This window comes from Mesocricetus auratus, unplaced genomic scaffold (genome assembly GCF_017639785.1).
Source record: "Mesocricetus auratus isolate SY011 unplaced genomic scaffold, BCM_Maur_2.0 Super-Scaffold_100676, whole genome shotgun sequence".
Classification (NCBI taxonomy): Eukaryota; Metazoa; Chordata; class Mammalia; order Rodentia; family Cricetidae; genus Mesocricetus; species Mesocricetus auratus.
In genome coordinates this window covers 101,196,753-101,268,841 of record NW_024429266.1, presented here as the reverse complement: position 1 = coordinate 101,268,841, position 72,089 = coordinate 101,196,753, and the positions used below count along the sequence as shown (strand labels likewise).

Below are 72,089 nucleotides of genomic sequence, written 5' to 3'. Positions count from 1 at the left end.
GTGTGAATATGTGTGCGTATGTCTGTGTGTGTGTGTGTGTGTGTGTGTGTGTGTGTGTGTGTGTGTGTGTGCATGAGTCATGTACCCATGAAAGACAGGAAGGCATCAGATCTGCTGGAACCAGAGTCAGAGATAGTTGAAATCCACCAGGTGGAGGTCAATCATTGACCAATATGCAAATGTAAAATGTAAATTGCAGCCATTGTGAGGCTACCACAGCTTTGTCAGAAACAGCTAACCTAATCAAGTGGGAGCTCACAGACCCCAGTCTGACAGCTGGGAACCAGCATGGGGCCAAACCAGGCCCCCTGAATGTGGGTGTCAATTGAGGGCCTTGGGAAGTCTATGGGACCTGACAGTGGAACCAGTATTTATCCCTAGTGCACAAATGGGCTTTGGAAGCCCATTCCCTATGGAGGGATATTCTTTCAGCCTAGATACACGAGGGAGCAACTAGGTCCTGGCCCAAATGATGTGACAGACTTTGATGATTCCCATAGGAGGCCTCACTCTCCCTGGAGAGTATATGGGTGTGAGATGGAAGGTTGGTGGGGGGCATGGGAGGGGGGAAGGAGAGAGAACTATAATTGGTATGTAAAATAAGATTGTTTTTAATTTAAATAAAATCTTTTTTTAAAGATGAAAGCAGAAAACCATAGAGAGAATTCTTGCTTCTAGACTGTCAGTCTAGGGTGCCTGTGGACTGAACCCAGACCCTATGTTGCTGTGTGGATATTGGATGCACCCGTGTACCACAATGAGCCAGGTTCTTCTCCTCGTTCCCCATATGCCAACTAAAACAGCAAGTTGAAAATGAAAAGCAGAAAAGGAAGATTTATTCAATGTGACCACACTGTGAAGAGTTCCAAAGGGATCCATTGTTTCAACAGTGTGATATCCAAAATAGTCCCACTACGTGTTAGCATGCTGCATCCATGGGGCATGACAGCTGTGTTCACACTGATGGCTAACAGGAGCTTCTGCTTTCTTTGGTTTTATAGGATCTATTTTCTGGACAGCATGTGAGGAGAATCTGATGGCTCCATAACAGATAGGATGAAGGATTGCATCACTCCTGAGAGGAAGGAAAGTGGAAAGCCAACTGAAGGATAAAGAACTAATCAGGTGGGTAATGTGACTCTTGAGCTCACGGACATTGGGAGCTACGGTAGAGCATCAATTGTTTAAAAATTCTTATCCCTGTGGTTACCCTTCTAAGCTATTAGTAGTTACTCAAAAACAACTCTTTTTTTTGGATATCTATAACATACTCTCTCTACTCCAAGACTCAGGAAGCATCACAAAAGAGGTGACGTTGAGATTGTAAGAACTAGGGGTTAAGGAGGATGGGGCAAAACAGTGTCTTCCGCGCATAATAGGATAGTTGAACATCTGAAATACATTAGCTGCTCTTGCCTGCACAAGACCTGTGTAAGATCGAGCCAGTCAAGAGCCCACCTTCCTAACTGAGCAACTATTGACAGTTGATTGTCACTGGGGAAAGAGAGTCAGTTTTCTTCAGGGATATGCCCCTTGGTTGGTTGACCACACATGTGCACAGAGGCAGCACTAATTGAATTTAATCTTCTTTCAAAATATTATTAAATTAAGAGGTCATTAAGTTTGGCAGGGCATGAGGGGAGTCCAGAAAAAGTTGGAGCAGGGGAGTAAGGGTAAAATATGACCAAACTTCACTGTACACATATGCATACATTATATACATATATGTATATGGGTGTGGGTCTGTTCATATACGTATAGAAAGAATATATAGAATATATGTGATGAATATAATACATAGCATGTAATATGTAAGCTAGTCATGTATATGAATGCATATATACATATATGTGCATGTATATGTATATGAGTATATATAATTATTACATAATAGCATTAATTACATACATATTTCTCAAACAAAAATATTTTCCTTTTTTTATTTATTTATTTTACAGACAGAGTTTTCCCCTTCCTCCTCTCCTCCCATTCCCTCTTTATACCTCCCCTTCACCACCCCCACCCCCATTCACTCCTTCTGTTTCTGTTCAGAAAGGATCAGGCCTCCAATGGGTATCTACAAAGTATAGCAAAGCAAGCTTTGGTAAGACTAATCACCTACACTTATGTTAAGGCTTGGCAAGACAATCCAGTATGAGAAATAGGTTTACAAGATCCAGTCAAAGCCTTAGGGACAGCTCCTGCTCCCGTTGTTAGGAGTCCCACAAGTAGACCAAGTTAGACAACCATCACATATATGTAGAAGACCTAGGTCAGTCCCATGCAGGCTCTGTGAGTCAGGTTAGTTTGTGAGTTTTCTTGTGGTGTTGTTGACCCCCTCTAACTCCTACAATCCTTCCTTCTTATGCTCTGCCCAGTGCTTAGCTGTGGATATCTGCATCTGTTCCCATCAGTTACTGGATGAAGGTTCTCTGATGGCAACTGGGGTTGTCACCAATCTGATCACAGGAGAGGATCATTTCAGGCTATGTATCCACTATTGTTAGGAGTCTTAGCTGGGGTCATCCTTGTAGATTCATGGGAGTTTCCCTTGCATCAAGTTTCTACCTGACCCCTAAATGCCAGTCAATTTTCAGTCATCTCTTTCAGTACCCTTCCCTTCTATCTACCCCCTAACTCAATCCTTCATGCTCCATCCTGTCCCCAGTCTACCCAGGAGATTGCTTCCATTTCCCCTTCCCAGGGATATCTGAGCACCACACACACACTTGGACCCTCCTTGTTACCTAGTTTCTCTGGTTCTGTGGATTGTAGCTTGGTTATTTTGCAGTTAATACCCAATTATGAATGAGTAATTCATGTTTGTCTGTCTGGGTCTGAGTTACCTCATTCAGGATGCTTTTTTATCTACTTGCATCCATTTGCCTCCAAATTTCCTGATGTCAATGTTTATAACAGCTGAGTAATACTCCTTTATATAAATATGACACATTTTGTTTATCCATTCTTTGGTTGAGGGGCATTTAGGTTGTTTCCAGATTCTGGCTATTATGAAGAAAGTCTCTATGAATATAGTTGAGCTAGTGTCCTTGTGGTATGATTGAGCATACTTTGGGTATATACCCAAGAGTGGTACAGCTGTGTCTTGAGGTAGAACAAAAACATATTTTTAAGAAGAATTCTGGGTCCTACTGTTCTTATATTCTGGAGTTGTTTATATAATGCTTGAGTTCAGTTGTGAAAAGTAACTTATTATTGACTGTCTAAAATAATCCACAGAACTTAAAACATGGCTCAACAGTTAAGAACACCAGCTGCTCTTGCAGAGGACCAGGGTTCAATTCCCAGCATCTCACAACCATCCTTAACTCCAGCATGGGATCCAGCACAATCTTCTGGCCTCTGCATGTACCAAGCATACATGTATTACACATAATGCCGATAAAATATTCTTGCATATAAAATGAAAACAAATAAATAATTTTATAAAGGAAAGAAAAATATGACCCACAGTCTCTGTCCTGAAATGTGAGAATAATTATCCAATGAATATGTTGAACAAGCAAAGTGATGATCCATGAAGAGTCTGACTACACAGAAGCCAAGCCACCCTTCACTTTAATTCTGTTACCACATGTCTGGATTTGTATGTATATAGTTTTATGTGTGACTAGTTGTATGTCAACCAGATACAAACTAGAGTGATGTGAGAGAGGGATTCTCTGCTGAGACAATGCCTCTGTAAGATCAAGCTGCAGACAGGCTGGTAGGACATTTTCTTAATTAGCAATTGATGGAGGAGGGCATGGTTATTGTGGGTGGGGCCATCCCTGAGCTAGTGGTCCTGGGTTCTATAAGAAAGCAGGCTGAGCAAGTTATGAGGAGCAAGCCAGTAAGCAGCACCTCTCCATGGCCTCTCCCTTGGCTCCTGACTCCAGGTTCCTGCCCTGCTTGAGTTCCTGCCCTGGCTTCCTGAATGACAAACAATGATGTAAAAAAGTAAGCCAAATATGCTTTGGTCATGGTGTTTCATCACAGCGATGATAACCCTAACTAGTGACAAAGTCACTACAGCTCTTTTAGGTTAAGCCAGTCTGATCCCTGTGCCCAGTTTCACATATAGCACTCGGGGCTAACACGGCCTTGAAACAATGTCTGCTGAAGTTCTTGACAGACAAATTCCATCTCACATGTTGGCATGTACATGGGTTGACATGAGCAGGAAGAAGTAACTAAAAATGAGGACCAGTCCAGGGATTAAGGGCACCATGATCATAGAGTTCAGGGGAAAAGATGGGCATACCTGACAAACAAGATCCTCTTTGTGTACAAAAATATCCTTCTACTTATTTTCCTCATTCATGTGAAATAAATTCTTCAGAGAATATAGTGATAATGGAGCAATTAATTTAATGAGATTCTATGGGAATTCAACTCAGAGTCACTGGAAACACTATTTCCCACCTGGTGCTCCCACCTACAGTACACAACAGTCCAAGGAATCAGTGAGTTCAACCGTGCCTTCAAGTGGGAGTTAGCACTTGATGTCACCTCCTTGTCTTGCCTTGGAGCTTAGCTGAACCTCTTCCATTCAGAGAAAAAGAGAATTTGGACAGCACACCGCCACTGGAGTTCCTGGTGGGACACAGGTATAAAAGGAGCTAGTGTTCTGAATGGGTGGAGTCTGGGGCTCAAAAAGGTGCAGTGCAATGAGGAACATCTGTCCACTTAAAGTGTTCCACACATCGGCTCCTGTGTCTTCCTTAATTTCTCTTCTCCTCAGCTTTGACACATCTCCTCTCCTTATAGAATCTAATTCAGATATCTCTCACTTTCCTGGTGTAAATTAACCTTCTCTTGGCTTTCTTCATCCCTCAAAGACTTCTTTCTCAATCATCTGTGTCATTTGTCTGAAGGCATTGAATTATTTTCATTCTCTATCAAAAATGTCAGTGTCAGGAGAGATGGCTCTGTTGGTAAGCACCTGCCACATAATCATAAGAACCTAAGTTCAGAATATCATAACACAACATGTGATGCAATAGAGTGGTCTAGAATTTAGTGTTCTGCGCTAGGATGGGAGATAGAGTCAGAAGAATCCCAAGAAGCTTGCAGTTCAGCTAGCCTGGTATATGCAGCAGCAAATAACACACCCTGACTCAACGAAGTGTAAGGCCAAAACTTACAGCCACATATGCACCATGGCACATAGGCGCCTACACACACAACACACTCACACACGGTGTGAGAAAAGGCTGGAAACCAAACTCTATCCTCTGAAAGATCAGTGTGTGCTCTTAATTGCTGAGCCGTGTCTCTACCCTTGAATGTGATGAATTTCAACAAAAACTAATAAGTTAATGAGAAAGTCCAGAAACAAACTAATATAACTCATCAAAACAAGTAGATTTTATTTTTGTGGTTATTGTTATTACTAGTATTATTTAATTTTGTTTTATTGCACTAGTACATGTGTATCATAAAGGAATATCATTCTTGATGTGATCTTTGAACTATGCTAAAACACTATTAACAAGTAATAAATATAATTTTGTATATTAAAAACCATCGGGAAATTTTGCTAAGAAAGATATTGATTTCTATAAGAGCTGTCTGTTTCTTCAAGAGTTTTAACACAATAATAAAATACCAACTTTTTCATAACTAACATAAATTTTATGAAGTCTAATAAATTTAAAGACTTTTTCAAGTAGTACACAGCATGCGTGTGGAGGTCAGAGAACAACTTGAAGGAGCTCGTTCTCTCCTACTGCTCAGGTCTCAGGGTTTGAACTCAGGACATCACACTTGGCAACAGGTGCCTTTGCCACTGAGCCACCTTCTGACCCCCCAAATCCTTTTTCTTTCTTTTTCTTTTCTGGCACTGTCCAGCTTGTGCCTCGGGAACTCTTAGTGACCGGCCTGACCCTCCAAAGGATGCAGAGCCCAGATAGTGTGGGGCTGTAAAGTGTGGTGCCCCAGACATCAGTCCTAGATAGGGACCTGCCCACCACCCTTGACACATTCTGTTTTCCCTGTCACTGGGCTGGGCTGGAACCCACTCCTGATCTGAGACATGGGGAAAATTGCCAAATGAGTCTTGCCTTCTCTGGTCCATGGTTTTCCCTACCACAGCCTCTGCTCCCTGGGAAAAGGTAACACAGGCTCTGAGTGAGTGAGCAGCAGATCTGCCTGACCCCAAATTCTCAATTATATAAAAATATCTGACAATCTGTTCTCTGTTAAGATGTTTGTGTGGCCTGACATTGGTGGCACACACCTCTAATCCCAGCACTCTGGAGGCAGAGGCAAGCAGATCTCTGTGAGTTCAAGGCCAGCCTGGTCTACAGGCGAGTTCCACAACAGGCTCCAAAGCAATACAGAGAAACCCTATCTTGAAAAACAAAAAAAAATGTATGTGTATAATTATTTAGAGTAATTTATTGATAGGAAGGTGAAAAGCAGTACATATGCTTTTTAAATTTATTTTATTAGGGTTTTTTGCTTGTTTTATATTAACTTTTAAGAACTCATCGGATGCTTCCACAAATTGCCAAAAGAAAAAAATTAAAAATTAAAATTAATCTAAGCAGTAGTTGTAATATAGACAAATGAAAACTGGTGTAAATGTCCACATGGAAAAGACTTAGTAAACAACTTGCACATAGAACACTTTTATATGATAAGAACCAAAGGGCTGAGGATGCAGCTCAGTGATGGACCAACAATGCTCAGAAGCTCCCTCCCAACACTAGCAAAACAAAGTCCTCAGCCATAGCCAGATAATGGAAAATGAATTTAACACTTAGAAACCCTGAATTCTTCATGCTCAGAAATTACATTTTATAGAATCTGTATAGCAAAAGTGGGCAACCTAGATACCCATCAACTGAAGAGTGGATGAGAAAATGTGACACATTTACACAATGGAGTACTACTCAGCTGTTAAAAACAATGGCATCTTAAAATTTGCAGACAAATGGATCGAACTAGATAAAACCATCCTGAGTGAGGTAACCCAGACCCAGAAAGACAAACACAGTAAGTATTCACTCATAAGTGGATATCAGATGTATTGCAAAGGATACCCAGGCTGCAATCCACAGCTCCAGAGAAGCTAGGTAACAAGGGGGGACCCTAAGAGGGAGATCTTAACTATTTTCCCTCTCCTGGGTAAACAGGAAAGAGTAGGATGGAGGGGATGGGGGAGGGAACATGAGGGATCAAGAAGACCAAGTTGGGGGAGGGGCTGATGGAGAGGGAGACCAATGAAAGAGAGATCTTGAAAGAGGGGGCCATTGTGAGGTTAAGGAGAAACCTGGTGCTAGAGAAATGCTCAGGAATCCAAAAGGATGACTCCAGCTAAGATTCCTAGCAACAGTGGAGAGGGTGTGTGAACAGGCCCTCCCTTTAATCAGCTTAGTTACTACCCGAACTGTCATCATCGAACCTACATCTAGTAATTGATGGAAGCAGATGCTGCCAAGTGCTGGGATGAGCTCCTGGATCATATGAACAAGGGAATTCAGGATCATGATGGGGAAAACCACAGAGACGGCTGGCCCGAGCTAGTGGGAGCTCACAGACTATGGACTGACAGCTGGGGAACCTGATGGGATGGAACTAAACCCTCTAAATGTGGGTGACAGCTATGTGACTTGATCTGTTGCAGGAAATCCCTGGAAGTGGCACCAGGACCTATCCCAGGTGCATGAACTGGCTTTTTTGGAGCCTATTCCCTATGGGGGATACTTGCTCAGCCTTGATGAAGGGAGGAGGGGCTTGGTCCTGCCTCAACTTGGTATGCCAGACTTTGTTGACTCCCCAAGGAAAGTCTTACCCCCCTCTGAGGAATGGATGTGGGTGGGGAGAGGGAGGGTAGGGTGGTGGAGTTGGGAGGGGCAGAAGAAGTGGGGGAGAAGGAACTGGAGTTGCTTTGTAAAATGAAAAATAATTGTTTAAAGAAAAAAAACTGTGATCAGGCTCACAAATGGACCAGAATATGTAACATGTACAAATTACGGACAGAGAAAACACCACAATGGAAAAAAAGTTGTCTAATAATTTAAAATTCACATATCAGTATATACTCAGGAAATTCCCATTCACACATTCATTAGACAAAACACATCAAAGTTGCCATCAGGGATGCTGATGAGGTATGGTTGCTTACGGACACCATATCTGTTGTCTTCCTATCCATGGGGACATCAGAATCCCTAGGAGAGTTTGGTAAAACACAAATCAGATCACTAGTTCCACAAAATGCATAGGACTCAGTTGGAAGGAAAGGTTTCCAAATGCCCATTTCTCACAACTGTCAGAGTGATGTTGAAGTTGCTGTTCCAGAGAACAACATGGAGAACCACTGGTCTACAGACAACTTTTTTTGGTGAGAATGGTAACAATAAAGTTTCTGCCACAGTACCCTTATGAATTTTGTTTGTTTGTTTATTTGGTTGGTTGGTTGAAGTTTTTATTATATTTAATTTGAAGATTCCTTATAGCTATTATTATGCATATATTGAGTGTGTGTGTGTGTGTGTGTGTGTGTGTATGTGTGTGTGTGTGTGTGTACAAGAGTGCAGGTGCTGGCTGAGACCAGAAGAGGCTATCAGATCTTAAAACTGGTGGTTTTGAGCTGCTCCACCTAGATCCAGGGAACTAAATCCAGGTCCTCTGCAAGATTAGTATGAGCCATTAATGCTGAGCCACCTCTCCAGCCCCTGCACTTATTTATATATTCTGTGTATGTAAATGCACACACATGCCGCTGCGCATGTGTAGAGGTTGGATGACGACTTGGAGGATTTGAGGCTCCCCTTACACCGTGCACATACCAGAAGTCAGAGTCAGGCCCTCAGTCTTGATAGAAAGCGCCTTTGCACACTGAGTCATCTCACCAGCATAGGACCTTAGGGGTTTTGGTTGTCTTTTGTTTTGTTTCTAAAGAGAAGCGGCATGTTTGTTTTGTTTTGGGGTTTGGTTTTATTTTATTTACTAACCTTTTTACTTATTTTACGTATCGACCACAGTTTCCCTCCTCTCCTGTTCCCTCCCTCAAGTATCCCCTCCGCATGCACTCCTCTCTTCCATTCAGAAAGGGGCAGGCCTCCCATGGGCTTGAACAAAGCAGGGCACATCAGATTGAGGTAGGGCCAAGTTCCTCCTCCTACATGGAGGCTAATTGAGGTAATCCAGCATGGGTAACAGGTTCCCAAAAGCCAGCTAAGCACCAGAGACAGGGCTTGAGAGCTACTGCTAGGGCAGCCTAGAACTCTCTGTAGAGACCAGGCTGACCTTGAACTCACAAATATTCTCATGCCTCTGGCTTCCAAGTGCCACCGTTAAAGGCATGTGCCACAACACTCAGCTAATACCTTGGGTTTTAATAAATTTAATAAATTTAATAAATGTCAAATATTGACATTATTTGACAGAGTCCACTTAAGATAAATTTGTGTTGTGTTTTCCCCTTCTTATAGATAATGCCAGCCGTCCTATGGAGAAAGAAAACCAAACAGGATGCAGAAACTTTCTCCTCCTGGGATTTACAGAAGACTCTGGCCTGCAGTCCTTCTTCTTTGGGTTGCTCCTGTCCATGTACCTTGTCACCATCACAGGCAACCTGCTCATCATCTTGGCCATTATATCAGACCCTCACCTGCACACGCCCATGTACTTCTTTCTCTCCAACCTGTCCTTAGCCGACATCGGCTTCACCTCCACCACCATCCCAAAGACTCTGCTGAATATCCACACGCAAAGCAAGCTCATCTCCTTCCCAGGCTGCATCACGCAGATATTTTTTTTCATTGTGTTTGGCTGTCTGGATAATTTACTCCTGACTGTGATGGCCTATGACCGATTTGTGGCCATCTGCCATCCCCTGCATTATGTGGTCATCATGAATTCCTGCTTCTGTGGGAAGCTGGCTCTTGGGTCCTGGTTAATCAGTGTCATGAGTTCCCTTCCTGAGACCCTGACTGTGTTAAGGCTGTCTTTCTGTATAAACATGGAAATCCCACACTTTTTCTGTGATCTTCCTGAAGTCCTGAAGCTAGCATGTTCTGACACCCTTGTCAATAACATTGTAGTATATTCTATAACTATAGCCATAGCTGGTTTTCCCTTCTCTGGGATTCTATTGTCCTATTATCAGATTTTCTCCTCCATCCTAAGAATTCCCTCAGCTGGGGGCAAGTACAAAGCCTTTTCCACCTGTGGGTCTCACCTCTTGGTGGTCTTCTTGTTCTATAGCAATGGTCTTGGGGGTCTACCTCAGCTCAGCAGCCATGCCATCTTCTAGAATGAATCTGATTGCCTCGTTGATGTACACCGTGGTCACTCCCATGCTGAACCCCTTCATCTATAGCCTGAGGAACAAGGACATGCAGAAGGCTTTGGGGAAACTCCTCAGAAAGATGATGCTTCTTGGAGAAGGGACCATAGCAGGACCCCCATAAACAGCAATTCAGTGAAGTCAGAAAACATATGCTCTGTCATCTAACGTAGTGACTACATTTTTTCCAGAAATAAAATTTGTATTGTTTTACTTACTCTTTGAGAGTTTCATGCATACACATAAATATTATCATATATCAAAGGTCTCAGATATAGATTTAAGGGAACACTGGCACAAATCTGGGGGTTAAGTAGTTTATTAGAAAAGGTATTAACATCATGGACAGACAGACAGGCAGACAGAAAACAGAGTCACATGAGCTCTAAGAAGAGTTCCAACCCTAGCACCAGAGACAGGCAGCATGGGAGTAGCTCTAAAAAGGGTATTAGTGCCATGTTGCAGATTCCAGGTCCCTTATTGCAACTACAAAGAGGTAGTTCTCTCTGAGGAAGGAGGGCTGCTCACAGCACAAGTCTGAATCCAGGCTCTGTGATTCCCAGGCAAGGGGAAAGGTGGGAATCAGGATGAGTGGCCACCAGTACCTCCTCTGATGTGAGTTTATGTCTACCTAGAAATCTATTAACTAAAGATTCATAGGCAGTGCCCTCACAGTGCTCTGTCTCCTCCAGCAGCCAACAATTCCCAAAAGCTCTTCAGTTAAGGGGGGTCCTCATGACTCCCTTCCTCTCCATTCTAGAACACAAATGTGGAAACACAAGAAATCGGAGGAAGGAGCAACAGGTGTCTTCCAAACTTACCAATTCTACAATCACTTTGATAATGAGTGTTATTAAATCCCAGACACAGAAGTCAAAAGAAAGACTGTAAGAATGTTTAGGAAATCAAAGAGGATGTTTATAAATTATTGAATTAATTAAAGAGACTATAAATAAAGAGCTAAATGGCATAAGGAAGCCAATGCAGGATATAAAGAGGGACTTAGTAAAGAGAAATTTAACAGAATCTCACTAATAAAATGAATGAGGTTGAAGAGAGACTGAGAAGTTGAAGATAAGGCAAATGAATTAGAGCCTTCAAACTATAAAATTAAGAATGTATAAACAAAACTTAAAGGATCTAAGAGACACCACTAAAGGAACAAATTTATGGAAGGATGAGATTCGTGTGTGTGTGTGTGTGTGTGTGTGTGTGTGTGCATGTGTGCAAGGCCGAGGTTAATATCAAGTGTCTCCCTCAGTCTCTCTTCATTTATTTTTTGAGACATGGTCTCTCACTGAACCTGGACATTGCTAATTCATCTGCACTGACAGGCTAGCCAGCCCGAGATCTTTCTGTCTCTGTCTTCCAAGCACAGGGCTTATGTGTTCATGCACCAGTCTTTTTCACATGAGTCCTGGGAGACTGACCTCACTTCCTCATGCTTGTGTGACAAGAAGTTTATAGGTTGAGCCACTTCCCCAGCCTTTAATTGCAGCACTCAGGAGGCAAAGGCAGGTGAATTTCTGAGTTTGAGGCCAGCCTGGTCTATGGAATGAGTTCCAGGATAGTCAAGGCTAAACAGAGAAACCCTGTCTCAAAAAACAAACAAAATTATAATAATAATATTTTTTTAAAACACGTCCTGGGGTAGGGGTGTGCCTTACTCCTCTTCCTCCCAGACCTTGAGGCTAAAGTCAAGCTCTGTTTCCCAAGGAAGACTCCGTGGAACACAGCACCACTGGAGGCCCTGCTGTGCAGCTGGTGGGGATGAGGCAGAGCTCTCGGTGAGTGAACCTTGAAGTCCAAGAGGGGCAATGCAAGGAGGAACATCTATTCACTTAAAATGTTCTGAGCAACCAGTCTGCATCTCCAAACTTCTTTTCTTTCCCCTTCACTCACTTCCTCTCCCTCTGGAACCAAATTCTGTGTATCTCTTGCCTTCCTGCTGCAAACTGAAAAATCTGTGACCAGAGTCTAATGGTTTTCTCTTTTAATGCTTTGAGAATTTCATATATGTGTGCAATGAAATATTTATCATATCAAGCCCCTATTCCCTTTACCCAACTCCCCTCAGGCCCCACCCAATGCATCTGCCTCCCAACTTCATGTCCTTTTCTTTTGTTTTAAGAATTCACTGGGTCCAAAGAGTTCTGCCCACATATGTGTCCCGCGCTACCGTCTCGCCAGCAAGAACGACGCAGAACACTCGGATCCTTCTGCAGTAAAGCTTTAATGCATCTTGAGAGATAGATGATCAGCTTCTTAGAGGGAGACCCCAAGCTAAGAAACCCAGCCCCTTATATAAGCCTAGGAGCTCCGAGTGAGATGTGTAGAGCCGGGATTGGTGGTTTGCACATCACCCCAGATGACGTCACGGGAGAGGCACAGTTTAAACGGTTAACTCCAACTGACAGCGACAGTTAACTCTAACTGACAGCGACAGTTAACTCCAACTGACAGCGACAGTTAACTCCAACTGACAGTGGATGTCAGCGCCATCTTCTAACGGCAATAGCGATAGCGAGGGCGGCTCCTCACATCTCCCCCTATTCATTTATTTTTGAAGCAATAGGACACCCACAACTTTGGAGTGGAGATAGAGGTCAAATCCCCATGTGCAAATTCGGAACATGTACAAAGCTCCTCTCCAGGGTCTTATCCCCAGAGGAAGTCCTGACCAGTCCGATGTCTTTTTTCTGGGGGAAGGAGATCATGACATAGAACCTTCATGCAAGATGACTTATCTCCCAGGAGAAAGTCGTTATACCGCAGACCTCTCCTGTGCAGTGCTTAGCCTTGCAACTCCTTGGGCTGCTGAAGCCTACCCACTCTATCCCGTGCAATGAGACTAGCCTCGTGGGGTGCAAGAGCTGGGAGGCCAGCGACCTATTGCTTTAACATGGTTAACCAAATGTCAGGGGATGCTCCGTGTTCTAAGGCAGCAAGTGCTTGTGCCACCACCACTTTCTCCTTTGTTTGGGCTCTGAGCTTACACACCATCCAAAGCATCAACACTATTCCACAGCAGAGAACTAGGCTAAATGATCCTACCCCCACCCATTCCTTAAAATAAGAAAATGCAGATGAAATCCAGGGGGAGAGGTCTTCCATCAGAGAAAGATCCAGATGCGTCGAATTCACTTGCAGGATCGCCATTCTCAACTCACGGAGTGTCTGCTCAAACTCAAAAGTCCAATTCTGTAATAAATGTTGAGACAGAGCTTTTGACAGGTTAGCTGCTCTTGTAAAATTCTCATATTGTACTAAGTGACACAAAGGCCAGGCAACTTTGTTCACATCCCAATTTGGCCATCTGCCACAATATATCCAATTGTTCCTGAACCAAATTAATCTGTTGGTTTACCAACATCAGGCCTCCTTGTATCTGAGAATTGGCAGTGGCCTGTTTATCTAGGACCATGGTCACAGTGGCCTATAGTTCATTAATGGTTTGAGTTGTCTGCACAGTGGCAGAAAGTGCAAGGGCCGAGGCGGTAACCGAAGCAGTAACCGCGGCGGTGGCTATCAGGCCCACAATAATAGCAGAGATCCCAAAAATCTCGCTTTTCCCTAAACAAACTCAAATTACTTGGCGCCTCAACAGGAGCTGGAATAAATCGAGGCATGCGCATTACCAAAGCAAAAGGGTGCTTAATAGCATCCCAGCATAATGCATAAAAACAATTCTAAGCAGAACAATTTATTTCTTTCTGATTCTTACCTAAGGTATCATTACTCACAACCCAAATAAAGGGCAGCTGAATAATTAGTTCTCTTAAAAGGGGTATACTTAACATTGGAGGAGGACCAATCAGATGATCCAGAGCTCTGTCCCTCACTCAGACTGTTGCCTAATGCCCCTTTCCAATCAAAAGTAATCTGTCCCTTCTCACTATCATAGGAGAAAGATCAGTACAGCTTCCATTAATTCAAAAGGATTAGCATTAGATCTTTCTGGATCCATATGAATAAAATTATCCTTTAATGAAGAAATCACAGTAAAGCACAAGCTTCCTACTAATGACAAGGTTCTCTCATCCTGAAAACTCTGTATCTGAGGATCTAAAGGCAAAAAGGCAAGCCCCAACTCTCTATTATTTGTGAAAAATCTAGGGAACACCTGGGCATTCTGCATCACTGGCATCGGTAGGGGAAGGTAGACATGATGGCCCACCGTAACTCTCCCATCATACTAGGAACCATCATCCCGAGTAGGAGAGTCTTCATCACCCACTTGGCCTCCATCCTTCTTATTCTGGAGTTGTGAAGGAGCTCTTCGAGTGAGTCTTTCAGGGATCCACAGGGGGTTTTCTTCCTCCTGTGGAAAAACACACACAGCTCCCCTGGATCTTATAAGAATAGGATCCGGGCCTTTCCAGAGATCAGTCAAGACATCTTTCCATTTTACCATTTCTTTTGGCCTATCAGGCTCTAAACTGTGGCGATCAGCCGCAGTGTGGCCTTGGGCATCACAGTTCAAGAAATTAAGGGTAAAAAGTGCCATGGATACAGCAACTCTTGGTACCGAGGGTAGAACATCCTCAATACTCCCCTTTTGTTTAATCAGATATGATTTGAGTGTACGATGGGCACGTTCCACAATGCCCTGTCCTTGAGGGTTATAAGGTAGGCCAGTTAGATGGGTAACATCCATTTGCCGACAAAACTGTCGGAATTTTTGAGAGGTATATGCTGGTCCATTGTCTGTTTTTAAAATTCTGGGTTTTCCCCAAGCACTCCAGGCCTCAAGGCAATGTTGAATCACATATGAGGCCTTTTCCCCTGTTAGGGGTGTGGCAAACATTACGCCAGAACAGGTGTCAACAGAAACATGAACATATTGAAGCCTTCCAAAAGAGGGAATATGAGTAACATCCATCTGCCACATCTGCAATGGTCTAATGCCACGTGGGTTTATTCCCATGTGGGGAGTAGGTAAGAATTCGCAGCAATTCTGGCATTGAGTAACAATTTCCCTAGCCTCTTTCCTGGATAGAGCAAAACGACGGCGCAAGGTCTCAGCCGTCACATGAAAGCGCTTATGGAATTCTTTTGCTGCTTGTGCATGGGTAGACAAGGCAGCGGCCACCAGCTTTGTAGCCTTGTCCGCTAAGTCATTCCCTAAGGACATGGGACCTGGGAGTCCAGAATGTGCTCGGACATGGGTAATGAAAACAGGAAATCTCCTATTTAACAAGGCAGCTTGTATCTTCTGAAAGATGTTAGCAACTCTGCTGGAGGATCTTATTATTCCAGCTATCTCAAGGAGATTAACTGCATTAACCACATAAGAGGAATCTGATACAATATTGAGGGGTCCTGGAAAAGCCTCAAGAACCTCCAGTACTATCAGACATTCTACAACTTGAGGTGAAGTTTCATTATATTGTTTAGATATAACCCTATCCTTGACCACATAAGCTCCCATACCAGTTTTTGATCCATCAGTGTACACCACAGTCCCATCTGGGAGTGGGTCTTTAGCTGTCACTTGTGGAAACACTATAGCCTGGTTTAGGGCAAACTGTAAAATTGGATGCTTTGGAAAATGATTATCAATTTGTCCTGAAAAGGAAGTAACTAAAACTGCCCAATCACTAGATGTGGCTGCCAAGGTCTGAACTTGTGCAGCAGTATAAGGCACAATCAAGGAATCAGGATCCCTGCCAAAATGTGTAACAGCTGCTTTTATTCCGCGAAGCGCGAGCTGTGCAACAGCATCAGGGTACCAGTCAATAATCTTAGCAGGGGAAGCATTTGGATGAATCCAAAGTAATGGTCCATGTTGCCACAGGACTGCAGTTGGCAATTGAGCTGTCTTAAAAACACACAGATTAAAAGGTAGTGACTCCTCAATTCGTTGTAATTGTGCTTCCTGTAAGGCCTCTTCCACCATCTGTAAGGCTCGGTGGGCGGCAGGGAGTAAATTTTCTGGGTGAGGAGATATGAGGCTCACCCTCCAGGAGATCGAAGAGGGGTTTTAGATCAGCAAATGGAATTTTTAAAAAGGGCCTCAACCAATTTATATCTCCCAGAAGTTTCTGAAAATCATTTAATGTTTGTAAGTGGTCTTTGCGAATTTCTATTTTCTGAGGAACTATATTTTTGGGAGTAATCTTTGAGCCCAAAAAGAGGCCTGTATCTGCAATTTGAACCTTTTCTGAGGCAATCTCTAATCCCCACTGTTTTAATTCAGCCACCAGCATGGGAAAAGCCTTTTGTAAAACATCTAACTCTTTGTGACAAATAAGAATATCGTCCATATAATGGATAACGATTAAAGATGTAAATTGCTTCCTAATTGGCTCCAAAGCCTCCTGCACATATAGCTGACATATTGTTGGGCTATTGGCCATGCCTTGCGGCAGTACCTTCCACTGAAATCTCTTGTCTGGTTCCATATGATTAAGAGAAGGGATAGTGAAGGCAAACCTTGGTCTATCCCGTGGGTAAAGTGGAATAGAGAAGAAACAATCCTTAATATCTATAATAATAAGCTTCCAATCTTGAGGAAGTGCAGAAAGCAAAGGAAGGCCTCTTTGAACAGGGCCAAAAAGATGCATCTGATTGTTAATGGCCCGCAGGTCGTGGAGTAATCTCCACTTCCCAGATTTCTTCTTAATAACAAAATTGGTGTATTCCATGGGGAGGTAGAAGGCTCTAGATGCCCCAGCCGTTCCTGTTCTTGCACTAATCTTGTGACAGCCTCTAATTTTTCAGAGGATAGAGGCCATTGAGAGACCCATAACGGCTCCTCTGTTTTCCATGGTATGGGTCGTGAAGCCTCAACGGCCCCTAAATAAAACCCAGTCCTTTTCTACCCCGATTTCCGTGTTGTGTAATGGGTTTTATTCTGCCTTGTTCTTGCCTACCCAAGCCTCTACCATTTGTATACCCCATCTTTGCCATAATGGCTGATGCCTGGGGGAGTATTCATTAGTTAGGGTCATGCCCATGGCTTGTAACACATCTCGTCCCCATAAATTTACAGGGAGTGGCAACACATAGGGGGTAAAACATCCCTGTTTGCCTTCAGCATCCCGCCAGGTTAAGGCTGAGGCACTGATGGCAGGAGAGGACTGGTATCCAAGACCTTGTAGAGAATGAGATGAAACAACAGTGGGCCAAGACTTCGGCCACCAATGGAGTGAAATAATGCTTTTGTCTGCTCCCGAATCCATTATCCCTTCAAATTCTTTTCCATTAATTAACAATTTTATTGTAGGTCTCTCATTTAGGGGTATAGCCAGATAGGCTGAATCACTTCCAGAAGATCCCATAGCCCTTTTTTGTAAAGTGTAGGTTTCTCCATCCCCGAGGGAGGGCAGCAACACCAGTTGTGCAATTCTATCTCCCTGCTTTATAGAAAATACACCCCGAGGGCTAGAACAGAGAACTTGAATCTCCTCTTTATGATATGGGTCAACAATCCCAGGATATATAATGAGTCCCTGTAAAGTTAAGGAGCCACGGCCCAGAATAAGCCCAATGGTGGCAGGGGGCAAAGGTCCAGGGGAATGGACTGGGACCGGTTGAACATTCATTTGGGGCATGAGTAAGAAGTCGGAGGCGGCACGCAAGTCCATTCCGGAGGTTCCTCGGAAACCTCTACTTCCTCTTGATTGCTTTTCTGAAATTGGTTCCCATATTTCTGAGGGCCCTGGGACCATGGGCCCCGTGACCCGTTTTTTGATTGGGGTACCTTGGATTCTTCAATAGGGGGCAGAAGCCTCCCTTTTACATCCCGGACTGACCTGCATTCGCTAGCCCTATGATAACCTTTACCACAACGATAGCAAAGCTTCGATTCTCTTGTTCTTTCAGGGGCTTGACAATCTTTCTTAAGGTGCCCCATTCTCCCACAATTAAAACAAGCTTTTCGATTAGATAAATCTCTATACCTGTGCGTTTGTAAAATGGCGGCAGCTAGTCCTGCATTGGTTAGGGGTCCCCCAGCTCCCTGCACACTCTGAGCCAATCTTGTAAACCTTTGCTTTTGCGAGGGCGATAGCCGCTCGACATTCCTGGGTTGCTTGTTCATAGACAAGTTGCTCAATCAGGGGCATAGCTTGTTCTGAATCACCAAAGATGCGACTGGCGGCCTCTGTCATTCTGGCCACAAAGTCTGAAAATGGCTCTTGGGGTCCTTGGACAATCTTTGTAAGGTGTCCACTGGACTCTCCCCTTTTTGTGAGGGCCTTCCATGCTTTAATAGCGGCGGCCGACACCTGACCATAGACGCCCCAGATGTAGTTGGTTTGATTAAGGGCATGTTGACCCTGACCTGTCAGCATTTCAAATGTCCACTGCCTCTGATTCTCATCTTCAGCCGTGGCATTAACTCTAGCTTGTGCCTGGGCTGCATCATACCAGAGAGCCTTCCATTCCATGTATTGTCCCATGTTGGGAAGCACTGCTTTCACTGTCGTTTGCCAGTCAGTGGGAGTCATGGCAAAATTAGCAAGCCTTTCCACCTGTAATGTGGTAAAGTTAGCATTGACCCCATAATTACGAACGGATTCGGCCAATTCTTTAATTTGATTGTAATCTACGGGGGTATGTACTCTTCCGCCTTCCACATTCTCGAATACTGGAAAAGCCATTTGTATTTTTCTCCGTTCCTCTAAAGGTAAAAAGGAGTCAGTACCAGTATTCAGCCGAAGCTCATATGGCGGAGGCGCTGAGAGGCGTGAGCCCGCCGGATTTATAGGCGGTGGCCTCACATTCATTTTTGTTTTCAGTGGCCGGTGTCTATCAGGGTGATATCTTTTTCCTCATACCGTGCCACCTCCTCCTCTAGACCACCTTCTTCGCTAGAATCCAGAGTGTCAGAATCAGAATTATCTAGCTCCAAGGCTTCTAGCTCTACTGCAGGGTATAGACTAGATTCTGGCTTTTTCTTTTTCTTAGATTTGTTAAGGGGTGAATGATAACTCCCTTCTTTCTCTCCCCCTTTCTTAACTTCCTGGGGAGGGCCTTTTTCTTAGACATGTCTTTTCTTTTGCGAGCTCCCATTCTCTCACTCCGTTCAGTTTCTGACATGCTATCCTGAACTTCCTCTAAGGTTCCCTGACTTTCTATTATAGCAGGGTGACAGGCCTCATCCTCCAAGCAGTTTTTAACTAGCTTCCAAATGGCTTTGGTACCTAAGCAGAGATCTCCTTCTGCATGCTTCCTGTCTAGTTCTTTACCTAGCTTGTTCCATGAGGCCACAGTGAGGGACCCGGAACAAGCATACCATGGTGCCACTCTATCTACCTCCTTCACAAAATTTTGAAGTGTTCGTGGTGCAATTTTAAGATCTCTTTGTTTTAGCACAGTCTGTAAGGCTGTAACCACTGACTGTGACGACCCCATCGCGCTGACAGCTTATCTAAAAAACGCGCTCAACTCCGTTACCAGACTGACAGCACCAGACTGACAGCACCAGACTGACAGCACCAGACTGACAGCGCCAGATGGACAGCGCCAGATGGACAGCGCCAGATGGACAGCGCCGTTCTGTCAGCACCAGCCACGATGAAGGAGAAGGACAAACAGGACTAGCACCAAAGCCTCCACTGACCCGTCCCACGGTGATGACAAACTAAGGCCAAAGTCGAGAAAAGGGTTGTTCAGGATAAAGCATACCTCTCTGAACCTACGTCCCTGCAGTTCTGAATCCGCCCCGTTTTCCGAGGGGTCTCCCGCGGCGCCGGCGATGTTGAAGAGTTCCCGGGTTTCGGCACCAGATGTCCCGCGCTACCGTCTCGCCAGCAAGAACGACGCAGAACACTCGGATCCTTCTGCAGTAAAGCTTTAATGCATCTTGAGAGATAGATGATCAGCTTCTTAGAGGGAGACCCCAAGCTAAGAAACCCAGCCCCTTATATAAGCCTAGGAGCTCCGAGTGAGATGTGTAGAGCCGGGATTGGTGGTTTGCACATCACCCCAGATGACGTCACGGGAGAGGCACAGTTTAAACGGTTAACTCCAACTGACAGCGACAGTTAACTCTAACTGACAGCGACAGTTAACTCCAACTGACAGCGACAGTTAACTCCAACTGACAGTGGATGTCAGCGCCATCTTCTAACGGCAATAGCGATAGCGAGGGCGGCTCCTCACACATATGTATGGGTGTGGATCCATGCTCCGGAGCACGGGAAACCAACCAGTGGTAACACCCTAAAGAAAGACTCTCCATCACCCAGCAGCCATCAGCTGCCAGTAGGTATCATTAAAGGATGGGGTCTCATGAGTTTCTCCCATGCAATTCTGGTGGGCTTTATCTCATGTGGCTCTTGTGCAACAGTTTTTCATCCAACCCCCATAGCCATTTTTATAAACTAATATAGATGCCTCTGTTGGAAGTTCTGCCCTTTCCTTCTCAGTGCATTCATCTTCCTGTGATTTATATTTTACTCTTTATAAACTGAAACATTGGCCTTTATCAAGCATGCACTTCATGCATTCCACGATTTCACATGGCACTTTTCATCTTTTCTATTTGTAGCTTCGATTGTCAATGGTTTCTCCTCTTGCTTCTATCCACGATGTTACGACACGGAGTAATTTATTCTAGTTTCATTTCTGTAGCTGTGATAAAAATGCCCTGACACAGGTAACTTAGGGAGAAAAGCGTCTGCTCTGCTTGCAATGCTAAATTACAGTCTGTAAGAAATAAATTATTATGGTCCATTTTCGGTGTGAGATGCTGGGATGGTTGGTTTCAATGCCAACTTGTCACAAATTTGAATCACCTGGTCAGGCAGCCTCACCTGAAGGGTTCCCCCAATTGCCTTAATTTATGAAGGAAAGCACAGCCCAAGTGAGAATAGTGCCTTCTGGTAGCAGCCCAGATAAAAAGGGACGTGACAGAGGGAACATTCCTCCTCCTTTTGCCTGTGTGGCCATCACTCTGGCCATCAAGTTTGGCTACTCTTTGCTACTAATGATTCCTGCTGATATTAGAGCCAACCTGCCCAGTGTTCCATTGTTCGCTCAGGGTCAGTGGCTCTCTGGGAACATTCCAGGTTTGGGGTGCCAGATTGGAACTGCTGGGGCACCCAGCCTCGTGAACTGAGCAACGATTGGGTTTGGGACCTCTCTAATGTGAGACAGCCACTGTGGAATTACTGTCAATGCTGAAGCACTAAGTCTCAAGGACCACATTCTCAGCCTCGCAAGTGTGATTCTGCTGTTGTTACTGTTTTAAGCTGGTTTAATAGATTATTTGTATGTGATATTCATCCTATTGGTTCTGTTCCTCTAAAGAACCCTACATAATACAAATGCATGTAGAAGGACTCAGAGAATCACTCCATCTTCCCAGCCAGCACCTGGCTGCCTGCTTAGTGCTGTGTTTTAGTTTACCTTAGGGTTGAAAGCTTAGAGTCTGCTACATGACGAAAGGGGGGATCTTGAGCCTCAGGAGGATGGGAGTTTGGGATGGGGACTAGACAAGACACCAGGAAGAATGTACCTCTCTGATAAAAATCAACCAAAGAGAAAATGTAGGGGGCAAGAAAAGCTGATTCAGAATACAAAAACCACTGTTTCCAGCCACAGCGCTGTAACTGGTCATTTTCTGCAGGTCGTCGATTGCTTCTTGTTTTCATTATTCTGAGTTTCCAACAGTTCTTATGAGAATCATTGCTTCTCACACATCACAACATTGAGGGGAATTCAAGCGGTTACTCACGCCACATCCAGTTAAGAGCAGAGAGAAACAAATGCTTGCATGCCTACTCACCAATCCCTTAGCTGCTCTCAGCGAGCTCTTACCCATCTCTTATACTGCTCGGGCCCCTTGCTTAGGGATGTCCCCACATGGGCTGGGTCTTCCTTCAACAATTAGCAATTAAGACAGTCCCTCACGGTCATGCCCACGGGCCAACCTGATCTCGGTAATTCCTCATTAGGGTGCTTCACCAGTTGTATTTTATCAGTTAAAAGTAGCCAGCACATGATTTTATTCTACAGAGTTATAATAAGTTTATGTTTAGATTATAATTTTTATGAGATTACATATTTTTCACCGCTGATGAGTGTTTTCCTCAATAACAAATGTTTGGGTTTTACTTGAGAATATGGACACTGGTTTTAATATTATTTTCTGAATAGTTAGATAACCATTAAGTATTTATTCAGACTATCCCAAATCCCCTATAAAATGCAGGATTTCGAGTAGCACATTTTGCTAAAGCCTAACAGTGAGCATCAGTAATCAAGAAGAGGAGCAATCAAGGAACATTCCCACATCAGCCTCTACCTCAACACACACGCTCACACACACATGCACCCGAACACGTGTGTCCACACATGTGCAAACACACACACACACACGGGCGCGCACATGCAAATACAAATAAGTCAATATTAATTTCAAATGCCTCTTTACTCACCCTAAATAAGTGGGGAGGGAAAGCAAAAGAAAGTTGAGAATCGGTTCCTCCGGCAGCATCAGGTAAACAGGCCGGCTTCCCGGCCTGTGCTCCAGTGCCCGCAGATCGCCTGGGACCTGCACAGAGCTCCCAATCCCGGCGGGAGCCAAGCACCCCAGACTCCAGATCTTCTCTTCCGCCAACGAGACCAGGAAAGGAGAGGAGGCTGGGAGTCCAGGGAAGCAGCTGTTCCTCCGGCAGCATCAGGTAAACAGGCCAGCTTCCCGGCCTGTGTTCCAGTGCCTGCAGATCTCCTGGGAACTGCACAGAGCTCCCAATCCCGGCGGGAGCCAAGCACCCCAGACTCCAGATCTTCTCTCCCGCCAACGAGACCAGGAAAGGAGAGGAGGCTGGGAGTCCAGGGAAGCAGCTGTTCCTCTGGCAGCATCAGGTAAACAGGCCGGCTTCCCGGCCTGTGCTCCAGTGCCTGCAGATCGCCTGGGACCTGCACAGAGCTCCCAATCCCGGCGGGAGCCAAGCACCCCAGACTCCAGATCTTCTCTCCCACCAACAAGACCAGGAAAGGAGAGGAGGCTGGGAGTCCAGGGAAGCAGCTGTTCTGGATGAAGTACAACAGGACCCAGCATAGGGTCCAGGGGACCAGGTAAGAGGATAAGCGCCCCAGATTCCTATTCTTCTTCTCCACCCACGGGACCAGCATTCCGACAAGGAATAGAAGAACCACCACATTATTGGACTTGCTAGCACCCACCAAAAGGGAACTCTGGTCCCCAGACCAGTAAGGGGCTCTTTCTGCACCCACTAGAAGAAGAGATGGGAAAGAGACAATACAAAAACACAGTCAGCAACAGAAAAACAAATATGACACCGCCAGATTCTAGAGACTCCACACCAGCAAGAACCCAACATTCCAATGCGAACGAAGCAGAAGAGAACGACCTTAAAAGCACTTTCATGAAAATGATAGAGGCCCTAAAAGAGGATATTGGAAAATCCCTCAAAGAAATGGAAGAAAAAACAAACCAAAAAATGCAAGAAATGGAAGAAAAAACAAACCAAAAACTGCAAGAATTGGAAGAAAAAACAAACCAAAAAAGGCAGGAAATGGAAGAAGAAACAAAGCAAAAAATGCAAGAATTGGAAGAAGAAACATACCAAAAAAGGCAGGAAATGGAAGAAGAAACAAAGCAAAAAATGCAAGAAATGGTAGAAAAAACAAAGCAAAAAATGAAAAAAATGGAAGAAGAAACAAACCAAAAAAGGCAGGAAATGGAAGAAGAAACAAAGCACAAAATGCAAGAAATGGAACAAAAAGCAAACCAAAAAATGCAAGAAATGGAAGAAACAACAAAGCAAAAAATTCATAAAAGGCAACAAATAGACGAACAGATAAACAGAAAATTGCAAGAAGCAATGCAAAGACTGCAAGGGTTGAAAACTGAAATAGAGTCATTAAAAAAACACAATCTGAAGAAAGGCAGAAAATAGAAAAGCTGGATAAATAGTCAGGCACTACCAATACAAGCATTACCAACAGAATAGAAGAGATGGAAGAGAGAATCTCAAGTGTTGAAGATACGCTAGGAGAAATGGATTTATCAACCAAAGAAAACCTTAAATCCAACAAATCCTTAACACAAAACATCCAGGAAATATGGGACACCATGAAAAGACCAAACCTAAGAATAATAGGTATAGAAGAAGGAGAAGAAATCCACCTCAAAGGGGCAGAAGGCATATTCAACAAAATCATAGAAGAAAACTTTCCCAACCTTAAGAAAGACATGCCAATGAAGGTACAAGAAGCCTACAGAACACCAAATAGAATGGACCACAAAAAAATCCCCTCGCCACATAATAATCAAGACCCCAAACATACAGAATAAAGAAAGAATATTAAGAGCAGCTAAGGAAAAAGGTCAAGTAACATATAAAGGCAGACCTATCAGAATTACACCTGATTTCTCCATGGAAACACTGAAAGCCAGAAGGTCCTGGATAGATATTCTACCTACACTAAGAGACCATGGATGCCAGCCCAGACTACTATACCCGGCAAAGCTCTCAATCACTATAGACGGAGAAAACAAGATATTCCATGACAAAACTAGATTCAAGCAATATGTGTACACTAACCCAGCCCTACAGAAAATTTTGGAAGGAAAACTCCAACCCAAGGAAGCTAACTACAACCAGCAAAGCATAAGCATTAGAGAATCCCTCTCTACCAACAGCCAAAAGAACAAAGGGGTGAAATTCCACACATAATTCCACCAACAACAACCATCACAAATCGAAGAAGGATGAGCAATCAATGGTCATTAATATCCCTCAATATTAATGGTCTTAACTCACCCATAAAAAGACACAGACTAGCAGAATGGATTCGAAGACAGAACCCTTCCTTCTGCTGCATACAAGAAACACACCTCACCCTTAAAGACAGACATTACCTGAGAGTTAAAGGTTAGGAAAAAATTTTTCAATCAAATGGACCCAAGAAACAAGCAGGGGTAGCAATACTAATATCTAACAAACTAGACTTTAAAATAAAATCAATCAAAAGAGATGAAGGAGGTCATTACATACTCATCACAGGTGAAACCCACCAAGATGAAGTGTCTATCCTGAACATCTATGCCCCAAATACGAAGGCATCCACATTCGTTAAAGAAACATTATTAGAACTTAAACCTCATCTAAAGCCCCACACAGTTATAGTGGGAGACTTCAACACACCACTCTCACCACTAGACAGGAATACCAAACAGAAACTCAACAAAGAAGCAAAAGGTCTAATAGAAGTAATGACCCAACTGGGATTAACAGATATCTATAGAACATTTCATCCACATAAAAAAGAATATACCTTCTTCTCACCACCACATGGAACCTTCTCAAAAATCGACCACATACTTGGCAACATATCAAACCTCAGCAGCTACAAAAAAATTGGAATAACTCCATGCATCTTATCAGACCACCATGCTTTAAAATTAGAATTCAACAACACAAATTGCAGAAAACCTACAAACTCATGGAAATTGAATAATGCTCAACTGCACCATCCCTGGGTCAAAGAGGAAATAAAAAAAGAAATTAAAGACTTCCTAGAATTCAATGAGAATGAAGACACAACATACCCAAACCTATGGGACACTTTGAAAGCAGTGCTACGGGGTAAGCTCATAGCACTAAGTGCTCACATGAAGAAACAGGAGAACAGTTATACCAGAGAATTAACATCACAGCTGAAAGCTCTAGAACACAAAGAAGCAAACTCCCCCAGGAAGAGTAGACGCCAGGAAATAATCAAATTGAGGGCTGAAATCAATAAAGTAGAAACCAGGAAAACAATACAAAGAATCAATGCAAAGAAGAGTTGGTTCTTTGAGAAAACCAACAAGATAGACAAACCTTTGTCCAAACTTACCAAACAGCAGAGAGTGAACACGCAAATTAACAAAATCAGAAATGAACAGGGGGACATAACAACAGACTCTGAGGAAATCCAGAGAATCATTAGGTCATACTTTGAAAACCTGTACTCCACAAAATTCGAAAATTTAAAGGAAATGGATGACTTCCTGGACAGCTATCATTTGCCAAAACTAAATCAAGAACAGATAAGCAATTTAAATAGACCTATAACCCCTATGGAAATAGAAGCTGTCATCAAAAGTCTCCCAACCAAAAAAAGTCCAGGTCCAGATGGCCTCAGTGCAGAATTCTACCAGATATTCAAAGAACAGCTTATACCAATTCTTCTCAAAGTGTTCCACACAATAGAAGCAGAAGGGTCTTTGCCAAACTCTTTCTATGAGGCTTCAATAACCTTGATCCCCAAGCCACACAAAGATACAACTAAGAAAGAGAACTTCAGACCAATATCCCTCATGAACATTGATGCAAAAATACTCAATAAAATACTGGCAAATCGGATCCAAGAACACATCAAAACAATCATTCACCAAGTCAAGTAGGTTTCATCCCAGGGATGCAGGGATGGTTCAACATACGAAAATCCATCAACGTAATCCACCATATAAACAAGCTGAAAAACAAAAATCACATGATCATCTCGCTAGATGCTGAAAAAGCCTTTGACAAAATCCAACACCCCTTCATGATAAAGGTCTTGGAGAGATCTGGGATAACAGGGACATACTTAAACATAATAAAAGCCATATACAGTAAACCAACAGCCAACATCAAACTAAATGGACAGAAACTCAACGCAATTCCTCTAAAATCAGGAACAAAACAAGGCTGTCCACTCTCTTCATACCTTTTCAACATGGTACTTGAAGTTCTAGCTATTGCCATACGACAACAAAGGGGGATCAAGGGGATACAAATTGGGAAGGAAGAGGTCAAACTTTCACTGTTTGCAGACGATATGATAGTTTACATCAATGACCCAAAGAACTCTACCAGGGAACTCTTACAGCTGATTAACACCTTCAGCAAAGTGGCAGGCTACAAGATCAACTCAAGAAAATCAGTAGCCCTACTATATAGAGATGATAAAAAGGCTGAAAGAGAAATCAGAGAAACATCACCCTTTACAATTGCCACAAACAACATAAAATACCTTGGGGTAACGCTAACCAAACAAGTGAAAGACCTGTATCGTAAGAACTTTGAATCTTTAAAGAAAGAAATTAAAGAAGCCCTCAGAAAATGGAAAGATCTCCCATGCTCTTGGATAGGTAGGATCAATGTAGTAAAAATGGCAATCCTGCCAAAATCAATCTACAGATTCAATGCAATCCCCATTAAAATCCCAGCACAATTCTTCACAGACCTTGAAAGAACAATAATCAATTTTGTATGGAAAAACAAAAGACCCAGGATAGCCAAAACAACACTGTTCAACAAGGCAACGTCCGGAGGCATCACCATCCCTGACCTCAAGCTCAATTATAGAGCTATAGTCCTGAAAACAGCTTGGTATTGGCACAAAAATAGACAGGTAGACCAATGGAATCGAATTGAAAATCCGGGTATTAACCCACACACGTACGAACATCTGATCTTTGACAAAGAAGCTAAAAATATACAATGGAATAAAGAAAGCATCTTCAATAAATGGTGCTGGCATAATTGGAGACTGGCATGTAGAAGAATGCGGATCGATTCATGTTTATCGCCATGCACAAAACTTAAGTCCAAATGGATCAAAGACCTCAACATAAATCCAGCCACACTGAACCTCTTAGAAGAGAAAGTGGGTGGTACCCTTGAACGAATTGGTACAGGAGACAGCTTCCTGAACATAACACCAGTAGCACAGACAGTGAGATCAACAATTAATAAATGGGACCTACTGAAACTGAGAAGCTTCTGTAAGGCAAAGGACACAGTCAGCAAGACAAAAAGGCAGCCCACAGAATGGGAAAAAATATTCACTAATCCCACATCTGACAGAGGGTTGATCTCCAAAATTTACAAAGAACTCAAGAAGCAAGTCTCCAAAACAGCAAAGGACCCAATTAAAAAGTGGGCTGCAGAACTAAATAGAGAGTTTTCAATAGAGGAGTCTAAAATGGCTGAGAGGCACTTGAGAAAGTGCTCAACATCCTTAGCCATCCGGGAAATGCAAATCAAAACAACTCTGAGATACCATCTCACTCCTGTCAGAATGGCTAAAATCAAAAACACCAATGACAATTTATGCTGGAGAGGATGTGGTGAAAGGGGGACACTCCTCCATTGCTGGTGGGAGTGCCAACTGGTTCAGCCACTTTGGAAATCAGTGTGGAGATTCCTCAGAAAAATGGGAATAAACCTACCACAAGACCCAGCAACTCCACTCTTAGGCATATATCCAAAAGATGCCCATTCATACAACAAAGATGTCTGTTCCACTATGTTCATAGCAGCTTTATTTGTAATAGCCAGAACTTGGAAGCAACCTAGATGTCCCTCACCCGAAGAGTGGATAGAGAAAATGTGGTACATCTACACAATGGAGTACTATTCAGCAGAAAAAAAATAATGGAATGATGAGATTCGCAGGCAAATGGATGACACTAGAAGAAACCATCCTGAGTGAGGTAACCCAGTCACAAAAAGAGAAACATGGCATGTACTCTCTCATATATGGATTTTAGACATAGATCTGGGGAGTGCCAGCCTACAATCCTATGGCCAGAGAGTCTGGGAAACAGAAACTTTATTTAGTGGCTGATCGAAGAAGAGGCAGACTCCCTTGGTTAAGTACTGAGCTGAACTCAAGAAAGCCAGTAACAGAGAGGGAGGAGTGATGACCAAAGGGATTAAGACTGGGCTGGTTTAACCTCCAGAAACAGCTGACCAGACAAAGGTTAACTCTTGAATCCCAGGCATAAGCCTGGGAATCCAGCATGGGACTGATCAAGACCCCCTGAATCTGGGTGTCAGTGAAGAGGCCTAGGGAATCTATCGAGCCTTGGGCAGCAGATCAGTACCCATCCCAAGTATACACACGGACTTTGGACTCCCATAGAACAATGTGAGGTGCACTCTCACCCTGAACTCTTGGGGAAGGGTCTAGGCCCTGTCCTATATGAAATGACAGACTATGCACACCCCCATGGAGGGCCTCCCCCTCCCTGGGGAAATGAGGGGATAATGGGGGGGTGGGGGAGGACACAGGAGGAGGGGAGGGAATGGAAGAGGGACCTGGAATTGACTTGTGAAGCAACCTCGTTTCTTATCTAAATTTAAACTGGAAAATAAAATTTAAAAAAAAAGAAAGTTGAGAATCTGAATTTCATAATTTTTATGTATTCATCAATTTGAACTCTCCAAATCTCACTATAATATGAAGGCTCTAATGTTTAAGATTCATCTCTCATCAGTTTCTGTGTATGAGTGCTTTGTTTGCATGTATGTCTGTGCACCATAAGTGTGTCTGGTACCCACGGATGTAGAAAAGGGCATCTGATCCTCTGGGACTGAAGTTACAGAGAACTGTGAGCAGTCATGTTGGTTCTTGGAATCAAATCCAGGTCCTCTGCAAGAACAAATGGTCTTAACCACTGAGCCATCATTCCAGCTCCTAAAGGGTCTCTCGGTCACATGACATGTAAACCACATGCTGAACACCACATGTAGTCAGTGTCTACCACATTAACCTCTACTACAGACAAATGCAAACGAAGCTGTTACTTAAAGTACTCTGGTCAAGCCAATCCAAATTTGTGACTTGTGTGAGTATGTGGGGGGGGGGCATCCTAGCACATATGGAGGCTAGAATTTAATGTTGGGTTCTATTATTGATATTTGTCTCTTTTTTTTTCTTGAGATTCCACTGAAGCTAGAGCTCACTGATTGGCTACACTAGCTATCCAATGAACTCCAGGTATCTGCCTGTCTCTGCCTTGGTTTCCCCACCACTAATGCTGGGGTTACTGTTTTTCTCTTTTTAACATGAGTGCTGGGCATCCAAATTCAGGCCCTCATGGCAAGCCCAACTGAATAAATGTCTCAACCCAATGGTGATTTTTTTCTTTTTGTTCCATCCCTTGCTTGTATTATAAAAAATTCTGGTCTTATACCTCATCATCAGTTGTTTGGTTTTTTTTTGTTTGTTTGTTTTGTTTTTTGGAGGGGATGGAATTAGAGACATGGTTTCTCTGTGTAAAATCTCTGTCTGTCCTGGAACTCACTTTGTAGACCAAGATGGCCTCAAACTTACAGAGATCCGCTGCCTCTGCCTCCTGAGTGCTGGAATAAAAGGTATGTGCTACATGCTTGGCTTACACCTTATCATTTCTTGACCTAAGCTGCTCTCAGATAAATTTAATCTTGAAGAAGTCATGGGAGGCAACTGTTTCAAGGTCTCAGCCAAAAACCGCACTGTCCTAGATAAAAAACTTTCATGTTCACAGACGTGAGATCAAATGAAGAAACCTGAGTGTTTCACTGTGACATGGGATTGCATGTGACCTTGGCTCTGAGGAGGGATTGGAGTTGTGGCCTTTCCTTCATGTATCTTCCATGACATCACCAGCATCTCAAGAAACAAGTCCTTGCAGGTCTGTTGCCAATACAAAAAGGCCACGAATCCCATGGGACTGTTTAAATGCAAACTAATTTAAAGTAAGTTGGTCTTTGAATATACGCATTGTAGACTTATGTTTTAAATTTGTGGACCCCATCTGGTGACAGTTTAAAATGTGGAACCCAGAAGGAAATGAGCCACTGGGGGGTAGACCTTGAGGTTTATGACTTTATCCTGGCTCTGTCCCAGGATCTCCACCCCCAGTCAGCTCCTGACATGGAAGCAAGCCATGCTTTGTGCCATCACGATTGTATACCCTGAGCCATGGGCCAAGGTTTGTTCTTCTTTCCATAAGTTACCTCTATCAATCATCTTGTTACGTTAATGAGAAAAGTAGCTAGCACAGGTGAGTTCCATTATGACTTTTTTCTACCATGATACTTTTTATCATTTTTTATTTTAAAACAATCCTTTCTCATTTTACATACCAATCCCAGTTACCACTCCCTCCCTTCCTCCTGCCCCCCCACCTTTCCCCCACCCCACCCTATCCCCATCCACTCCTCAAAGAGGGTGAGACTTCCCATGGAGGGTCACATCACCTTGAGACAGGACCAAGCCTCCCCCAATATCTAGTCTGAGTAAGGTATCCCTCCAAAAGAGAATGGGCTGCAAAAGCCAGTTCAAGCATTAGGGATAAATCCTGGTCCCACTGTCAATGGCCCCACAGACTGCCCAAGCCATGCAACTGCCATCACATTCAGAGGGCCTAGTTTCATTTTGTACATGTTCCCCCGCTGTCAGTCTGGAGTCAGTGAGCTCCCACTAGTGCAGGCCAGCTGTTTCTGTGGGCATCCCCAAAGTGGTCTTGACCCCTTTGCTCATATTATCGCTCTCCTTCTCTTCAGCTGGACTTCGGGAGCTCACCCCAGTGCTTAGCTGTGGATCTCTGCATTCCAAGAAGTTGAATGAAGAAAATAGGACATACCAGACTACAATCCACACCACCAGAGAAGCTAGGAAACAAGGAGAACACTAAGAGAGACTTGCAAGGTCCCCCTGAAAAGGGGAAAGAGACAAGATCTCCTGAGCTAATTGGAAGCATGGTGGGAAGGGAAAGGAACAAAACATCCACCAAAGACAAATCCAGAAATCAACACCTCAAACTGTATTCATCCCAATCCCAGATGCCTAGACACTAGCATTAAACGGAAGAACAGCTAAAGCAATATGTCTCCACCAGAGCCCAGCTATGTCACCACATCAGGCCCTGAATGTCCCAACATAGCTGAAGCATGAGAAGAAGACCTTAAAACCACCTGTATGAAGAGCTAGAGGTCCTGAAAGACCTCCATCTGCATCCTATCATACGACCACAGATGAAAGCTGGGTATTAATGACAACAGAAACCTTATAAACTCATGGAAACTGAACAACTCTATGCTGCATGAAAAAATGGGTCAAGATGGGAATAAAAAAGAAATTAAAAATGTTCTAGAAGTCAATGAAAATGAATGCACAGCATACCGAAACGTGCGGAACACAAGGAAAGAGGTTCAAAGAGGCAAGACTGTAGCACTAAGAGCCTACATTAGGAAAATGGAGAGATCTACTGGCAATTTAACAGCACAGCTGAAAGCTTTAATGCAAACAGTAGTTATACCCAAGAGGAATAGAAGGCAAGAAATAATCAGTTCAGGGCCAAAATCAATAAAATAGAGACAATATAATGAATCAATGAGACAGAGTTAGTTCTTTATGAAAATCAATAAGATCAACCAACCCTCATCCAAATTAATTGAAAGGTGAAGAAACAAGATACAAATTAACTAAAGTATAAATAAAAAAGGGAGGCATAACCAAAGACACTGGGGAAATCCAGAGAATCATAAGGACATACTTTAAAAAGCCTGCACTCAAGCAAATTGGAAAATCTTTTTTAAATGGTTAATTTTCTTAATATGTAGCGCTTACTGAAGTTAAATCAAGATCAGATATGCAATTTAAACAGACCTCCAACCACTAAGAGTCATTAAAAGTCTCCAAACAGCTGAGTGGTGGTGGCACACACTTTTAATCCCTGCAGTGAGGAGGCAGAGACAGGCAGATCTCTGAGTCTGAGGCCAGATTGGTCTACTGAGCAAGTTCCAGGACAGCCTTCAAAGCTACAAAGAAGCCTTGCCTTGAAAAAAAGTCTCCAAACCAAAATAAAGTCAAAGACATAAGGTTTTAGCACAGGGTTCTAGCAGACTTTCAAAGAAGAGTTAATGCCAATACTCCTCAAATTATTCCTCAAACTGAAAATAAAAGGAACGATATCCAGTTCATTTTATGAGGTCACAGTTACCCTGACACCCAAGCCACATGAAGACACAGCAAAGAAAAACATATATGCAAAAATAAATAAATAAAATACTTGAAAACTGAATTCAAGAATACATCAAGAAGAGCATCCACCATGATCAAGTAGGCTTCATTCCAGAGATGCGGGGATGGTTCAGTATACAAAACTAGATAAATAAAATCTACCATATAAACAAACTGAAAGACAAAAACCATATGAGCACCTCATTAGAATGCAGAAAAGCCCTTTGACAAAATCTAACATCCCTTTATGATAAAAGTTCTGGAGAGAACAGGGATACATGGGACATGCCTCAGCATAATAAAAGCAGTTTACAGAATGCTCATAGCCAACATCAGCTTAAATGGAGAGAAACTCAAAGCAATTCCACTAAAATCAAAAACAAGACAAAGTTCTATGTGATCTCCATACTGATTCATTAAGTCTTAACTAGAGCAATAAGACAACCAAAGGAGAGGATGTGAATACAAACTGGAAAGAAAGAAGTCAAAATATATCTTTATTGGCAGTACATCATAGTATATATAAGAGAACCTAAAAATTCCACCAGATAACTCTAACAGCCAATAAACACATTCAGCAAAGAAACTAGATACAAGATTAACTCACAAAAATCAATAGCCCTCCTACATACAAATGACAAATGGACTGAGAAAGAAAGCAGGGAAACAATTTCATTCACAATAATCTCAAAAAGCACAAAACATCTTGGGGAACTCAAACAAAGCAAGTGAAACACTTGTGTGATAACAATTTCAAGTCTCTGAAGAAAGAAATTAAAGAAAACATCAGAAGATGGAGCAATCTGCCATGCTCATGGATCAGTAGGATTAACACAATAAAAAGGGCCAGTCTACCAATAGAAATCTTCAGATTCAATGTGATACTCATCAACACAATTCTTCACAGATATTAAAAGAACAATCCTCAACTTCATGTGGAAAAGAATCCTGAAAAATAAGAGTTGCTGGCATTCTCACCATCCCATCTTCAAGTTGTAGTACAAAGTCACATGGTATTGGTATAAAAACAGACACATTGATCAATGGAATCAAATTGAAGAACCAGACATAAATCCACACCCCTTTGAACACCTAATTTTTTATAAAGAAGCCAGAGATACATGCTGGGGAAAAAGACAAAATCTTCAACAAAGGGTGCTGGTCATAATGGATGTCTACATGTAGAAGAATGCAAATAAATCCCCATTTAGCACCCTGTACAAGACTCAAGTTCAAATGGATCAAAGACCTCACCATAAAACCAGATACACTGAACCTGATGGAAGAAAAACTGGGGAATAGCTGGAACTCATTGACACAGTTGAATACTTCCTCAACAGAACGCCAATGGTGCAGACGTTAAGATCAACAATTAGTGGAACCTCATAAAACTAAAAAGCTTCAAGAGGACAAAGGACACTGTCACTTGGACAAAGGTTACAGAACAGGAAAATATTTTTATCAACTCTACATCTGATAGAGGATAAATATCCAAAACAAAGAATTCAAGAAACTAGATATCGATAAACCAAATAACCCAGCTAAAAATGGAATACAGTTGTAAACAGAATTTTCAATAAAGGAAACTCAAAAGGCAGAACAACAAAGAAATTTTCAGCAACCTTAGCCATCAGGGAAAAGCAAATCAAAATTACTTTGAGATTCCATCTGATGCCTATCAGAATGACTAAGACCAATAACAAGTGACAGCTCATGCTTACAAGGTTGTGGAATAAATGGAACACTTATCCATTGCTGGAGGAGGTTAATTTGTACAGCCACCATAGAAATAAATATGGTGTTTCTTCAGAGAGTTGGGAATTGGGAATCAATCTCCCTCAAGATACAACTATACCACTCTTGGGCATACTCCCAAAGAAGACTCCATCCTACTACAAGGACTCTTGCTCAACCATGTGCATTGCTGCTCTATTAATAATAGCCAGAAACTGGAAACAACCCAGATGTGCCTCAGCAGAAGAATTGATAAAGAAAATGGGGTACATTTACACAATGAAGTATTACTGGGCTGTTAAAAACAATGACATCAGGAAATTTGAAGGCAAATGGACAGAACTAGAAAAAATCATTCCAAGTGAGATAACCCAGACCTAGAAAGACAAATATGGTAAGTACTCAATCATCAATGGATAGTACTGTAAAGTAAAGGATAACCATACTACAATTCACAGACCCAGAGAGGCTAGGTGTAGCCAGAGGCTCTGTCCCACCTGGTCCCACGGCCATTTAGCCCCAAATAAACACACAGAGACTTACATTAATTATAAACTGCTTGACTGATGCCTCATGCTTCTTATTGGCTAGCTCTCTCTTAATTATTAACCCATTTCTATTAATCTAAGTATGTCCACATGGTCTTGAGCTTACCTGTCCCCTTTCTTCCTCAGCAGCTACATGGCATCTCTCTGGCAGCTCCTCTCAGCTCCTCCCCCTCAAATCCTCCTTGTCTGGTAGCCCCACTTAGCTTTCTGCCTGGCTATCAGTGTTTTACTCATCAACCAATAAGAGAAACATATATACAGAAGAACATCACCCATCAGCTAGGTAACAAGGAGGGCCCAAGGAGGGGAGGAGAACACATGGATCTTCCAGGAAAGGGGAACAGAACAGATTTTATAGGTGGACTATGAGCACAGAGGGGATGAGAATGGGAGGATCAGGTGGGGAAAGGGAGGGAAGGGAGGGATGAAGGAGAGAATTCAGAGGAAGACAAATTTGGAATTGAGGGACATTTGACAGGTGACATGAAACCTAATGCTGTGGGGATATTTTGTTTACCATCTAAGGAATAAAGCTTGCTTAAGAATCAGAGTGCAAAGCTAGCCACACTAGTTAGCCATAGAGGCCAGGCAGTGGTGGCCACACCTTTGATCCCAGCACTCTGGAGACAGAGACAAATGGGTCCCTGTTAGCTCAAGGCCACCCTGGCTATAAGAAATTGATCCAGTCTAAGAGAAACAGAGCTCACACAAAGGTGATACCAGCATTTGGAATGATATGCCTTTAATCCCAGCACTAAGGAGGTAGAGAAGGGATATGGCTGGGTGGAGAGAGGAATATACAGTGGGAGGAGACAGGAGCCTGTGGCAGTCTAGGCAGCCTGAGGCAGCAATCTGAGGAGCAGTGCAGTCTGAGGATGCAGTGTGAGGATGCAACCTGAGGATGCAGTGTGAGGACAGGGTCGCCCCCTTGGTCTGAGCATTGGTAGACGTAAGAGCTATCTAGTAGCTGGTCACTTTGCTTCTCTTATCTTTCAGCTTTCACTCCCTTATGGACACCTCCAAAATTTGTATTATTAAAAAGACCAAAGAGGACATCGGGGAGCAGGAAGGTTGAGTTGGGGGAAGAATAGAGGAGAGCAGGATGAGAGATACCATAATAGAGGAAGTCACTCTAGGTTTGAGGGGAGATCTGACACTAGTGGGATTTCCAGAGATCTACAAGGATGACACCAACTGGCAAGCCCAGCAATATTGAAGAGACTACTTTAAATGCCCCTCCCTGATAATGATTTTGACGACTACCTTATACACCATCCTAGAACTTCCATCCAGTGACAGACTGAAGCAGAGGCAGACACCCACAGCTAAACACTGAACTGAACTCCTGGAACCCAGTGACAGAGAGGGAGGAGTGATGAGCAAAGGAGTCAAGACTGGGCTGGTGAAACCCAGAGAAACAGCTGATCTGAGCAAGGGGGAGGTCTTGGACTCCAGACTGATGACTGAGAGGCCAGCATGGGACTGATCCAGATCCCCTGGGTGTGGGTGCCAGTGTGGAGACCTAGGCAATCTATGGGGCTTCGGGTAGTAGATCAGTATATATCCCTGGCACAAAATGGCCTTTGGGTGCCCATCCCACAATGAGGGATGCTGTCTCAATCTGGACACTTGTGAGAGGACCTGGGCCCTCCTTGGAATGAAATGACAGACTCTAGAGATCCCCCATGGAGGGCCTCACCCCCCCTTGGGAATGGACTGGGGATTGTGTGGGGGGCTGGAGGGAGCTGGTGGAGGGGAGCAGGCATGGAGGGAAGGGAGAGGGAGCTGGAACTGATATGGGAAGCAAGATTGTTTCTAATTTAAATATATAATAAAAACTGTTTAAAAAAAGACCAAAGAGAATTTGTGCAACACCTGGTGCTCAAATTTTGGGGTACATATTCATGAAGATACGAGGGCAGGAGGAAGGAGGCTCTAGGAGTAGAATGGTGTGGGTGTGGGGAGCATGCTTTTACCCCTTGACTTGTCCTATCCCTTTCACACACAACACTGAGGATGGAGACCTCTGAACACAAGAGGAAAGAGCAGAACTAAGGCTGAAATTGATGTGAATACCTAAGGGTCCAATGTGGAGTCCTTTGTTTGTTTGTTTAGATTGTTGGTTGGTGTTGGTTGGCTGGTTGGTTGGTTTTGTTTTATTCTGTTTTGTTTTTAGAGGCAGGATTTCTCTTTGTAGACCTGGCTATCTTGGAATATGCTCTATAGACCAGGCTAGCTTTGGACTCTGATCCACCTGCCTCTGCCTCCCAAGGGTTAGAATTAAAGCAATGCATCACCACATCTGACTGGGAGTCAGTTTTATTATGAGTACCTCTTGCCTTTGCAAGGGCCATTTCTAAAATCTGTAAATGCCTCAATTGCAAATAGGCTGCATTTGATCTGAAGCCTCCCTGCCTCCATATTTCCCAATTGTTTCTACTTCAGGTTTATCTCAGGTGCACAAAGAATAATGTGAGGATGTAGCAAAACAAACCTGCACTGAGGATTACTCAGTCCTAAATAAGACAACTATATCATGCCCCCTCTCCACATGGCTCCAAAAACATCATGAAAGAGGGAATAGAAAAACTTCAACAGCCAGAAGTTGTGAAGAATGGCTATGAATGGGCTACTGGGGCAGGAAGGCTTAGTTATCACCTTGTTAGGGTGCCAATATGGCGCCCTACATTCTTTGGGCATGACAAGACCGATATACTCATGAATTCATAATGACTATGGCAGCTTGCACAATACCTGTATGAGATTAGTCCAGTCTGAATTCTAGCATATATAAAAGAGAGGCTTATGGCCTTATCCCTAGCTGAAAAGCCTTAGCATTTGAAGGCTGCTTACATGGGAAGTCAGTGTTTCTCAGAGAATTGGCACCTGGTAAGTTGCCTATGATCCCGTGCCCTACGTCAGTGCACCCAAGGGTAGCACTGATTGGATTGAGTGGGCTATGTAAGGGCACATACAGTTGAGAAGGGGGTTTGGCAAGGGTGGTTCTGGGATGGGTTGGAAGGGGAATAGAGAGTTATTTGTTCAAAATATGTTGAATACATGTACAGAATTCTTGAAGAATGAACTTTTTCAATCTTAAAAAAATAGTAGCTGAAGAAATTACCCAAAAGTTAGTATCACTGTGTGGTCTTCCAAAGGACACAGGTTCATGTTCTAGCACCCACAAGGCAGCTAATAGCCATCTGTAACTCTAGTTCCAGAGTGTCTGGAACCCTCTTCTGTCTTCCATGGGCACTGCACATGTATGGTGCACAGGGAAAACACTCTCACACATAAAATAAAAATAAATCTTTTTTAAAGAATTATATTTAGGAATATAAAGCATTAAAAAGAATATCTGTGCTGGGATTTCTTTCCCTTATTGGAAAAAAAATTTTCAAGTTAGGTTTAGCCTAACTTTTAAAAAGTTAATTTTGTCTTTCTTAGGCAAAGGGACACAGACTTTAACTAGAATCAGGTTTTCCTGTGAGTGGCTTGATAGTATATCCCAAAATGTCCTTGATGGAAACCTAACTTCAGTGAAGCTGTACTGGGGAATGGAGCCTGGTGAAAGCGTTTCAGTGACGAAGTTAGAAACTCGCAATAGAAACAGGCCTTACTTGTGGATTAGTTTTCTCATTTGATCCCGTTTTCCTTGTATGCGCCCTCCCTCCCCTTCTGGCCTCTACCATGTTATGAACCAGCACAAAATTCTCATCTAATTAGACAGAACTGTCTGGCATTAGTCTCCCACTTTCAGAACCAGTAGTTTATATAAACTTGCTTACTTTATAAAATATCTAGTTTTTATTATCATTATAGTAATGGGAAACAAACTGTTTCACTGTTTCTTTGTGTTTTTACCAAGCCTTTGATGTCTCTCCATGTTCATCAGGATGCAGAAAAATAATTCTGATTGTAAAGAAACACAGAGTCCACTAAGGCAACATCGCACAGTCTTGGGAGTCAATGGTTGGTGATATTAGATCCAGAAACCTGTCCTGTGGGAAACTGCTTCCTTTCCAACTTTGGTGTACAGTAAAGAGGTTCAGAGGCCAAAGAGTGCTCAAAACCTGTAAACCCCGGCCTTTACTTATCTCTTTACTGAGCTCTATTCTACTTGGTTTTAACTGTTAACTTGACACAGCCTAGACTCACCTAGGAGAATTCCAACTGAAGGATTGCCCAACTGAAGAATTGCTGGCTGGAATTTGGGAGGAGGGAGTTATTGTGGTTTGAGTAAGAAAGGCTCCCACAGACTCACAGATTTGAATACTTGGTCACCAGGGAGGGGCACTTTTAGAAAGGATTAAGTATGATCTGGGGGGGGCATCAGGGGAGGAGGGGAGGGAGAAGGAGACAGATTGACATGTAAAACAAGCTTGTTTCTAATTTAATTTTTTTAAAGGTGGGGGGAAGAAATGTGGCCTTTGGGCAGGAAGTGTGTCACTGGGGGTGGACTTTGAGGTTTCAAGAACCCAAACCAGGCCCAATGTCAGCTTCTCTTCCTGTTGCCCGCAGATCTAGATGTAGAGCCCTCAGCAGCTTCTCCAATACCACGTGTGCCCGCGGGCCACCAAGTTCCCTGCTGTGATGAAAACAGACTAAGCCTCTGAAACTGTAAGCAAGCCCCAGTTAAATGCTTTGCTTTATAAGACCTGCCATGATTATGGGGTCTCTTCCCAGAAATAGAACACTGACTAAGACAGATGTATTGTTAATTGGCGTTGGAGGGCTCAGCCCACTATGAGAACAGCTGATCAGAACTATGTAAGAAACCAGTTGAGTACATGTCTGCTCTCAGTCGGCTGGCAAGCAGAAACTTCTGTGGATTCTGTCTACTCCTCTGGCTGCAAACTGAGCTCCTTGGTTGGAGAATAGAAGTGTGATGGAGTGTGGCCTGGAATTTCACATCAAATAAACTCTTTCCCTCCCAAGTCGCTTTCTGTCAAAGTGTTTTACCACAGCAACAGAAGTGAAACTAGAATACCTTTGATCTTTGGCGTAATCTTCCTGATGATAGTGTCAGATAAAACAGGGGTTCTGCCCACTCCACAATGAGGGACGCTCTGTCAGCCTAGACACATGCGGGAGGGCCTAGGTCCTGCCCTGGATGAAATGACAGACTCTGGAGATCCCCCATGGAGGGCCTCATCCTCCCTGGAGAATGGTGTGGGGATTGAGTGAGAGGCTGAGGGGATGGTGGAGAAGCAGGGGAGGAGGGGAGGAAGAGGGAGCTGGGATTGACATGTGAAGCAAGCATGTTTCTAATTTAAATAAAAACATATATTGAAGAAGAAAACAAAACAAAAAACGGGCTCTGGCCACACCCAAGAATATATGCTGACCATGAGGTGTATGCCTTCTGGTATGCACTTGGTGCCCTGGAGATTGAAAAATGCCAATTCAGTGGGTGTTTCATGCCTGTGTGACATGGCCTCAGGGTTCAGGTGAGCTTCTTAATGATTTTTAGTCTTAACTGTCCACTTGATAGTTTAGAATTGCCTGGAAGGAAATCTCAATAAGAAATTGTTGAGATAGGGTTTTCCTGTGGGCATGTGAGTGCTTTTCCTTGAGCTATTTGCCATAAGAAGATCCACCCTGAGTGTGGACCACTTGATGAAATGAACGGAGCAGGCTGAGCACCAGTGAGGGGCATCCACTCTCTCTGCTCGTGTCCGTGGATGTGACGGCCGCTTCAGCTTCCTGCCACCTGGACTTGCCTGCAACGGTGGACTGTAACCAAGAAGTAAGAGCCAAATAAAGCCTTGCCCACACGCTGATTTTGCCTGGATGTTTTCTCACAACAGAAAACAGAACTAAGATGCCAGTGCACTGTGATGTTACCACATACTGCTGCGAGAAGTGACTGGTTTCCACGACTTCACCAGAAAGAGACTGGAAACACACATCCGGTCTAGCCCAGCCCAGCCCTGATGACTGGCGCCTTTGTTGATTTTAATCAGTGCAGTGCACTGCACCATAATAAACCATATCTGAGATGAGTTTGTTAAGTCTTATTAATGAATCATTAAATCTGAAGGTGTTCTTCAGGACCTCATCATGAAAGCCACGGGTCACTTTATCACAAGAAATGAAAGTATTTTTTTAACGCTTGTCAACTCCACCACTCCTTACGAACATAAAGAATATGAACTGACCTTTCTTGTTGAATTTGAAGATTTCCCTCTCCCAGTTCCAAGTGTTCCCTCCCCCTTTTTTCCGACACCCATCCTTCAAGTTCTCATCATATACTCAGAGAGGAACCTTTGTGATGATGAGCTGTCCTTTTCAACTTGATGTCACTGAAACAAGTGCCTATTAATTCATAAAGCACGCCTCTGTGCGTCTGCGAGGACATTTCCAGAGATGGTTACATCATGAGGGCTCTGACCTAATGGGTGGACCAGCCCCTTGATGGCTCTATATATAATGACTGAATTGGGAAGTGGTGAAAAGTAGGAGGCAGGGTATAGTTGAAGAAGTAGTGGCAGGTAGGGTGTGTCTTGGAGAGCTGTGCCCCGCCTTGGTTACTTCCCATTTCTCCTGTCTCTGCTTATGGACCACAGGAAGTGAGCTGCTCTTCTCTACCATGCCTTCCAGTACGATGAACTAAGCCCTTTATTACCATAACCAAAATAACCCTTCCCTCCCTGGGGTTGTTCTTGAATGTGGAGCACACAGATGCAACAGTGATGAATATTATCTTGGAAACCGTTCATTCCTTCTCTTTTATCTCAGCAGCCCCCAGACAAGCCACACAGAGCATGTATGTTCAGCCCACAGTCAGTTGGGCAACAAATTGTCCCCAGGACTCCCCTCCCAGTCCCTTCCCTCCTCCCTGGGCAGAGAGCTGGAAGCTTCTCACATGACACTCTCATTACCTCCCCGACCCCTTGATGCCCCCTTTTCTTGTGCCATGAGTGACTTATAGGGCTTCCCCAGGCTGGGAAGGGTCAGCTCAGCCTCCTGCAGCTCCAGCTCCCTTTGGGACAAATGTTCAATGACAGCTGCTCCAATTGAGTCTCCCAGTACGTTGGTCATCGTACGAAGCCGGTCACTGGTGGAGGATAGATAGATTAATGGGGGAACTGAAAGCTCATTGAGACCCAAGGGCAGACTAGGAGGGCTCCCGGGGTTAATTCACAATCACATGACCTTGAACAGGCCTCCATTCTTCCTCTGTTTTCCTTCCTAACAACATCAACCCTGAAATTCTCAGATCTAGTCTTTGATTTGTGACTCTTGTTTCTAAATATACTAACTTGGAGAAGATTAGATACAGGAGTCCGATGCACACAGTTAGATATTAGGATCTGATATAGACTATTTGATTTTGGGGTCTGATGCAGACTGTTAGACGTGAGCATCTGATGCAGACTGTTAGACGTGAGCATCTGATGCAGACTGTTAGACGTGAGCATCTGATGCAGACTGTTAGACGTGAGCATCTGAACACATACTGTTAGACGTGAGCATCTGATGCAGACTGTTAGACGTGAGCATCTGAACACATACTGTTAGACGTGAGCATCTGACGCAGACTGTTAGGCGTGAGCATCTGACGCAGACTGTTAGACTTGAGCATCTGATGAAAACTGTTAGACATGAATGTTTGATACAGACTGTTTGACGTGAGCATCTGAACGCAGACTGTTAGACATGAATGTTTGATACAGACTGTTTGACGTGAGTCTGTGTAGGTGTAGGGCAGGCTGGGGACTGCTCAAATGGAACTTTAGTCCTTCCGTACAAATGGGACTTAGTCTTGCTCATGGCTCCCATGTTTGGATGAAAATCAACATTTCATGTAACTTCCATGTCATAAAAAAGGAAATGAGAAAGGGAAGGGATGGTGAAAGGGGGTAGTGATGCAGGAAGAAGAAAGAGGAAGGGAGGAAAGGGGGAAGAGAAGGAGGGAGGGGGAGAGACGGAGGGGGAGGATGAGAACAGGAAAGGAGGGGAAGGGATGGGGATTAGAGAGTAGCTCATGAGCTACTGGCACTGACAGATTAGGAGTGTATACACCCTGTCACGAACCTACTAAGCTCCACGGCATAGTCTCACACCAGGACACATAAACATCTCTGCTGTAATTCACTGGGTCACAAACAAAGGACAGGAATGAGGGGAGGGGAGTTGTAGAGAGGAAGGAGTTAAGAGAGAGTGGGGGGAGTGACCGGAAAGCATTGCATGTATGTGTGAAGCTGTCAAAGAGCAAGAGGAAGGAGAGAAGAGAGAGAAAATGTGCCTCATCATAGCATTTAGCTTATAAATCCACCAAAATTCTTTCGCCTATCATCACAGGTGATTTTATAACCCAATTCTTCACTATTTAATGCAGCAGGTAACCTGTATTTTCTTCTCACTTCTAAAATCCTTTAGGATTAATACTTTCACTAAGGAAAAACCTTTTAAATTTTTGAGTTTAAATATATATATATTTGAAAATCTTTGCATGATTCTGTATGAAATGGGCTGAAGAGGAGTGAGCTGGCTGATGGGCGGAGACCTCCTTTTTGGAATCCTCACTCACCTCCCAAAGATGAATAATCTATGGGCTTGGAGACCAGGGCCATCCATAACTAGCAGAGCATCCCAATGCCTCCCTCGCCCTTCAGGAAAAGGTAATGAGAAGAGATAGGCCCGGGACCAAAGCACACTTACAGGAACCAATCCACAGCTATGATCAGCGTGATGTCCTCTGTGGGCAGGCCGACAGATGTGAGCACGATCACCATGGTGACCAGTCCTGCCTGGGGGATGCCAGCTGCTCCTACACTGGCAGCTGTGGCGGTGATGCTGCAAATGGGAAGAGTTGGGGATTCGGGCAGAAAGAGAGAACAGAAGACTGGAGGATCAGGCAGGAAAGGGCATCTTAAGTTAAATTCCAACACAGAGAGAAAATTACTACAGGAGCTTGCTTTGGTTGTGAAATTAAATTTAAAAAGTTGAAGTCACAGATGCAAAAAGCAGAAACCTTGATGGGCTGATGGGCTGAGAGATGGGAAATGTCTGTCAAAGCATACAAGATGTCTAGATAACAGATGACTGGGTTCTGGGAATCTAATGTGCAGAGTGAAGGATGTGATTAATGATACTGTGTTTATATTTGAATTTTTCAAAGAGAATAGACCTGAAGCTGATTCTCACCATTAACAACGAGAAAGAGAAGGGAAGGAGGGAGAGGAGAACAGAAGGACAGACAGGGAGAGGAGGGGAGGGAGGAAGTAATACGGCTCTGGAGGGGAGAGAGGAAAAGAGAAGGAGGGAGACAGTGGAGGGGGAGGAAGAAGGGAGAGGAAAAGAAGGGAGGAGATGAGAAAATGAGAGGACATAAGGATTAGAAGAGGAGGTGGGAAAGGACAGGGGGACAGGAGGGATAGAGCAGAAAAGAAGGGAGGGGGAGAGGAGAGGAGGGGAGGGGAGAGGAAAGGAGAGGAGGGGAGGGGAGAGGAAAGGGAGGGGAGGGGAAGGGAGGGGAGGGGAGAGTGGAGGGAAGGGGAAGGGAGGGGGAGGGGAGGGAAGGGGAGAGGAGGGGAGAGGAGGGAAGGGGAGAGGAGAGGAGGGGAGGGGAGGGGGGAGGAGACACAGACAACAGAAGGGAGAACAGAGGGAAGGAAGGAAACTATGGGAGATAAATATAAAAATCAGCCTGACTGTGGTGATCATTTTGCAGAGTTCACATATAGCAAATAATCATGAAATACACCTTAAAAATAAGCAACTTTTGTCAGCTATCCTCAGGAAAGATGTGGCTGGAAAAAGACAGAGTTATTTTTTAAGATGGCAAATACTGCTTACCACATTGGGTGTGAAGGCATTCTGACCTATCTTGGTTTTAGAACCTATTTCTTTCTTGATTTTTTTAAGTTGTCTGCTTTCTTAATTTTATATGTATGAATGTTGGCCTGCATGCATGCTGTATACTGCATATGTGCCTGGTGGCCATGGAGTCCGCTAAAGAGAATTGGATCCCCTGGACCTAGGGTGATAAACTGTTGTAAACCACTACGTAGGTAGTGGGAACTGAACCCAGGTCCTCTGCAAGAGCAGCAAGTGCTCTTAACCACCGAGCTGTCTCTCCAGACCACTAGAGACCACTCCTTGCTAAGATATTTTTTAATTAAAGATGGAAGGGTCTATCTCAGTGGTAGAGCACCTGTCTAGCATGTACAAGGTCTTGTTTCCACTTCTGGCCCCACAAGCTAATATGAAATCGAAAGTAGGATTCAATGGGTCACAGGTGGCCCATGTTAAAACTCCAACATCAACTCCAATTACCCAGAAAGATGTAAAATATATTGCAAAGGCCACTACGCTTCCCAGAAAAGGCAGTAGTGCCTTGCAGATACCAGCTGTCCCCCCAGTAGTTTAGGAAACCCCTGTCTAGATTCTATAGCCAAATACAGACAAGGGGAGATGATTAGCCTGGAGGACAGTTCTGACAGAATGGTAGTTAAGCAAATGCTCACATTGGCATCAAAGAATGGGCTTTCCAGAGAGAAGACTCTATTCATGAGCTTTATACCTCACACACCAACTCAGAGCTTCTCCTGCCTCATCAGGAGAATGGCAGATACACACCTGTCTTCTCACTGTGAGCAACAAAGAGCCAAGGACTGTGTGTGTGTGTGTGTGTGTGTGTGTGTGTGTGTGTGTGTGTGATCAGGAGAAAGGGATTTATTTCAGCTCACACTTCCAGATTACAGTTCATCGTTGTAGAGAAGTCAAGGCAGGAACTTGAAGCAATAAACTACAACACATCCACAGTCGAGAACACAGAAAACAAGTGTGGATACCTACAGGTCAGGTCTCTGTATTTTTGGTTGTGAGCCTAGCCTTTAACGGCTGAGCTATCCCTCCAGCCCAGGTCTCTGTATTTTTAAACTCGGGACCCATACGGAGGAAACAAGTACTGCCCACTTTTAGGCTGAGCCTCCCCACATTAATAAAAACAATCAAGTTGGCCTCCCACAGACAAGCCCAAAGGCCAACCTGATCTATAGGAACCCTGACTGAGATTCTCTGATCAGGTGATTCCAGATTCTGCCAAGTGGACAATTAAAAGAAACCACCACATCACTAGCATAGGAAAAGACTCCAATCAAAAATGCAAAAATGAGCCAGGCAGTGGTGGCGCACGCCTTTTAATCCCAGCACTCGGGAGGCAGAGGCAGGCAGATCTCTGTGAGTTCGAGGCTGGGCTGGACCGATAGCCTCCAAAACAATACAGAGAAACCCTGTCTCGTAAAAAAAAAAAAATGCAAAAATGAAGCCTGGAGATCTGAGAAATGGCTCAGTGGGTAAAGATGCTGTGCTACCGAGCCTGAGTTTAGTTGTGGCACACACACACACACTCACACACACTCACACACGCTCACACACGCACACAGAGACACACACACATACACACTCACACACACACACAGAGTCACACACACTCACACACGCACACAGAGACACACACACATACACACTCACACACACACACACTTAATAATAACTAATAATTAATGCGATTTTTAAACTCTTTAAGACCAAGCAGCTGACTCAGCAGTTAACAGTGCTCACTGATCTTGCAGAGGACCCAAGTTCTATTCCTAGAGCCCATGTCAGGCAGCCACCTGTCACTCCAGTCCCATGGACCCTGAAGCTTTCTTCTGACCTTGAAGAGCACCTTCACACGTGTGGCGAACACAGACTCAGCAGGCACACATACTTATACCGAACTAGAAGAAATGCTAAGTGTAGTTTCTACTGAACATGTATCACACTCACGCCCTTACTAGACGTGGCGGCACATGCCTACAATCTCAGCTACTCAGCTAGGCCAGCCAGCTCAGAAAGGGGGCGTGCAGGGAGGGAAAGAAAGATCGTAAGTCAAACCATCTTAAGTGAGGATGAGTCTACAGAAGAAATTTCCCGTGAAGAAAATACTTTCCTTTACAGTTTGCATCTTCTTTCTTGTATGATGGGCAGACAATAAGCAACATGGGTGAGAAAAATCACCCATGTAGACAAATACTGTTGAGCATCCTACATCCTTCATCCAAAATACTGGAAACCATAAACATTTCGCAGGTTGCATTTTTTTTCAGATTCTGGATATTTGCATATGCATCATTATATATCTTAGGTAGAAATGAGATGCAACTATAAATAGCAAATTTGTCTGTAGGCCTTGTACACACAGCCTATCCTATCCAGCTGATGGCATCATGGTCTCACCTGATTGTGGTGATCTGGCCCAGGTTGAGCTCATAGTTGTTGACTTGAGCGATAAAGATGGCTGCCAAGGCCTCGTAGAGTGCAGTGCCATCCATGTTGACAGTAGCCCCCACAGGCAGCACGAACCTGGTGATGCGTCGGTCCACACCCAGGCCCTCCTCCAGGCAGCGGAAAGTGATAGGCAGGGTTGCAGAGCTGGGGAAAGAGAGCTCTGGAGGCTGAGGATAGGGAGTTGAAGGATGGGACGGGGCAGTGGCAGCAAGGGACCAAAGGAGGGCTTACCGATAGCACATGGAGACCAGGTTGGAATTTGAGCAAGGAGTAGAAAGTGGGAATGACAGTTGTGCATGGGGAAGTGGGACTCCTGATGCAGAGAGAACTCAGTGGTAGGGATCCCCCAAGATCTTGTCTCTTGACCCATCCAAACCAAGAGCTAATGACACCAGGCCAGCCCAGGCAGCTGGCCTCCCACACCAAAGCCTAAACGTGATGGGTAACTTTTACTGTCAACTTCGACCAGGGACTACCTGGGAAGAGAGTCTTGATGATGCTTACTATATTTGGTCATCGTATGGGAATTACCTTTTTTTCCCAACACAGGGTTTCTCTGTGTAGCCTTGGCTGTCCTGGAACTCGCTCTGTAAACCAGGCTGGCCTCCAACTCACAGAGTTCCGCCTGCATCTGCCTCCCAAGTGCTGGGATTAAAGCTGTGTGCCACCACTGTCCAGCTCTGGAAATTAACTTTGGGGGATTGTCTTAACTAATCGATATGAGAAGACCCGGCCCCCTGTGAGTGGTACTATTCCCTAGGCGGGAGGCCCTGAACTATATAAGAGTGGAGAAACTGAGCTAAGCATGAGCATTAGCAAGCACGCGTGCCTGAGTGTGATGTGACTAGCTGCCTGTTTTGTTTTCCCCTCAGTGATGGGCTGTTACCTAGAATTATAAGCCAAATAAATCCCCCCAATCTGCCCTTTACCAGGGTATTTTGCCACAGCAACAGAAATGAAACTAGAACAGTAAAGACAGAGTGCTTATCCTCACAAGGAGAGACCCCATCCATCTACAGGAGCCCTAAGCGTCTCCCCCACCACTTCACAGAGTGCACTTTCAGTTGAAGGCAACTTGAGTAGGAAGAGTGGGCATCTCATCGGGGGTCACCTTGTCTGCAAGAAATGACTCCTGTGTGGTCAGCTTTACACCATGAGACTCAGAACTTGGCCTCACAGTCTTTGACCTTGGAACTAGACATTGCCTACTGTGAAGCACCCAACCCTACCAACCTTTCCCAAGCATCAAGCATCAGAAATAGCATTGGGTGGGTGGGGTGGGTAGGGGAACTGACTAGCTCCATAGTGATCAGATTTGTTTCATTCTGGGTACCGTAGTATCAGTCCTATTTAGCCACAGATCAAAAATCAAAAGGCACATTCTCCAATCACCATGAGGCCATAAAATATTTTCTCCTGTTTGGCTCTTGGAATACTTTCTCAAACTGATTTGAATTTGGATGATGAAATATAATGGGTAATCGCTTTATTAATCCCCTAAAAGCACAAATAGGAAAAGAAAGCCTAAGAAGCCAAGATTCTCTGATCCTGCCCACAGTACTGTCTTAAACCCAGAATTGGCATCTGGCTCTCCTTATAAACTGGAGAAACAAAAGAGGCTAGGAGAGGCATCCCAGGACAAAGACTGTACCCTCAAGTATAGGCCACCTGCAGAGAGCTTCAAGAGTCCCCCAATACTATTGTACAACCAGAAGAGGTATTTGGGGAGGTGGAGAGGAGGCCACCTAAAGGAACCCATGACAGATGAAGAATGGATCCAGGGAGAGTTCAGGGAAAGGCCATACCTGGAAGAGGTCCCCATGGCCGTGATGAGGGCCTGTAGCATGCCCCCAATGAATGGGAAGGGGTTCCGATGGGTGACCAGGAAGTAGATGAGGGGCAACACGCCGCCAGCATGGAGGAATAAGCCAACGATGACTGTCAGAGTGTACATGCCCAGCTGACCTCCAAGAACAGCCATGTCTTCCATTTCCAGAATCTTCCCAGCAATCAGGAACAGGATGCCCACTGGTGCATACCTGGGCAAGGCACATATTTATTAGGGTGATCTTCCTCACAGGTCTGGAGCGTCCTGGACCCAGACAGTTCCTACCACATAACTCCAACTCCACCCCAACCCTTCCCAAGTATCAAAGCCAGCACTGAGACACTGTGGAAATGGCCCTGTGGTTATGAGTACTTGCTGTTTGATGATGAAAACCTGATTTTGGATACCACCATCCACATTGGACAGCTCAAAAGCATCCCTAACTCCAGCTCCAAGGGCTATGGTACCACTTTCTGACCTCTGTGGGCACCCAGAAACACATCCGCATATCCACTTATACATCCACACATATAAATAAAATAGTTTTTAAATAGCACTGGTGCTAGAGTCTGCTTCCCAAACATTGTCCCCAAAGACTCACATGTTGAAGCCTTGGTCCTTAGTGGGTCAGTGTTCTGAGGTGGAGTCTGTGAAAGCTGCCTGTTCATGAGAGTGCCAACCTCTGCTATGAGTTATCCCTTGATGGATTCATAGCTGAATGAGCTATTGGGAGTAAACTGTAGGAAGAGCCTAGTTGAAGAGAGTAAGTCACTAGGGGGTGTACCCTTGAAGGATAGCCTTCTCCCCCAGTCCCTTGCTCTCTCCCTATCTTTTTTCTGGATGCAGTCAAGTTGGCTGTATCCATTCACATTCATGGCCCAGAAGTAATGGAGCCAGCCAACCATCTACTAAAACCTGCGAAGCTGTGAGGCAAAAATAAACCTGTCCTCCTTTAAGGGGGTTTTACCATAGCAAGAGAAAGCTAATAAATACAATCAGAGTCTATGAATGTATCCACCTCCCACAGGCCACCCCTCCGCTCATCTGATCACCATGAAAGCTCCTACGATACCAAAGCATGCAGCTTCCGGGATCTTTATCTCATTCCCTCATTCAAGCCCCTTCCAACTCAACTCCAGATGGCTGTTCCCTTCAGAATCTTATCCTTAGGCATTGCAAAGTGTGGTGGTTTGGATGAAAATGCCCCCCCATAGGCTCATTAGGAGATGTGGTCTCGTTGGAGTAGGTGTGGTCTCGTTGGAGGAAGTGCATCACTGGGGTTGGGCTTTGAGGTTTCAGATGCTCAAACTAGGCCCAGCATGCTTCTCTCTTCCTGCTTCCTGCCAGTCCCGATATAGAGCTCTCAGCCCCTTCTTCAGCACCATGTCTGCTTGCATGCCGCCACACTTCCGGCCATGATGACAACGGACTATTCCACTGAACTGTAAGCCGGGCCTAACTAAATGTTTTCCTTTTAAAAGTTGCCATGGTCATGGTGTCTCTTCACCGCAATAGAAACCCTAACTAAGATATCCCTTTCTCTGGCCTTCTAAACTTCCATAAATTGTTCTCGGTGCTAATTCCTTTGATCTGTCTGTCAACTTGTCACAACCTAAAATCACCTGAAAAGAAAGGTTCAATGAGGAATTGTCTACATCAGGTTGGCCTGTGGGCATGTCCTTGGAGGACTGTTTTAATTGTCCTTAATTATGGTCAGTACCATTTAATGGGCTTGACCCTGGACTGTATAGAAGTAAAGGAAGCTAGCTGAGACTAAGCAAGCCAACAAGCGAGCCATCATGTATTCATGTGTTGATTCTCTCGAGACTGTGACGTGAGGTTTTAAGGGCGTCCGGTTAGGTTCTTCCTCACATGCCAAGACGGCTGTATGTCTCACTCCTCCTCTTCCCAGCCAGCATCCCCCGCTGCTTCGCCACAGCACCTATGGCTTCGTGGTACATATGTGTGCTCTACATCTGTCTCCTCCTAGATTCTACTAACCTCTTCAAGATGAAGTAGGAATTCAGCCTGGCAAAGCATCTGCTAGATGAATTATCTAGTTAAGGAGTGAAAGGATTTTGAAAAAAAAATGTATGTGAAAAGGAGACATAGGTCTAGGGAGATGGCTCAGTGGTTAAAACACTTATTGTGTAAACATGAGAACCAGGGTTTGAATCCTCCAGAGCCCATGTGATGCTGGATAGGCACTACAGCAAGCCTGTACTTCCTGCCTCAAAAGCTGGAGTCAGGGGATCCCTCAGAGCAATTTGGCCAGCACAATGAGCCATTGCCTTGAGCTTGGGTTTGACTGAGAAATCCTTCCTCAATGAATAAGGTGGAAAAGCTATGGAAAATGAGTCCCAACATCCTCCTTGGGCCACCACACACATACTCACCCCCCACTCGTGCAAAAATAACATACATACACAGGCACATCGCACCATACCCAAATGTAGAAAGGAAAATAAGAAAACAGTGCCTAAGTAAGTACACAAATAAACAGATAAATGGAAAATCTGAGGGAGTAAATGAAAGAATGGTGAATACATAAAAATAAACAGGTCTGAGAATGAATCCAAGTAGACCGGTTTAAATGAGTAAACAAATAAATGCACTCAATGTCTTAACTAAAGGAGTTAATACTGCAGTTCGGTGTCACAGCAATTGCCTTGCTTATTCAAGGACCTAGCTAGGTTCCATCCTGAGCACCATGCATAAAAGATTGCTACTTAGGAAACTGAAGGTATGTCTCAGTGGCAGAGTGATTGATTATCTAGTAAACGTTAGGCCTTGGTTCAACCCTAGCAGTTAAAAATAAATACAAGGGCCAAAAAGGATGGTTCCACAGGTAAAGATGCTCTGCCAAGCCTGATGACCTGAGCTGGACCCTGAAACCCACGTGGTAGGAGGAAAGAACTGGCTTCCAAAAGCTTGTCCTCTTGTCTCTGTCACCACATGTATGCTGTGGCGTGCACACCCATACACATATATTCACACTACATGGATGGATGGATGGATGGATGGATGGATGGATGGATGACAGATGCAATAAAGTAATAATAATTGTGAAATAATCTAACTGATGAACAGACTTATCAGTGAAGATGAGTAAGTAATTTCACTGATAAATAAAAGAATAGATTAACAGAATGTTAGGACAAAGCATGTGGTGAACCGTGTCAGATTCCAGGACAGGGGAGGATGACCCGGGTGGGGGGGAAGGGAGGGTACAACTTTGACAAACTCGGCAGGCTAGAAAAATGAGAATAAATTAGTGCACAAAAGAAATAGATGAGTGAATGAATGAATAAGTCACTAAAAAACTCATTGCAGAAAAGAATGAGGAAGTGAATTAATGAGTTGGCAGTGAATTAACCAATGCAGAAATGTGATGGCACATGCCTGTAATCTCACTAATCAGCAGGCTGATAAAAAGGGCTGGCAGGGTCCAGACAATCCTGGAGTACATAGGAAGTCCTGTCTCAAAAACAATGCAATGAACTCATAGCAACTGTAGTCATCTGCACAAGATTGACACAAGATCAAGCCAGTCAACATTCCAACATGGAGTGGGCAGGACTCACAAGCCTTATCCTAGCTGAGAAACTATTTTTGACAGTTAATGGTTGCTGAGGAAGGGAAAGTCAATTTTCTTCATAGATGTGGCATCTTGTAGCTGCTCAAGCTCAGTGGATGTACCCTCATCCATGTTCATACACACAGCTCTGACTGGAACCAACGGAAGTTATATACAAACGCGTGCACATGAGGATATAAACTTGGGAAGGGGACATGAGAGTCTGAGAACAGTTGGAGGGAGAATGGGACCGTGGATATTATCAAAACACTTTGTAGACATGTGGGAAATTCTCTAAGAACACATTTTTATTACATAAAATGGGGGTGGAAGTGGGTGACCCAATGTGTAGAAGAACGAACACAGATGAATGGATCACTAAAGTCAATGCACAAGTGAGACGTGAGAAAATAGATTAATGAGGTCATGAATAGCTGACTAAATCATTACAGAAAGTATGAATGGACAGATGAGTTAATGACTAAATTAACTCATCACAGATGAATGAATCTGACCAAATGTCTCCAACAGACCCACCAGCCCCACGGCCCTCACCCCCAGGAACCATCAGCAGCCACCCAGGCACAGGTACCCAACCACTACTCACCAGATAATGATGCCCACCAGCCTCATAATAGCCTCATTGAGGCTGTCGAAGAAATCCCTCAGGACACGCCCTTTGTGCTTCATGCCGCCAATGACTAGCCCAAAGGCTACAGAAAAGACCACTAGGCCCAAGGCGTTGATGCCATTGGCTGAGCCAGGAACAGGCACGGTCTCCTCAAAGCTTATCACCTCTTGCAGGGTGCCCAAGGCCCGGGTAACATTTTCCAGGATGCTGGTTTCATTCTCTACTGAGGATGGGGGAGACATGGAGGCCCCCGGCTCTGACCCATTCTCTGTCCTTACAATCGTCCTGGTTACCACTCGTGTGCTGTACTGTGTCTTAAACTGAAATGCAAAGAAGTTAGAGAAGTTGGGACCAGATTCAGTATGGTGGTTAACTCTCTTGTAAAAAAATCCCTAAGAATGAACATGCTGCAAAAAATAAAAATAAAACCTGGGAGCTAGGCGTGTGAGGCCCTATTGCATCCTTGGTGTTTGCATGAGCATTCATGCATGTTCGCATGCACGCGCGCACACACACACACACATACATGTGCACACATACACATTACGTGCACGCGCGCACACATGCACACACACAGGCATACACATGTACATGCATGCACACACATATGCACACACACACACACACACACACGCAATGACTCTTATAGCCCAGCAAGCCCACAATTGGATATGTAACCAAGGAAATGAATTGAATAACTCAAAGAAATACAAGTTGAACTCCCCAAAAGTCCAAATCTATGGCAGACAAGATGGTTCGGGAGTATAGGTGCTTTCAGCCAAGGCTGATAAACTTAGTTTGATCCCACGGTAGAAGTGGAGAGACTCTACAACTCATCCTAGGACCTCCACATGTGCACAATGGCACGCACCCACATCTATTCGTAACCACAAACAGAAAGTAAATAAATGTATTTTCATATATATTTATACATTTATGCTTATGTATAAATATATATTATATAATAACTTGTGTGTAAAATATATAAATATGCATTTTCACATATTTTATGTATTATTTAATATATTTTACATAAATATATGCATGTATATATTTCAGCACCCCTTAAAAATATGCAGCGTATCCTCCTGTTGTATAGCAGCTTGTTCTAAATTGAAAGATTCACTCCAGTATGGAGCCAGAAGACTCATGAAATTCAGGAAGTAAAAAAACTTCACATGTGTGAGAAATCTGGAGCTTACGAGATTCGAAAAGGCCCTTCCTTGCCTTTATAAAAGCCTTACGTAACTGCTCATAGAGGAGACTCTGACTACCAAGGAGGTTCCCAGACCTGGTGAGCTGCTGCAAATTGCAGACACTCCTCCAGGAACAAAGCTTTCAGTAGATGTCACTGGAGCTGGCGTGGCCTTTTCTGGTGGTCTGTAAGGAACCCCTCACCCAGTTCCAAAGAGAAAGCCTGCCAAAAACTCATTGGTTCACCAAATTGGTGCAATCATGACTTTGGTCTGTCATGGGGTGACAAACTTGTAAGTTTTATCTCCCCCAAAAAAGTGTCACACAAAACTCCTCAGCATGTGTGAATTCTGTGTCCACAGACACAAGCAACCATGGATTGAAAATACCAGGAGAGGGACTGGAGAGATGGCTCAGTGGTTAAGAACACTGACAGCTCTTCCAGAGGTCCTGAGTTCAATTCCCAGCAACCACATGGTGACTCATAAGCATCTACAGTAGAATCTGATGCCCTCTTCTGGCAGAAAGGTGTACATGCAGATAGAGCACTCATACATAAATAGGAAGGAAGGAAGGAAGGAAGGAAGGAAGGAAGGAAGGAAGGAAGGAAGGAAGGAAGGAAGGAAATACCAGGAAGAAAAAACATTTGTGTAGTGAACACATACAGACATTTGTCTTGTCATTGTTCTCTAAACCAGCAGTTCTCAACCTGTGGGTCATGACCATCAGAAAACACATATTTCCAGTCATCTTAGGAACTGAGACACCACTCAGTAGCAAAATTACAGCTATAACGAAAATAATTTTATGATTGGTGGATGTGGTCAGGTTGAGAACCACTGCAGAATAACAGCTGTCTGCATACCATCTGCATGTGTTAGCTCTCCTGCATCATCTGGAGATGACCTAGGGGTCATCTGCAAATTCCACCTACTGATAGAAGACACTTGAGCAGCAAAGATTCTGTATGCAATCTTTGTTAATGCCAAGGGATTGTACTATTTTTGAGTATCAATTTTAATTTTTAATAAAACATATGACTAAAGAAATGAGTAACTGGACAATTAAGATACTCGCTCACGGCAGGTAAAAGTGTCCACCACACACATACAGGATGACAACCTGAGTTAGATCCTCAGGGCCCATGGTGGGAGGAGAGAACCAACATCCAAAAGTTGTCATGTGAGCTCCACACCCACACCTGACATGCATTCACACACACACACACACACACACACACACACACACACTAATAATAATGATAATAATAAAAGAAATTAGTTACTGACATTTGCCTAATATAAACAAGTCCTGTGTTTCATCCTCTTCGCCAAGGAGAAGAAATGAGTAACTGAATAGGGAGGGCATTAAAAACTAAAGCATGGCCCAGCATTGGTGGCACACGCCTTTAATCCCAGCCCTCAGGAGGCAGAGACAGAAGGATCTCTGTGAGTTTGAGGCCAGTACTGTCTACTGAGCAAGTTCCAGGACAGGCTCCAAAACAATACTGAGAAACCCTGTCTTGAAAAAAAGAAAAGCATGGAAGAATGGATATATAGTTTTCATATTTATGTCTTTATGTGTAGCCTTCAGTAAAGAGGTTGCTAAGCACCCCCTGCTGGCCAAATCCAGTCCACTACTTGCTTCTGTAAATAAAATTTTACTAGAAAGTCCACTTCACGTGTTGCCTGTGGTTGCTTTTCTGCTACCAGACCCGGGTGATGCTCAGACAGATTTTAAAACATCTGTGATCAGAAGTCCTGGAAGCTCTACCCCAGCTTCACAGTCTCCAGGCGTCCCATACCCCGGCAACCCTTTGGACCAACATCCTAGCCATGGGAAGTACACTTATCCTCCCAGAGTCCTCCCCAGGGCCCCCACTCACTCTTCCGGGCCCTGCTTCCCACCCTTCTCCTTGGGAAGCAAGCTCCCTCCACCCGCCGTCCCTCCTTGATGAAACCATGTGCTTTGTCCTAACCTGTTTGAAGCAGGCCTCCACGAGGTTAGGTGGAAACATATTTCTGCGCGAAAACATCAGAGAAGGGAAAGTGGTTAGACTTGGGAAGTGAGCATGTGACTACTGCAGCAATAGCCATGACAATAGTGGCGGCAGGCAATGTAGAAACGTGTGCTGTGGGTCAAGTGCTGAGCAAAGCACCTGCCCTACACCATCTGGCACAGACCCTACAGTGACCCTAGAGGCAAATGTTATCCCTAGCTTCATGCAAGGTAAGCAAAGGCCAGAGGACCCATATTGCTGCTCAAAGGCGCAGATGTAAGTGCCCCCCCTCCCAGTCATGTTGGAATCTGATTGCCATGGGTGACGTTGGGAGGTGGAGCCTTGGACTAAAGAGGTTTATAGATTAAAAGGAAGTGACCTTGTTTTTGATACACTTGATAGGAGGGTCCTTCCGTGTATATGTTTCTCTTATTGATTGATGAATAGAACACTGATTGGTCAATAGCCAGGCAGGAAGTATAGGTGGGGCTATGAGACAGGAATTCTGGGAAGAGGAGGCAGAGAGAGGATGCCGAGAGAGACGCCATGCAGAGACTAGGAAGATGGTATGCGTCAGGTGTTCTCTGGTAAGCTAAGGCCATGTAGAAATACCTAGATGTAGCTTTCTTAAGGATAATCAGGGCAGAAAGTGAGTTCTACAATAGCCACCAATAGTTGCTTCCTTTTCCAAACCAGATCCACTTTTCCCTGTGGTCTCTCATAGAAAGAGAACTGTCACATGTGCATCTAGAACTCCCAACAAAATGAGAATGTCACCTGACCAGGTCCATGAAAGCATCAGCTGTTGGGACAGTCTCAATTCGACCCTCACGGTGCAGCCCCTCCTTGGAGCCCTTCCCAGGGTGGATGATGGTGACCATTAGGATCCCGATGAAGACCGCAATGACTGTGGTCACCATGTAGTACACAGCTGCCCGCATTCCCATCCGTCCTGTGGCCTTGTTGTCCAGGGATGCCATACCTGGAAGGAAGACAGTACAGTCCGTGCAACAGCACCCATCCTTGTTCCCTCCATCTGCCCCCACCCATTCCATACATCGGCTCAAAATCAGCGCACATCCCTTAACTGAAGAGGTCGCAGAAACCATGGGTTCACCTCCAAATGCTGGTAGTTATCTATACAGCCGCTTCTACATCTCCAGCAAATATTTTATCAGGTAAAATATAATTTGATTGTAGTTTTTTAAATGAATACAGGGGGCTGGTGAGATAACCCAGTAGCTAAGAATACATCCTGCTCTTACAGGGAACCCAAATTCCTTTAGCAGCACAAATATCCCGTGACTCACAACCACTTGTAACTCCAGCTCCAGAGTATCTGATGGCCCCTTCTGGGCACCTGCATTCATGTGCACAAACCCACATAGACCCACGATTAAATAATAATAACAAAGTAAGCACATAAAAGTAAATAAAAGTTTCATTTCACTTTGAAATAGAGTTGTAGCATGTACAGGGTATACCCATCATCTAGAGATGCTCTGAAGTACACGGGAGGAGAGGCAGAGGTCATCTGTAAACACTGTATCATTTTACAGAGAGGGATTCAGCATCCTCAGGTATTGGTATCTGTAGGGATCTTGGGACCAGTGCCCTGGTGGTTCAACCAAGTGGTGATTCAGCTTTTGATTCTCAAGCTAAAAACAATTTTTAATAAAAATATTGTTCAAGAATGAGTAACTGGGCCAGTACCCTAGACCTAACTGAAAACCAGTTCACTTACCACTATACACAGATAGGAGGGAACACACACTCATGAGCACATAACATTCCAATTTTTACTCCAAATAACTCCACCAATCATAGTACCTCCCCCTTTACTCCAAGTCAACCTTTCAACTCCCACCCAACCCTCCCCTTATCCCTGCACCATAAATATCCCAAACACCAAAGTCTTCACCCCGTGATGTAGTCCAACTCTCACCTCCCTCGAACCCACCTCTTTCTCCATTCTTCCTGGATACTGTCCATGCTGTACCTACATGTCTTCTACCAGGCCAGTGCAACCACCCAGCTGCTATGAGTTTGGATACTATCAGCCTGCACTTTTCCCTTCTAAGAATGATCCCCAGCAGAATGGGAGCTTCCTCCTCCAGAACGGCCCTAGAGTCAGCTACCATCAATGACTGGCTGGTTCAGGGATTCAGGTAAAGACAGAGGGTGAGGGACAACTCCATGATGCTGCTCACACCTCAGAGACCCCACCCAGTGGGATCACACTGAGACACCTTCTTCTGAACACATAGCTTTGCTTGGCTCCTTTCCCCACCCTGTCCTGCTTCCTCACTTCCTCATGAGTTTCTCCCTCAGTGAGTCTCTTGTGACCAGATCCACATGTCGGGCTTGGCTTCTGAGAAGCCCAACCTAAGAAACCAGTGTTTTAAGCCTTGATAATCCTTTCTGTCCCTAAACCCAAGGGCTGTTAGTCACCACCTCTGGGCTAAATCTTGTGCACTAAATAAAGTTTTATTGAAACACAACTCTAATGAGTAGTTTCGATTGTTAACACAATCTAGAAGCAGTAGGAAGAGAGACTCAATGGGGGATTGTCTAGATCAGGTGGGCCTGTGGGCATGTCTGTGGGGGGTTGTCCAGATTACACTATTGAAGGAGAAATACTCACCTATTGTGTGTAGCACCATTCCCTAGGCAAGGGATTCGGGACTGTATACCTATAGAGATGTTGTGTGGTGGTATATTATTTATGATTTAATAAAGCCACTGGAGATCAAAATGCAAAGCTAGTCACAGCCATAGAGTCAGGGAGTGGAGATACACACCTTTAATTCCAGCAACCATACTAGTCAGTCATCGAAGCCAGGCAGAGGTGGCACACACCTCTAACCCCAGGACTCAGGACAGAGGCAGATGGACATCTGTGAATCTAAGGCCACCCTGGGCTACACGAGAGTGAATCAATCTAAAGAGAAACAGCTCACACCTTTGATCCCAGCACTAGGGAGGTGGAGACAGGAGTGATATGACTGGGTAGGGAAAGAAATAGAAGGTAGGAGGAAACAGGAGCTCAGGGCATTTGCTTCTGAGGGTCCATGGAGAGCACTATCTCTCAGGATTCACGGAGACAGGAAAACCATTTTAGTTTAGTAGAGGTAAGAGAAGTGGGTTGCCTGCTTTGCTTTTCTGATTTTCAGCTTGAACCCCAATATCTATCCCTGGGTTTTTATTATTCATGTTACGATGTTGCTTGATGCAAGTAAGCATGTGTCCATTTATTTTCTCTCTGCTCTTGGTTGTGAATGGGTTGTGACTTCCTTGAATGGTGGGTGAGCTAGAATAAAGGCTTTCTGGCCTAAGCTGCTTTTTGTCAAGTATTTTATGACAACAACATAATTGAAGCTAGGGCAACAGCCAGGCCCATTTGTTGACACATTGCCTGTAGGTGCTCTTCTGCCCCAGCATCAGAACTGAAGCACTGCAGTGACGAGGGTGGCCCTTGGCACCACAAGCATTGACTGTCTCGAAGGAAAGACGCTGCATTCTCCACCCACAGCTCCTTACTCTCCATCCTGACACCTCCATCCCACTCACTCACCTCCTACACCTTCACCCAATCCCGCCTCCTATTCATCTACCCCATATCCCAGCTACTTTCCCTGCCCCTCACGGCCTTTCTTCGCCTCTGGATAACCCTGATCTCTAGAAGGATGGCATTTTACCTTCAAGGAAAAGTACAAGAAAGTTATTGGGCTACATGGCTCATGTGGCAGCAGGACTTGGGCACAGTCTGAGTTGATGAGTTGGGACAGGGCTCCCACGGTTAGGGTAGCCCTGGCTCTTTTCTCAAGTTTGGTCTCTGAATGGGTCCTGGAGATGCACAACAGCTTGGGCTCTCACCTGTGACAAGGCTGGAGACGATGAGGGGGAGCACCAGCATCTGTAGCATCCTCATGAGCAGCTCACCAGGAAAAGAGAAGTACTTGATCTGGCGGTAGGAGAGCTGGTATGGGCGCAAGGCAAATGCCAGGCTGACCCCTGGAGCCGGAAAGGAAGGGTTCATGGAATGGACTATGGATCTCAACCCCAGGCAGGGTCCATCCATCACAAACAGAGTATAGTAGGGTGAGCAGTGACTATTCTATGAGCGTGTGCATTTGTGTGCATGGATACATTTGTGCATGGGTATGTGTGTGTACTTGTATATATATGGATGCGGATATCTGTGTATGCATGGGCATGTGTAAAAGGTTGCATGCATGACTATGTATATATGTGGGCATGTGCATGGGTACTGACATGAGCATGTGTGTGCTGGGTATAAGTGTGTATTTGCATATGCGTGGGTCTGTGTATACACAGGTTTGTTCCTGGGTGTGTATGTGCATGAGTGAGTGTGTGTGAGTATGTGTGCGCATTTGTGTGAGCATGGGTACGTGTGTGCATGATGTGCAGCTGTGTGCACGTGGATATACATGTGCATTGCATGCATTTGTGTGTGCAGAGGGTATATGTGCATTCACATGCATGTATATGTGACAGTATACATTCAGTTGTGAGCATAAACACGTGGCTGAATATGTGGGCTCATATACAGAGATGCGTACGTGTATTTCTTGGGTGTGTCTATAAGTGTGACTCCTGTGTCTATGGTATCACTTTCAAACATGGAAGTGCATATGTAGTTATGCTTCTAAGCATGTAGAAACCTAACAGAGCTGGCCCTGGTAACTTTGGATACCACACTGTCAAATTAATCAAGCAACATGGAAATCTTTAGGGGAAATATTGTATCTGATGAAAACAGAAGGGGAGCTATATGGGGAGAAGAAAGGGACCCACAGGGGGTCACTGGGTAAAAAGGGGTGAAGGAAAAGGAATATGACCAGAGCACATTGGATATAGATATGAAGATGCCATAATGAAACCCATCCTATTATACAACATCACATAAATTTTTAAATTGTGTCTGTTGAACACATAGAGATATTTTTTCTCTTATCACTATTCCCTAGACAATGCAGTATAACAACTACTTACCTAGCAGTTACGCTGCTTTGGGTGTTATAAGTAACCTAGAGACTTAGCCACAGATCCTATACAAACACTATCCCCATTTTATTAAAGGGACTTGAGTATCCACAGATAACAAAAGCTTGTGAATAATCAAATCCCCGGATACCCAAATCAATAGACACTCAAATTCCTTAAATAAAATGGGGTAGTGTTCGCTGGAACCAGTCTCCCCAAGGTATGATGGGTAGCTGCATATTTATGAACGTTTGCACAGTTTATGTGATTGCACTTCTAAATTCTGTATATATGTAAGATATATTCATCTCTCTGTGTGGAGTCGTAAGGTGCGTGTCTGCGCAGTGTTCATGCGTGTGCACATCGTGTTCATACCTGTGTCCTCTGAGGAACTGGGGACATATAAGATGAGTGCACGGGGTGGGGGGGGCACTTAATAGAAGTTCCGCCTCCCAGAAACAGAGCTCACCAATGATCACAGCGCTGACTGTGAGCAAGATGAAGGCGTTCCGGCGCAGGAAGCGCCGAACGTGCTCTCGGGTCATGGTCTGCAGACGCAGGCGCGTGCGCAATGCTCTCTGCTGCAGACTGTCCTGCAGGCCCTGCAGACAGCCCACGCCACCCACTCCGCTCTCTCTCAGGAACAGACTGTTGCCGTGGCTGCTCATCGCGTCTCTGCGGGGGACAGAGGAGACCAAGTCTGGTGAGGGAGGAGTCTGGGAAAGGAATGGTAGAGTGGAGGGGCGGGCACTGCAGGGGAGGGGCGATGCTGATCGGCCCCTGTGCTGCCTTGCAGGGATGCCTGAGACCCTCCCTGACCTGAATCGGATTCGATTTTTATCCTAGCAGCAAAAGGTGAAGGCTTTCGGACCCAAACACCAGAGAAGGTGGTTAGAGACAGGTAGGAGAAACACACACGCACGCACACGCACGCACACACATACACACACACAGAACACTGCACACCTTTAAGGTTTTCTGCCTCCAGCCTTGTCCTCACTGAGATCATCTCAAGCAACTGCAGCTCTCAAACGAAAGCGCCAGGCCTTTGCTGAGTGCCCACTGCACGAAGAGCTCTTGAAAGGCACCTTTAAACTAGTCCCCCAACCACAGTAGTTGCGCGTACGGCCTGAAGACGCCCATGGTCCACCCTTCACGAGGACAAAACCAACCAGTGCCTGGCAAACAGTGGCACCCAACTAATGTGTGCATCACCAGGAGAGCAATGTGGTAAGGGGCGGGGGATCCCTTGGGAAAGAAATGAGGACATTTCTAGTCCCAGCTTGACTGATGAGCCTTCATGAGCCTCTTTCGGAGTGAAACCTCAGACTTTGTTTCCCTCTTTTTGTCCATGTCTATTGCCTATTTATCCTTATTGACTTCCTTTTTTTTTAAGGTATCCAAAATGGGATGTTGCATTTTCCGTAATTTAAACAAAGTGAACATAAATATAAAACCTGCCAATCTGTTTAGCAGTCAAACACTTGGAAGTTACAAAACGGCGTAGAAACTGGCTTTCAACCCAGCCTTTGAGAGCCCTATAATATTGGCTACTCTTGAGGGTGCTGGGGGAGGCAGGTTACAAGTTCAAGGCCAGCACCTGCAACGTAGTAGGACCCTGTGTCAAATAAAAAGTTAAAAAGAGAGTTACTGGGCAAGGATGGGAGATGGCTCAGTGACTAAGGGTGAATATTAATCCTGCAGAAGTTCCGTTCCCCGCACCCACATCAGGTAGCTCAGAACTGCTGCGCCCCTCCTGGCCGCACTGGCACCTGCACTCACACGTACACACACATACACTCTCTCTCTCTCTCTCTCTCTCTCTCTCTCTCTCTCTCTCTCTCAAACAGGAAAATAAAATTCTTTTTTAAAGAGGGCCAGACTACATAGCTCAGGATAGAGTGCTTGCCTGCCATGTTCGGGGCCTAGGTTCAGGTCTTGGTACCGATCCCCTCAGCTTCCCAAGTAGCTGGGATGTCAGGCATGCACCACCACGCGCAGCCTTGAACTCTTCCAGCATTGTTTTGCGGCCACTACCCAAGACAGCCACTTGGGTAGTGCTGTCCTCTCTGTCTGTCTCAGTTCTCCACCGGCTTCCAAAAGACAGGCCACCTGACTGGGGTCTCCATGCCCTGGATCCATGCCCTGCTTCTCAGTGTGGATTTTGCTCTAAATGGACTGGCCGCCCGAAGTCACGGTGTTGTTATTGCCTTGCTCTGAACGCTCACAGACACCAAGCAGTCTTTCCTTCTCCTCTGGGATATCATGTTCCCGGTTACCACATGATAACTGGAAATCAGCCTGAATCCCAAGAGCGTTCAAGTGAGTCCAGAGCAGTCAGGAACCTGGACACCCAACTCTTTTCCTTTCTCTGCCCTGCAAGCCATGCGGTACAGTCCAGGCGGCTGGCTCTGCAGATCCTTAAATCAACCTCAGATAAAACCAACACTGGATGAAAAATGTTCAGTGAGTCAAGCCAAGAGCTGCATATCCATCATCTCAGCACTCAGGGGCCTCAGACAGGGAAAGTGGGAGTTCAAGGCCAGCCTGGGTTGCATAGAAAGACCCCGTATCAAAAAATCAATCAGGTCATATCTAGCTGCAAGAGCTATTGATAGTTGATGGGATCCTGACAGAGAGGGGTGGTTTTCTTCAGTGGTGTGGCCGAGACAGGTTGCCCACGCTCCAGTGGGTGGTGCCTTGTACTCATGGGCATTGGGGCAGCACTAAATGGACTCTCTGGATTATTTAGAGAAAGTGAAGAAGAGGAGGGAGCAACATGAAGTTAGGAGGAGAATGTGGGGGTGGGGAGAGGTCAGGAAGAGTTGAAGAGGAAGAGGAAGGAGAGGTAGATGTGATCTAAATATGTATGTATCCATATATGAAATTACCGAAGAATACTTTTTAAGACTCAATGGTAAGGCTGGAGAGATGGTTCATAGGTAATGGCGCTTGCTGCTCTTTGAAAAGGACAATGTTAGGTGGCTCACAGCCAGCTCTGTCTCAACGGTCACCTGACGTCATGTGTGCACACCCACACATGGACACACATAACTGAAAAGATAAAAATAACCCATTTTATGTGTATGAGTGTTTGACTCCATGTGCATGTGTGCACCGTGTGTGCACTAACCATAGAGTTCAGAAAAGGACATTGTCTGCCCTGGAGCTACAGGGAGTTGTGAGCCGTCCTGTGGGTGCTGGGAGCAGAATCTCAGTCCTCTATGCGAGCAAAAACACTCTTAAAGTTTAAACCATTTCTTCTAATCAATGGTAGTGTAAGCTTAGTTGATGAAGTTGTTCAATTTGCATCTGTACTAGACATGAAAAGACTTTTCCTCTTATTCCCTAAACAACACAGCATAGCAACTACATGCACAGTATTGAGTTGTGCTAGGTTATTATATTTATTATTCTTTCTTCTCTCTCTCTCTCTCTCTCTCTCTCTCTCTCTGTGTGTGTGTGTGTGTGTGTGTGTGTGTTGGTGGGGTGGCCAGAGGACAATTTTTGGAGATCCATTCTCTCCTCCACCATGTAAGTCCCCGGGATTGAACTCAGAACTTCAGGCTTGGTGGAAAGCACCTTTACCCATTGTGCTAGGTATTTAACGTAATGTAGAAATGAGTTAAATATGAGAGAGGACAGGAAAGGACTCCATGCAAATATAATGCCATTGTATGTAAAAGACTCTCACATACTAGGGTTTTGGAGTCCACCCAGGGTGGAAGGTGTGCCTGGAACAAATTCCCTAAGGAGACCTAAAAGCTGGATAGTGTGGGAGTTGACATGTGGTAGTCTGTGACTCAAACCTGGCCTAACGTCTGTGGGGTTGACACTTTTAAATCACGGTGTTGGCACAAAGCTGTGCTCATTCGTTGCGAATTTCTGCAGGTGCTTCCGAGCTACAGTGGCAAAGGCGGGTTGCTGAAATAGGGTCACAAAACAACCCATTTACAAAGGAGACTCTGACTTTGTAAAAGTGGGGGCGACGGGTAAAGAGGATTGCTGCCAACCTGGATGGCCCAACTTCAATCCTGGACCCACACAAGGAAAGGAGAGAATTAATTCCCACAAGTTGTCCTCTGACTTGTGCATGCTGAGGGTGCTCGCGCGCGTGCTCGCACACACACACACACTGAATAAATGTGATAATTAAAAAAGAAGAAGACTGTAGCCTAGCAAAGCAGATGTGAGCGCCGGAGTAGTGAGGGCCTGAGGGCGCAGGAGTAGAGCTTCTGTAAGTGTGTGAGGCCCTGAGTTCCTTCCCAGCGCTGCCCTGCTGCCGGGAGAAAAGCCAGCAAGTAGCAATTGAAAAACAATGAAACAAATAAGCAAGCAGAGATCCAAAAGATATGAGGCTGAGCTCAAAGACAAGGCTGTCTTCCACACTTTCACCATTGTAAATCCCTATAAATGCCGATAGCTGTGGTTTGCCACTATGTAATTCTTCGATTTTATCTCAGTGGACATGGGATCATTGACCCCACCCACAGGGCACAGTGAAACCTTTCAGAGCATGGAATGTGGTGCAGATGTCAAACCAAGCCCCCCTTGGCACTTTCATCTGCATTAGCCAGGAGCATTCGAACTCCTGTCGCCTAGTCCTTTACAGGAGAATAAACTGTTGAACAATATCATCACCCTCCCCTGCCCTGTCTCCCCTCTCATCATCACTATTTCTCTCTCTATTTGTTCAAGGTCAAGATCTGTAGCTTGCATGTGAGTGAGACCACACAGCATTTGACTTTGTGTGCCTAGCTTATAAAATTAACAATAATCGTTTGGGAGAAATGGTGTGCTGAAACTGAGTTCTTTGCATGCTTATTAAAGTGTAATAAATGTTTAAAAAAAACATTTTCTAACACTTGAAAGTATCCTTCGCCTGGGCCTTCCTGGAGCTCTTAGGACTCTAGAGCTGTCGGGCATGTCTCTTTCCAGGAACCAGTTCCGGTTTCTTCTGGTTCTAGGCCTTCTCTTGGCCCCTGGCTCCTGGACTACCTATTCTAGAAATGGCCTTTCCAGGATCTCCAATCTCTGCAAGGTACAGGGTTAAAGGATGGGTCTCTCCCCTTGTCCCCTCAACTCTCAAGTGTCATGAACCATACAAGCCACCCCTTGGAAATAAGGGCAAGACAAGAAAGTCCTTCTGACCCCTAAAGCTCAAACAAGTGTCGACTTTCAAGACCAAGAAGAGGTCTTTGAAAGTGAAGGGTTTGCCTCACTCTACAGATGACACCCGAAGCTAAGGGCCCCCTGCAGTATGGCCAGAAAGCAGTGGGGGAAAAGACCCCAGGAGCTCTAAAGGGGCCATGGTGTGTCATAATAGGCCCCGAGGGAGAAGAAATGTGTGTTTCTAATGCTGACCATACATTGGCTATAGATGTGCAATGGCATCAACTCCACAATTGGCCATTGTCCTGAGACAGAAGGTTGATCCAAAAACAGATTTTTGTGAGCCTGACCTGGGGATGCATGGCTGTAGTCCCAGCACTTGAGAAACAGCAGCAGAATGCCATGTATGTGTTCAGGCCAGCCTGTACTATACAGGGAGCTCTTGTCTTCTAACAGAGAGAGAGAGAGAGAGAGAGAGAGAGAGAGAGAGAGAGAGAGAGAGAGAGAGAGAGAGAAGAAGAAGAAGAAGAAGAAGAGGAAGAGGAGGAAGAGGAAGAGGAAGAAGAAGGAGAAGAAGAAAGAGAAAGAGAAGGAGGGAGGGTTTGTTGGTACTTTGTAACCAAATCAGAATTTGATGCAGTCTTGGGGGTTAACTTCAATCTTCAGAAAAGGAATACATAGAAAAGGATATTTTGTGTGTTTGCATTTTTTATGTTTTCTTTTTCTTTGTTGATGCAGCCCAAGCGCTCGCTCTCTCTCTCTCTCTCTCTCTCTCTCTCTCTCTCTCTCTCTCTCTCTCTCTCTCTCTATCTCTCTATCTCTATCTCTATCTCTATCTCTATCTCTATCTCTGTGTGTGTGTGTGTGTGTGTGGTATGTAAAAAGATGAGCTTATTCATCTTTTGTATATGAGTGTTTGACCTGCATATAACATGCCTGGTGTTTGTGGAGGCCTGAAGAGGATTGTCACAGGCCCTGGAACTGGTAATCAAGTCAGGGAGTAGAAGGTGCTTTCTACCACTGAGCCTGCTCTCAAGCCCCGCATCTGTGAGTTTAACTGGCCTCCTGTCTTTTCTTTCCTCCCTCCATTCTCAGACCTCTAACTAAGACATGGCCAATGTCTTCTCTTACACAAACAATGGTGGGCTAAATCGTATGTTGATGCTGTGCTACATGGAGTGGGTGACAGGAGGGAAAGGCAGGATAGAAATTAGTTCATCACACAGGCTTAGACACAGGCTCACATCTGTGTGCAATTGGCACCCACATAATCCTTTATGGACACACAGTCCCATGCAAACTCTTCAGACAAACAGCCACTCACACCCTTCAGAAATGTGAAAATCCATATTGCCACACCAGACACACAGTTCCACACAAATATCTGCTACATTCATGCCCACCAACAGACACATTACACACCGTCAAAAAATGCAATCACTTGCAGTCAGCATCAGCCATACAAAGTCTACACACACACACACACACACACACACACACACACACACGCCACTGTCATGCACAACCACGAAACTCAAAGGCACACAATTTAAGTCTCCTGCACAAGTACCCCATGCACATGAAACTACATGGACAGTGACGTTCACACAGTTCTTAGACACACAAGCACACACATGAGAACACAAAACTCTCTATGTCCAAACACTTGACTACACACCCCTCTTTAAAAATGCAATCCCATCCAAAACTCAGTCACTCGCATCTCCATACCCGGTTCCCTGAAATGGTGGCCAGCCTTAACCCCGACAGACATGGCTGGGTTTGGGTGATGAACCTCTGGTAGGGAAGAGGGAGTCCAGCCCAAGAAATAGGAGAGCATCGGGTTCATTCTCTGTTGGAAACAGGACTACCTGAGAGTTGAGGTTACTGAATGAGGAGTGTGGGAGATGGGAAGAAGACCCGGGGATCTAACGACAGGAAACTCATCAGGGTGACCTGGCACAGACAGGCTCAGCACCTGTAATGGGACAGGGAAGAGCTAAGGAAAGATAGCCAGAAATTGGGGACCTGTGCACAGGGGACCCTCACCTGCCTCGGACTCAGAGCCAACCCCGCGCAGGAGCAAATGTCCCACTCACCAGCCTTGGGTCAGCGGGGCCGCCTTGCCCACGCCTCGGCCTGCGTGCTGCGCTGGGATGCAGAAGCCAGAACCCTTGGAAGCTCCCGGCCGGGTCCGTCGGGACCCGCCAGGGACCCGCGCTGAATCTGCGTTGGGGACCGGACTACCGAGGCACCGGCGCGGAGCCGGGACGCGCTATGCAGCAGGAGGGATGCGGGCTGGTCTTGCTCTCACGTGGGCGCGGGGGGCGAGGGGCCGGGGCTGGGGGCGGTACCCCCTCAGGGATGTCCCCCTGCCGCAGCCGCACAGGAGCTGGGGGACGCGGGGCGGGAGAGGTGGCCGGCCTCTCGCGCACAGCCTCCGCCCCTGCGCCGAGCCGCGCCTCCGAGCCCGCCCCCTGCCCCTCCCGAGTCCTCTAAGGCCAGGAGGTTCCCCTGGGACGCACAGGGTACCTGGCGCTGTTACCTCTGGGCGGGAGCCCACATCCTCAGCGTGGGTCTGAGGCGGGGGAGGGGAGACCGCCAGCGTCGGGTGACCACCGCCACCACGTGGACTCGCTGGCCAGCTTCTCCCTCGGGTGCACCTTTCTGGCTTTGGCCACTTCACTGCTGTGTCCCTTTGGGCCAGCCCCTCTCCCTCTCTGAGCCTGACCTGCAAGAAAATTACAGCTGAGCAAAGCAAAGCGCTGGAGAGCGTGGAAACGCTGTGCAAACCGGAACCTTTCATAATTGCGGTTACTGTTGTAATTAATAATATCCCTTGCTGTCAGCTCAGTGCACGGGACAGTGTGGAGCTGCATTTTCCTCTCAGATGATACTGACTTCGTTGCTTCCAGCGCATTGGTTCTTCTGAGAATTAAGAGGCTCTTTATCGAGTTCAGGACAGAGCCCAGAGGGACAACGAAAGTCAACGCGGGGAAGGCCTACAGCTTACAGTGCTAGTGGCTTGAGTTGCATCCCTGAATAAAGGCGAAGGAGAGAGCCGACACCAGAAGTTGTCCCCCGCCCCCCACACACGTGCTGTTGTGGCAAGCTCACCAACACACACATGCACACACACTCGTTATTATTGTAAGTCCAATAGGTGCTCGTTATTGTTATTACTGGGCAATTATTGGTGGCAACCTCGTGAATCAGACAGACTCCTTTAGCTATATTTCATTTGCATAGCTCTACAAAGTAGACATGACCACCCCAGTTTGTGGACAAAGTGACAAGTACTCAGAAAGCAGCACAGCCCTGTCCCCCAACTCCAATCTTTGTACACAGCCCTGGCCCTAACCCTTGAACACACTCGCTAAGCAAGGTGGTTCTCGATCTTAGCTGTACCCTTCAAAAACCAGGAAAACGTCTTAAAACTCTAACGCCAAATCAAAACTGCACTGAGATCCTATCTCCCCACCCCCACACGAGTCAGTGTGGCTGTCACCAATAAAACCGGGAAGAAATCCTGGCGCGGACAGGGAGTAAGGGAGCCTTTATAGTCTGTTCATGAGAGTGTAAAATGGTGCAACTACTGTGAGCCTGCCTCAAAAAAAAACTGAAAATAGAGGTACCGTATGACCCAACTAGACCACGCTTGACCCAACTAGACCACGCTTGACCCAACTAGACCACGCTTGACCCAACTAGACCACGCTTGACCCAACTAGACCACGCTTGAGAGGAGGCATAAAGGATTTTTATCTCGGAGATCCACACATCCTAGGTGTGGCTACCCTACTCACCACAACCACGGTGTCCATCAACCCCTGAACAAATAAAAACACTACAGTACAGGAACACAGTGGAACTTCACTCACCTGCAAAGAACGACATTGTCAAATTTGCAGGAAAACGGGTAGAACTTGAAACCATCATTTTAAAATATATTTTTATTTATTCTTTGAGAATTTCATACCTGCATACAATGTATTTTGATCATATCCTCCCTCCAACCCTTCCCAGACCCTCACTACCACACCCTCTACTGACGTGCTATCCTCTTATTTTTAACTCCCTGAGTCCCACTAGTGCTGCTTGCATGTGGACGTGTGTGTGGCTATCCACTGGAGCACACTCAACCTTCCAGGGACCACAACCCTCAAGAAAACTGACTTTCAGTAGCTCCTCAGCTATGGGTTGGGGCTTGTGAGCCCCTCCTGTCTCTGTGCTAAAATGCTCATTGGTTAGATCTTGTGCAGGCAACCGGAGTAGCTGCTCACAAGTTCAACAGTCCTGTTGTGCCCAGAAGACATTGCCTGCCGACATGTGGCTCGCAAAACTTCTGACTCATGTTTAAACTGCAGACCAATTGAATCACATCCCTTGAATGGGACCCAGACATTGGTTTATTTATGTAATCCTGCGAGTGATGCTCAGGTGTGAGTTAGGTTAAGGGAATACCTGCCCTAGATTTAGATAGGACCAGGCCACACTTTTAAGCCATCCCTGCCTCCTCTCCATTCCCTCTGCTTTGCACTCTACCCATAACCTGACGTTTCTGTTTCTCCTTCCTTATGTCGCATCTGCACAACCCCACTGGCAGACGTGGAGCCGGGGACTCGGAGAGGTTTGGTAACTCGTCCCAGGTGGCACAGCCAAAAGTGGCTCCCCAGTTTCAATCTTTGTCCCCGCGACCCCAGCTCTGGTTCTTGCACACATTTGCTCACCGGGGTGACTCTCCGCTCTGCCTACACAGCACACCCTGACACCAAGTCAGAGCCGCACTGAAGCTGCGCACGTGCGCCCAGTTTGTGCGTCCAGTTCTGTGAATGCCGCGCAGCGCATGTGGTCCTGTGCTTAAGGCTTGAGCTCCCAACAAGGAAAGTCTCAGAAACCGTCAGAACCAAGAGGATCTCAGGAAACTCAACAACCCAGTGTAACTCAAAATCCCAGAAAAGAACGAGGCTGCAGCTCAAACCCAGAACTCCCCAGTACCCAAGCCTTACATGTGATCTACACGATGCCACAGATGGGGACTTCATCTGACCGCTGTGACAATCCACAATGAAAACTCAAGGGCACTGTAGACTGGGCACGGCTTCACACACCTATGTGGCCTGTATTT

At 44.9% G+C, this 72,089-nt stretch overlaps 2 protein-coding genes and 1 long non-coding RNA gene across 4 annotated transcripts; 2 read left to right on the top strand and 1 right to left on the bottom strand.

Moving 5' to 3' along the window:
- Positions 1–9,456: 9,456 nt before the first annotated feature.
- Positions 9,457–10,442, top strand: LOC101824476 (olfactory receptor 7C2). The gene is given in 2 exon segments (XM_013122944.2): positions 9,457–10,219; positions 10,221–10,442. Coding segments are annotated over 2 exon segments (963 nt in total). The 5' UTR covers positions 9,457–9,463; the 3' UTR covers positions 10,428–10,442.
- A 31,591-nt stretch (positions 10,443–42,033) lies between these two features.
- Positions 42,034–69,656, bottom strand: Slc1a6 (solute carrier family 1 member 6). Of its 2 annotated transcripts, XM_005083366.4 has the most exons (10): positions 69,061–69,327; positions 62,319–62,524; positions 60,719–60,856; positions 57,620–57,824; positions 56,822–56,864; positions 53,626–53,969; positions 49,419–49,652; positions 47,563–47,757; positions 43,999–44,133; positions 42,034–42,391 (listed from the first exon to the last, which is right to left on the bottom strand). In XM_005083366.4, the coding sequence occupies exons 2-10, from the start codon at positions 62,515–62,517 to the stop codon at positions 42,196–42,198; spliced, it is 1,689 nt and encodes a 562-aa protein (XP_005083423.1). In that variant the 5' UTR covers positions 62,518–62,524; positions 69,061–69,327; the 3' UTR covers positions 42,034–42,195. The 2 variants fall into 2 exon arrangements, with proteins under 2 accessions (XP_005083423.1, XP_040594397.1); XM_040738463.1 differs by lacking the exons at positions 42,034–42,391; positions 43,999–44,133; positions 47,563–47,757; positions 49,419–49,652; positions 69,061–69,327 and adding an exon at positions 69,507–69,656 and having other exon boundaries at positions 53,622–53,969.
- On the top strand, positions 62,433–67,649 carry LOC110343421. The gene is made up of 2 exons (XR_002385692.2): positions 62,433–62,552; positions 62,646–67,649. It is a non-coding gene; the product is annotated as an uncharacterized LOC110343421 (long non-coding RNA).
- Positions 69,657–72,089: the final 2,433 nt, after the last annotated feature.

Excerpts from the sequence above, each read along its gene's own strand:
- Slc1a6 (XM_005083366.4), bottom strand. The coding sequence starts at position 62,517 with ATGAGCAGCCACGGCAACAGTCTGTTCCTGAGAGAGAGCGGAGTGGGT. Across the intron at positions 57,825-60,718 it reads CGTCTCCAGCCTTGTCACAG|GTATGGCATCCCTGGACAAC; the intron begins GTGAGAGCCCAA and ends TCTTCCTTCCAG. Across the intron at positions 56,865-57,619 it reads GCTTTCATGGACCTGGTCAG|AAATATGTTTCCACCTAACC; the intron begins GTGACATTCTCA and ends GTTTTCGCGCAG.